Genomic DNA, 71,313 nt, shown 5'->3' with positions numbered 1-71,313 from the left:
ATTGCTTGGCGATCGTTCGTATACTCGTAAGTGCTGGATGTAAACAGAAGTTTGGAAGCTTTTTTTGTTTGTTTATTATAGTTAATGGTTACTTAATAATTATTTGAAATGAGTACATGCAATACATTTAATAAAAAAATTGTGAATTAGATATCATAAAATGATATTGTTATAATACAATAAAGTTTCATACATACTTACCTGGCAGATATATACATAGCTAAGACTCCGTCGTCCCCGACAGAAATTCAAATTTCGCGCCACTCGCTACAGGTAGGTCAGGTGATCTACCGGCCTGCCCTGGGCGGCAGGACTAGGAACCATTCCCGTTTTCTACTCATATATTTTCTCTTCCACCTGTCTCCTTGCGGGGAGGCTGGGTGGGCCCTAATCGATATATCTGCCAGGTAAGTATGTATGAAACTTTATTGTATTATAACAATATCATTTTCATACAATCAACTTACCTGTCAGATATATACATAGCTGATTGGCACCCTTCAGTGGAGGGTAAGAGACAGCTACTACTGGAATACACAGGTAAACAACATCTGTTGTAGGTATAAAATAAAAACCTTGGTTCCTACCTGATAGGTGGTAGACTTCGTGGGTGTTTTCCCCGTAGTCTGCATCACCTCAAGAAACTTTAGCGAGATATGTGATCTATGGCCAAGAATTCTTGTGGGTCTGCCGAAGGGGTCTTATCCACTTACTCGGCAGAGCCTGAAAGGACTTTGTCAATGGGTGCTGATCCACTTACATGACACACCTTATTAAGGAGCACACAACCAATCCCGACCACCTGATCCTAACCACCATGTTAGTATTAAAAATTGCTCCGAGTTATCCCCAACTCTTCGCAACAACCGTAACTCAAACCACAATGCACACGCACACAATAATTTAAAAAAAAAATTTTATCTATTACAAGATATCACAAGAGTTCCTTACTGAACTGAAGTGACTGGCCGCTTGTGCGGCAACTGCACTTGTTCAGCAGAAAGTCTAGAACATATCTATTAGACTTAAGTAGTAAAAAAAAATTTTAAGGATTGTTGTCAGCTCCTGTACCCAGGATTGTGCCCGCAGACACAAAAGGACCTAAGGAAAAACATTTTTCATAGGTCACACGCACGTCCTTCAAATAGTGAGCAGCAAACACAGAATTACATCTCCAATATGTCGCTTCTAAGATATTCTTCAGCGACATATTTCTCTGAAAAGAGAGAGACGTCGCCACTGCTCTCCTCTTCATGAGCTCTTACTCTCAGGAGTTTTTAAAGAATCATCCGTGCAAGCCTTATGAGCATCCGTAATTTCGTTCCTGACAAAAAAGGCTAAGGCATTCTTAGACATAGGTCTTGATGGATCCTTCACTGAGCACCAAAGACCTTGTCTAGAACCTCCCAACTGTTCCTTTTTCTGTAAGTAAAACTTTAACGCCCTTACTGGGCAAAGAGACCTCTCCGGTTCCCTGCCGACGAGACCCGATAATCCTTTTACCTCAAGTTTCTCGGGCCATGGGATTCGAAGGATTTTCATTCTTCGCCAAGAATAATTCCTTGAAGGAACAGATGGCTGAATCTATATTGAACCCGACTTTGTCACTAAGGGCGTGCAGTTCACTAACCCTTTTTGCCGTCGCTAGTGACAAAAGGAATAAACATTTTCTCGTTATATGTCCACGAAACGAGGGCCAAAGTGTAAGGGGTTCAAATCTCTCTGAAGCCAAGAACTTCAAGCACTACGTCTATTCCAGTTAGGGGGAGAAGTAATTCTAGACTTCTTGGTCTCAAACGACCTAATCAGATCATGCAGATCCTTATCGTTTCCCAAATCTAGGCCTCTATTCCTAAAGAGGCGGCCGATAGCATACTTCTATAGCCCTTTATCGTGGCTACGGAGAGCTGCGATTCTTCTCTCAGAAATAAAACAGAAAATCAGCTATTTCTGTTACAGAGGTACTGGAGGAGGACAACTTCTTTGACTTACACCACCTTCTAAAACTTCCCACTTGGATTGGTAAACCCGGATAGTGGAAGTTCTCCGGGCTCTAGCGATCGAGCTTGCTGCTTTACTAGAAAAGCCTCTCGCTCTGACAAGTCTTTCGATAGTCGAAAGGCAGTTCAGAGCGAGAGCGGGGAGGTTTTTGATGAAACCTCTCGAAGTGTGGTTGTCTGAGAAGATCCCTCCTTTGTGGAAGGGATCTGGGGAAGTCTACCATCCACTCCAGTACCTCTGGGAACCACTCTTGAGCTGGCCAAAAGGGGGCTATCAGGGTCATTCTTGTCCCCTTTGAAGGTCACAAACTTCCTGAGTACTTGCCCCGAAAATCTTGAATGGGGGTGGGGGAAATGCGTAAACGTCTACCTGAGACCAATCTAGCAGGAAGGACGTCTACTGCTAGAGCTCTGGGATCTTCTACTACTGAACAGAAAGACTTCCAGTCTCCTCGAGAGGAAACGTGGCAAAGAGGTCGACATGAGGAGTTCCCCAAAGAGACCTGAGCTTGAGGCAAACGTCTGAGTGGAGGGTCCACTCGGTATGAAGGACCTGGTTCCTCCTGCTCAGCCTGTCCGCTCTTACGTTCCTTACTCCCTGAACGAACCTCGTCAAGAGAGAGATGTTCCTTTGCGATGTCCACAACAGCAGTTCTCTTGCGAGTTCGTAAAGGGCATACGAGTGAGTACCTCCTTGCTTCGAATGTATGCCAGAGCGGTTGTATTGTCCGCATTCACTTGTACTATTTTGTTGCCAAACTAACGGTTCGAAGCTCTTTAGAGCTAGGTGTACAGCCAGCAGTTCTTTGCAGTTTATGTGCCAGGACACTTGAAAGAGCATTCCAAGTGCCTGACACTTCTCCAATCTTTCCCAAAGTTGCTCCCCAACCTTTATCCGGCAGGCGTCGGAATACAATACAAGGTTTGGGCTCTGTATTTCCAGGGAAGTACCCTTGTTTTCCCTCAGTGGGAGTAACCACCATTCTAGATGTCGTTTTATCAGATCTGGAATGGGAAAACTGTCCGAGAGGAGTCCTGTCTTCATGTTCCACGAACTTCTGAGGAAGAACTGAAGAGGACGGAGATGAAGTCTTCCTAGATGAAAGAACTGTTCGAGCGAGGAAAGGGTCCCTAACAGGCTCAACCATTCCCTCGCCGAAGTCCGTTCCTTCCTTAGGAAGAGAGAGACTTTTTCTAAACCTCTCGCTATTCTCTCTTGAGAAGGAAATACTCGAAAACCCCGAGAATCCATCCGAATCCCCAGATAGACCAAGTTCTGGCTGGGGATCAGTTGGGACTTCTCGAGGTTCACGAGTAATCCTAATGTCTTTATCAGGTTTAGTGTCACAGTCAGGTCCTCCAAACACTGTTTCTCTGACTTTGCTCTGATAAGCCAGTCGTCTAGGTATAGAGATATACTGATTCCTTTCAGATGAAGCCATCTCGCCACATTTTTCAAAAGGTTCGTGAAAACCTGAGGCGCCGTAGACAGGCCAAAACACAAGGCTCTGAATTGGAAGATCCTTCCCCCCGTCATGAAACGGAGGTACTTCTTCGACGAAGGATGGATCGGGACGTGAAAATAGGCGTCCTGGAGATCCAGAGACACCATCCAATCCCCTTGGCGAAGAGCCGCCAGGACTGAAGCAGAGGTTCCATGGAGAACTTCTGTTTTTGAACAACTTGTTCATTAGCGCTGACATCCAGAACTGGTCTCCAGCCCCCCGAGGCTTTCGCAACCAAGAAAAGACGATTGTAAAACCCTGGGGAGCTTTGATCCAGCACAAGTTCTATAGCTCTCTTGTCCCACATCTGATCCACCATTTGTTGAAGAGTATCTTTCAACACAGGGTCCTTGTAATTGGCTTGGACGGACAATTTCCCATCGGAGTTTGACGTCAGGGGTGGAGGAATTGTCCAGGAAAAGGGAATGATATATCCTTCTTTGAAGAACCGACATCGACCAAGCGTCTGTGTCGATGCAAGTCCAGGCTTCCGCAAATCCCCGGAGCCTGGCACCTACTGGTGTTTGGAGGAGCGCCACTTCACTTTCCCCTTTTAAAGGGGCGGAATGAGGCTCGACCTCTCTTCTCGGTCGTTTTCCTTTTAGCGGTAACTCTAGTGGGAGGGCCTCCTCGAAAGGGCCGAACAGGAGTAGACCCCACTTTCTTTTCTCCACCATCACTGGTCTCTTCTTCCTGGACGATTGCAGGAGAAGATCCTGAGTCGCTTTCTCCGTCAGAGATCGGGAAATATCCCTCACCAACTGTGACGGGAACAGAAAATCAGACCTAGGGGCGAATAACAAAGTTGCTCTTTGCGAATGTGATACTGCTTTCGTCAAGAAAGCGCTAAAAACAGATCTCTTCTTCAAGAGACCTGCTCCAAATAAGGAAGAAACTTCCCCTGAGCCGTCTTGCACCGCCTTGTCAATACATGACAAATTGCCAGGAGTACATCCGGTTCTAGCCCTTCAGGGCATGAGCCTTCTTGGACATCACCCCAAGGGACCAATCTAGGAAGTTAAAGACTTCTAGAATGTGAAAAAGTCCCTTGAGGAGATGATCCAACTCTGAAAGACCCCAAGTAATCTTAGCCGTGTGAAGGCTATGTCTCCTGGATGCATCTACCAGACTGGCAAAGTCAGCTTCAGCTGAAGCTGGAAGAGAGAGACCCATATTCTCCCCCCCGCCAGTCTGGTACCAAAATCCCTCTCTTGCCCGTAAGTCTAGGGGGTGGGAGGCATGCAAAACACTGTCCTTACTAGCTCTTTCTTAGTTAGCATCCAGCTATCCAGCGATTGCAGAGCTCTCTTCATAGAAATCGTCGGTCTCATCTTCAAGAAAGCCGACGATTTCGGTGTCTTCGAGCATGAAAAAAAGTGAACGAGGCGAAGGAGGAGCGGCAGGGATCAATGCATCTCCGTATTCCTGGAGAAGGAGAGCTGTCAAAAACTTTGTAGTTCGACAGTCCTTCTTTACCGTGAGACTCGTCCTCTGATTCCTCTTCCAAAATCGGATCAGCAGGAGAGGCCACTTCCCGTTCCGGGTCTTCCTGTCCAAAAACTCTCTCTACGGGAGACAAACTCCTAATAGGAGAGGGGCTAAGAGAGTGTAAAGAGCTCCTATGCTTGGCTGGCTCTTCGTACTTGGCTGGCTCTTCGCGCTTGGCTGGCGCCTCGCGCCTGGCTGGCGCCTCGCGCCTGGCTGGCGCCTCGCTGCTGGCGCCTCGCGCTTGGCTGGCGTCTCAGCTCGCTCGCCTGGCTGACTCCTCGCGCTTGGCTGGCGCCTCGCGCCTGGCAGGATCCTCGCGCTTGGCTGGCGTCTCGCGCCTGACTGACTCCTCGCGCTTGGCTGGCGCCTCGCGCCTCTCAAAACTCTCGCGCCTGACTGACGCCTCGCGCCTGGTTGAAGTCTCGCGTCTTCCTGGTGCCACATCCTTGCGTGACAGATGTCTGGAGCCTCGCGCTTGGCTGAATCCTCACGCCTGGTTGTTACCTCGCGCTCGGCTGAAGCTGCTGGTCTGGCAGACGTATCCCATCTGGGAGAATCCTCTCGTCTGTAATGCGTTTCTCGCTTGTCTGACTCTCTAATCCTAGAGGAACTTCTCGTCTGTAGGACGCCTCGCGCTTGGCTGGCGCGACGCGCTTGCCTGGCGAATCAAATTCGTCCCACGAGTCTCTATCTGAGTTCTCAAAAGACTCACGTCTCACAGGAGCCTCACTCCTGGTGGGAGAAGGAAGACGAGTCTTCTTGACCGGCAGTCTGACGTCTTTCTTACGAGGAGGATCCTTCGAAAGGACTCCTACTAAGGCGGATAGCTGTTCCTGCACCGCCAAAATGATCCTCTTGGAAGCCTCTCCTGCGTCTTCTTGAACGGGAGAGGGAGACCTCGAAGGCGTGTTGCCCACATCATGGGACGTCAAAACCCTCTTCGCCTTCTTGATAGAAGGAGGCGCTTCTTCCGAAAAGCGTTCTGGGCTTGAATCCAACACAGGATCTCTCCAGTGCCTTTTCAGGGGCCTGGACAAGTCCGAATCCTTCCACCCTCGTTTAGGAGAGGGAGAAGCGGACGAAGAGAAGCACTCTCTGAGGACGCTTTTTCGATAGCGGTCCTGAGCAGGCTGTCTATATACAGCACCTGCTGAAGGGACGCCTGACCGGGGGGAATTCTTCTCCACAACCTCCGTACGGCTTTCGACTTTTCCTTCTCCTCTGGGCTTGGGAGCTTGGAAGAGGTCTAGGCCTGGGAGCGTCGCAGAGACGGTCAGACGCCCCCTCCACAACACTGGGGACACTCACTTCACTAAAATCACTTTGCACAGTCCTTACCTTTCATGGTAGCCACATTTTCGGATCTCATCCTGTGAAGAGTAGCCTTCAGTTCAGCAATTTCCGAGGCCAAATCTGAATGTAAGGCCAGTGAGGGTCCTGATACAGAATCATAATTAAGAGAAGAGTTAGAATTATCCAAAGGCTCAATAGGCCTTGTACTACTACCCGCAATCTTAGATGCAGCCCTTCTGACTCTATCCCTTTCTAACTTTCTTCAAGTAAGAAGTTAGAGTCTTCCATTCTCAACATTCAACCTCTCACACTCATGACAGGTGTTAGAAATAGAACAATCAAAACCCCTACATTTGCGACATACAGTGTGAGGATCAACCGAAGCTTTCGGTATCCTCACCTTGCAGCCTACATTCACACACATTCTCACACAAACACTTGAATCAGACATTCTGAAGAAAAATCAAAAGCAAGTCCAAATCCAGTCCACAGTAGCGAATGCCAAAACAACGATCCAGGTACGTCACCAAAAGTCCACAAAAAGATGATCAATTGTCTAGAAAAGCAAATTCCAGTCAAGAGGTGGCAGCAACGATGTTGATACCACCGGCGACAGAAAATATATGAGTAGAAAACGGGAATGGTTCCTAGTCCTGCCGCCCAGGGCAGGCCGGTAGATCACCTGACCTACCTGTAGCGAGTGGCGCGAAATTTGAATTTCTGTCGGACACGGAGTCGGAGTCTTAGCTATGTATATATCTGACAGGTAAGTTGATTGTATGAAAATATAAAATAAATCAGACTGCCAACAAATACGTATTTTTTAGAATTCTTATTCTGTTTTAATATTACGTTACGTATATGTTTCATTATAGCTGTCAGTAACTCGGTACCTCCATTAGGTAAAGATAGAATAAAGATTAGAAATGAATGGTTATTATACTGTTCGGTAGTTTCATTAGTTGAAGAGAGATACTAATGAAAATTTATGGCTTACTGTGTCCTAGGAAAAGTGATTGCTTGGCGTTCGTTCGGTACTCGTAAGACGGTAAGAGCTGAATCTAAACAATCGATCGGAAGGTTTTTTTTGTTTGTTTGTGTATTATAGTTAATGATTAATTAATAATTATTTGAAATTAGTACATACTGATTATTTATACATTTTATTGGCATATTCTAAGCTTTTAGCTTCTTAGGTTTAGATGTCAGAATCATAGACTAGGCTACAGTAGCAACCGCTAACACAGGCTAGGCTTATTGCTAAGGGACATATGCTAAAGTCCTAATATATGCAGTAAAAATGGGGTTGAACATTACATGCAGTTGAATATTACTCAAGTATGTAGAGTATTATGCCTTTTTGGAGTCATATTTCTTCCGTCGGATCGGCGTCGTAACCCTAGAACATGTGTTTTAGGCCTGGAAATGTTATTGTTATAATACAATTAAGTTTGTTCATACTTACCTGGCAGATATATATATAGCTGTATTTCTGACGTCCGACAGAATTTCAAAACTCGCGGCACACGTAGTGGGGCGGCCAGGTGGTAGTACCCATTCCCGCCGCTGGGAGGCGGATATCAGGAACCATTCCCATTTTCTATTCATATTTATTCATGACCCTTGTCTCCTGAGGGGAGGAGGGTGGGCACTCTAATTATATATATCTGCCAGGTAAGTATGAACAAACTTAATTGTATTATAACAATAACATTTTGTTCATGAAACTTACCTGTCAGATATATATAGCTGAATCCCACCTTCGGATGGTGGGTAGAGACACTAGGATTTTTAGGAAACTTAAATTAAATAAAAGATTAACTTATGGTTCCTTACCTGATAGCAAAGTAGACTCTGTGATTACTGTCACTTAAAGCCTGCTTATGCTTTTATCAGAGTTGCCAGCCAGGTTTTGGACCTGTAGTGCTGGTGCACTCTGGATGCTCTGTCAACGGGGACGTGACCACAATGTGACAAGACCATCTAGCCAAACATATGGCAGTAACACAGCAACCGACCACCACCTGACCAACTAACCAAAAAACCCCTGACATTAACACTAAGGAATGGGAGATTTCCACAGAAGATCTCACCATCAACCAAAAATGACAATTTGTCGAAAATTGCATTTTTCCTAACTATACAAACCTGAGGTCCTTTAACAATAGGAAGTAGCTAGCGGCAGCTGGAACGGTCGTAAGCTCGAACAAGGGGTGAGAACGGTAGTTAACTGCTTGTCCGACAGTCGCGCGGCTGGGAGGTAAACAAATCACTTTTGCTTTTGGCCCATGCAAAATACGCAGAGTGAGGGGTGGTGATGAGGGACTATATGTAAAGGACCTCAGGTTTGTATAGTTAGGAAAAATGCAATTTTCGACAAATTGTCATTTGTTCCGATACGTAATACAAACCATCGGTCCTTTAACAATAGGAAGACTCACTTTCTTGGTGGGAGGAATCTGAGTCTTTTGATGAACAGACTGGTGTTCGTCCATCCCTGGAATGCCTCCCTGGTCGTAAGAGCGAGGGAGGAATCCAAGCCTCTGTCCGATTGATCGGGGTGTGCACCGCAGGATCAATGGTCAGACCTCTGGGCCGAGTACTAAGAGAGAGGCAAGCGTATCTCTTCGTACCAGCAAGCAAGAACTTGTTCCTGTTTGCAAGAGGCAACATAAAGTATGGGTTGTCTCAAGCTGGCATCCACTTCCTCCCCCTTGTTGAGGGAAGTGGTGGATATAACGTCTCCTATCCCTGTGAAAAGGGATAGGATGGGCTCTGTTTGAGTAGCTCACCTGCATCTTTGTCCTTATCCAGCAGGGTGACGACCGTGTCCCTCTAAACCACAGGTAGAGGGGAAGAAAAAAGATGGGAAGAGGAGCCAGTCACACTCTCATTCACATCATCCATTCTTATGGTCACACCAGGACTCGATGCTGTTCAGCCTGCGAGGGTCTGGGTTCGCTACACAACGTGTTGAGCAGCCACCAACGGGTCCCAAGGAAAAAGATCCAAGGACCTGTGGGGGCAATATCCCGAAGGTAGAAGGAAGGGCATGTGGTCTGGTTGACCAGGACCCCCTGCCTTCAGTACCTGCGCCACGGAGAAGTTCTTGCGGCGACAAGGCAGCATCTCCTTCGCATCGAAGGCGGTGAAGTCCATTAGGGAGGGGATTGTGAACGACTCGAACCAATCGTCAGGGACCGAAGGGTTCTGAGTCTTCGCTACGAAGTTCGGTACGAAATCGAGCGTCACGGATCCCCATCCCCTGGATGCTTGACTTCGCAGAAGTCATGCAGTTCCTCAGAGGAAAAGAAGGAAATAGTCGCATGACCTATCCCTCTTCTCTACTTCGGTGATGTCCAGTACCCATACTGGTCTGTCCGTTTGCCACGAAGTCTTCTCGCATCTCTATCCCCATGCAGCGAAGTTCTCGGTAGTGGATAGGACACCGACACTCCATGGTGGGTGTCAATGGTATGGGTACTGTGACAAGCTATTAAAACGAAGTAATGATTGCTCTGTAAAAACAACCGAACTAAGTCAACAGCGTAGTTCGTAACTGACTCGGGCGCTCTGACAGCTGCCGACTGACTGCGTTCGGTAGGAGGCAAGTTGTCAAAGCATCCGAGTAAGTCACGTGACCTTCGCCTTTAAAGGGTTATGCCGAGAGACCAAACAAATAATGTATTTGTTTGTCACCAATGCCGGACAGCGAGGTGATGATTCTCTTAAGGCATGTGCCCAACAGGCGAAAGTCAATTACCTTCTAGAGACCGAGGTCCCTGAAGGTAAATATCTCATGGTTGTTGAATTTCAGCTAAGGAGAAACAACACTATGTACCGTTGAAGACGAAGGTAGATATTGAATGCAACCTACGTCTTCACAGATGAATCGAGAGAAGGATTCTCAAGATTCATAACCTGTGCTTACAAATGACTGAAAACGCTAACCGCTATTTCATTGCTGTCCGTGAGAAGTCGTAGTTGCAATGAAAGCGGGGCGTTCTTCAGTAATGAAAACACAGGGGAAAGCCTGCCCTGAAGAACTGCTTCTCATGGGCTGAACATTTGGAAGTAGAGCTGTCAGGTCGGAGAGTAGGTGATGTCTTCTGACACATCTCGTAATTCGGTTGAACAATGAACAATTGTACACCTACGAATAAGAGATATTTTGAAGACAAACTCAGATGTCTGCAAAATCATTCGCATTATCGCAGTGCGATGCAGCGGGAGACTTGTACAGACTTCTGTTACCGTGCGGTAAACAGAAAGATGAAAGAGTCCAAGAGATATCTCTGTTGAAAATTCTCGCAATGTCGAAGGCGATGGAATCTAGCGTCACAGCAGTAGATGGTCCTTCATTATTGCGAGAATCCCCGTTAATCAGAGACCTAAGTCCATGATTGTTGGGCAGAGATACGGTTCGGTAGTCAATCAAAGCAGGGCAGAGAGAGACATACATAACGTGCATATCGGAGGCCCAGCTGATACTGAGCTGCTATCAGGCAGTTCAATACGCAGTAGTTGAGCCTGAGCTCTCGCTGACTCGTCATCCTGAGTTGCCAGGTAATCCATTATTCCACGAAGGAATGCGTTCGGCTAGAACTACCGAGCATAAAAGATATGCTCGAGCAATTATATTTAGGCGAAACGAATTTCGGTAAATATAAAAGTTGAAATGGTGTTGTCGTGACAAAACCATAAGTATATAAAATTGAAACTGAAAACTCCTGGGAGGTTGCAGGCAACCCCGAGTTGCAGTTCAATTAGAATACTTCTCTTATAAGTCGCAATCCGTAGATTAACTAGGATATGCGCCTACCCCTCGGACAATTCAACTGCTTAGTAAGAACTCTGTTCGCGAGGTTAATATACGTAGTATATTTGTAGGATTCTGAACAACGATCTCCATCCTAAATTCTTTCCTTCAAGAAAACAAAATAAGGATTGGAGATCGACCACCTTCGATCTCTATCAAAGAGAGTGAAGGAGAAGTCTTCCTCGAAGGAAAGCTTCAATGGTGAACAGAATACTAAGACGATAGTTCAAGCCAACTGGATTTATTTCCCGTCCGATCTTCTCTAGTCCAGGTTGGTCGCCTACTGTGAGATAGTTTCTTCAGCAGCAGTCTTCTTCCCAATGCTAGAAATTCCAGGAATTCGAGCATAGGCGAGGTTCCCGATTATCGTGTATATCGGGGATTCTCGTCTCGCTCACTTTGGACCGTGGTCTCGCGTAAGTGTTTGGAGATCGTAAAACTCGAACACTGAATGCGTTAGAAATTCCGTAGAATTCTAAGCAGTCTGCGAAACCCCCCCACCGAATTCGTCAAACGATATCGGCTGGTGGTCCTCTCGATTCCCGTAGAAATCGAGAATGGGGCAGGATTCCTCCTCAACGACCGGGGCTTACGTCAGGTAGGACCCGAAGGTCCCCCCAATAGCGCAGTCCCAACGTGGGATCCTACAGAGAAATCTCTGTAGGATCCCTCCCCTTTCCCTCGTAACCGTAAGGAGAGGAGGGAATGGGGGAGGAATTGGATACGCTCGCCTTCCCAGTGGAACTAGCAGTTGGAGAAGAGTAGGAACAGCCATCGCCTTGCGGCGATGGCCTCTCAGAGTCTGGGAAAACGTATCGTCAGGAAGAAAACGTTTTCCCTGCGGAGGGTTACGAACTCTCACTGTAGGTAAGGGTCTGCCGCCACTGTGAACGTCGTCTGGGTGGGGCTGATCGACACCTGACAGGAGAGAGCCGATACCGTCCTCCGACTCATTCCAGTCCTCGTCGAGGTCGAAACCTCTCAGGAGGACCGAAGGAGTATTCAAATACGGTGTCCGAAGACACGTAGAAACGCCGCTGTCGCAGTAGAGGAGGTGGAAGTAGCTTGATCGACCGGCCAGAACTGAGAGAGCCTTCTTGTCCGGAGACGAGAGACTCTGTTTCGAGAAACAGAATCGGCAAGTTTCCGATCGCGGCAGACCCACCGTCGGTTTGGGTTCCCTCTCGGGCCCCAAAACGACTCGAGCAGAGACGTGGGCTCTGCTGGTGGGAGCGGCAATCCTTCCGCAAGGTCATTATGCTGACGAATCAGCTTAATGACTTCTGCAAATTCCTCTGTATCTCGGGAGTAACCGTGTCTTGCGGAGTAGGACCGTCCAGTCCCTCCAACAAGAACATACCCGAGATACTCCTCCTTCAGAAGGAGGAACAGCGGCAGACCCGACGGTCGCCTCCCGCTACTTGCGCGTATGTCCTGGTCGGTCCTAGAACCGTGCCTGGTCCATACAGCGTCATAGCGGGATCGCGAGCGGCCGGCAACCTCTCGCGATCACTCATAGGTACCTCGCTCCTCCCGGTGTAGCCCGAGGAGGTTGAAGGTACAGGAGAGGCAGACCTGACGCTCCCCCCCTAGCTTGCTGGCAGGACCAGCGGTGCTTGGAGTGGGCTGCTGCTGATCGTCCACCCTCAGTGGCGATCGAGCAGCAGGCCTAGCCTTGCCGCTCGCCTGGGGCGAGAGGCTCGGCTGAGAACGTCGACGCTGATCTCTAGCGTCAGGCGAGCTGTTGCTGGTTTACCCGTCCTCCCGCCCGGTCCCCGATGGAGCGGCGTCAGGTGACCTGCTAGGCTCGTTGTCGCGGTGAGACCGGCGAGCGTCCTCTCGGCGCGTCGAGCCGCTGGGTACCAGCCGTGGCTGGTACCGACGACCGCGGGGACCCCTTCCTCGCCTCAACCCGTGGCTGGTCAGCGACCGTCACGTCGGGGACCCGAGCAGCCAGCTGGTCGCTGCGAGAGCGTCCACTGGCCTAGCGAGAGTCGTCTGCACGACACTCGCCAGTCTTCTGCTCCGCGCTTCGGTCTTGGCAGCGAGCGAGCTCGAGTGTCAAGACTTTGGCTGGACGGTCTCCCGCGGGAGACCCGTCCACTCGGTACTTCTCGCTAACGAGAAGCGAGGCGGATCCTGGTTTAGCGGCAGAACCGCTAGAACCAGGCGAGGAAGTGCCAGCCGAAGCTGGTACTCCTCTGGTCCCCGTCTTCTTCTCCTTGGTAGAAGAAAAGACGGGCCCTGTTCCCGAGGGAGCAGGAGGACCAGCAGAAGAGCTCCCCGAATCGCCGGAGCGAGACGGGCCCTTAGAAGGTCCCGAAGGAGCCTTCTTAGGGGGTAAAACCCGTGGGTTTACCAGCTGGTCGCTGCAAGAGCGGCCGCTGGCCTGGCAAGAGTCACCTGAGCGTCTCTCACCAGCCTTCTGCTCCGTGCCGCGTCTTGGCGCCGAGTGAACTCTGGCGCCGAAACTTGGCTGCACGGTCTCCCGAGGGAGAACGTACACTCGGAATCTCTCGCGAACGAGAGACCGAGCCGGAACCTGGCGTAGCGGCATCGCCGCTAGCACCAGGCGAGGAAGTACCAGAGCTAACCGATACTCCTCTGGTCCCTGTCTATCTCTTCCTTACGGAAGGGGAGACGGGCCCCGCTCCCGAAGGAGCAGGAGGACCAGCAGAAGGACCCCCCCGTCCCACCGAGGTGGGACGGGCCCTTAAAAGTTCCCGAAGGAGACTTCTTAGGGGGGAAGGCAGCCATTCTTCTTCTTCGGCTTATGGGCCTTAGAAGTCGAAGGGGAAGAGGCAGCAGCAGACGATGAAGACGAAGATGACAGCTTCCTCTTCTCCTCTTCCTCGTCAGCTCACGCAGGACATCGTCGGTCCTCCATCCAGGCCGGAGCGGGGCTATTGCCGAAGCAACACGGCCCGCCTGCACCTGTCCGGAAGGACCTGGGACTGGGGAAGACACACCGTGGGGCAGGACCAGCATGGACAGGCACAGGAACCAGGAGCGACAGGAACAGCAACCAGCTCAGGAGCGGCAGGAACAGCGGCAGCGGTAAGACCCGAAGGGAACAGCCAAGCCTAAACAGCGGGAATCACATTCAGCGGCAGGTACGGCAGGCCCAGCGATCGCCTCGTAGAATCATCGGCAGCCAGCGGAACCTGGGTCCTGGCGGCCGGTCCAGGGGCGAGCTGCTGGACAGCGGAAGTCTGGGGCAGGCAACACGAAGAAAACAGGCGGCGGCGGCAACCCCACCTCGGTACGGCTGCGGCCCTAGTAGCGGCAGACGGCGTCATCGACACAGCATGGGGAGTGTAGACGGGATGGGGGGGAGCAGCATAAGCGGCCGTGGTAGTAGTGGAGACCGCCCCAGACCTCGCTAGACGCTGCAGCAGCCCGTGGATGCTAGGCACGCCCTGCCTCCGCGGTGGTCCATACCTGTCCAAGGTCGTCTCCCACGGATGTACACCTGCGGTAACATAGATAGATTAGTAAGAGGGGTTCCCTCACGCACGGGGGGAAGACATGCCCCACCCCGAACGCAAGGAAGGACCCCAAATACAAAATACAACGAAGAAGCTGAGCGGGGGGCAGGAAGGAAGACGAAGAATCGGATACCAAGGGAGTCGCGGGAGAGCTTTCCGACGACTTCCTGGCAGACCTTCGCTTCCCCTACCCCCGCACAGCAGTGAAAAGTAATATGAAAATGAAACAGAATACTGCCCTTGCGATTCACTTCATAGAACTTAAAGGGGAAAAGATCAATTCCCGGGTAAGAACGGAAACTTGATCCAATAATATGATGCTATCATAAATATATATGAAAATGAAACAGAATACTGCACTTGCGATTTCATTTTCACATAAAAAAATCGTAAGGATCAATTCCCGGGTAAGAACGAAAATTGATCCAAATTAAATTTCATGCAAATAAATAAATGAAAATGAAAAGAATATTGCAATTGCGAATCCACTTTCATTGCATTCTATTATACAAAATTAAAAGGCTCGTGCCGAGCGCAATCACACTCTCGGTAACGAACGCACAGGGCAAAAATATAATGAAAAGAGTACTTACATTTTTCAATTACACACTTTCGCCCAAAATACATGACTCGGCGCGAGCGCGCCCGCCCTCGGCACCGAGACATAATTCAAGGGTTCAATTCATGAAAAGAGAGGAAATCGCCGCATCTACGGCGATAACTCCATGTTGGTTCATAATTAAGTAATGAAAATGAAAAACAGTGTACTTACAGTTTCATTTTCCAAAGTCAAACTAAACCATTAGTAAGAAAACACAATATAAACAAAGCATACGACGATGAAGCGGGCAGAGAGCGATGACGAACACGTCCTTCACACCCGCGGCCGAAAGCAAAAGTGATTTGTTTACCTCCCAGCCGCGCGACTGTCGGACAAGCAGTTAACTACCGTTCTCCCCTTGTTCGAAGCTTACGACCGTTCCAGCTGCCGCTAGCTACTTCCTATTGTTAAAGGACCGATGGTTTGTATTACGTATCGGAACAAACACAATAAAACTAACCTAACTAAGCTAAGGGATAGGGAGAGAGCTACCTTCAGCCCCCAAAACTGTGTCTGCCAAAATGTAAGGCCCCAAAGAACTACAGTTCTCGTAAATCGTTCTCACATCCCGGAGGTAATGTGAGGCGAATACGGAATTGCTCCTCCAAAAGGTGCTATCAAGAATATCTTTGATAGACATATTCCTTTGGAAGGCAAGAGAAAGTAGCTACGGCTCTGACCTCGTGAGCTTTCACTTTAAACGAGGCTCAATCAGTCTTCTGGCAAGATGAATGAGCCTCTTTAATGACGTCCCCTCAAGAAGAAAGCAAGAACAGCATTCTTCGACAACGGCAAATCTGGTCTCTTCACCGAGCACCAGAGATTACCTGAGGGACCTCTTATCTCTTTAGTCCTATTCACATAGAACTTGAGAGCCCTGACAGGGCACAGGGCTCTCTGGTTCTTGACCCACGAGACTCGATATTCCTTTGATTTCAAAGCTCTTTGGCCAAGGATTAGACGGGTTCTCGTTCTTAGCCAAGAAAGATGGGTTCAACGAGCAGACAGCGTTGTCTCCCTTGAAGCCCACTAGGCTACTGAACGCTTGGATTTCACTAACTCTCTTTGCCGTCGCCAGAGAAGCTAGGAAAAGCGTTTTTCTCGTCAAGTCCCTTAGAGACGCTTCATGGAGAGGCTCAAAGGGACTTAGCAATCAGATGTTTCAAAACCACATCGAGATTCCATGAGGGCGGTCTTTTGCTTGGTGGAAGATCTTGGTGGTTTCGAACGACCGCTTAAGAGATCGTGCAGATCCTTAATTGTCGGAAGAGGTCCAGTCCTCTGTGGCGAAAAACGGCAGACAACATACTCCTATAACCCTTGATTGTAGGAACTGCCAATTTCTGCACATTTCTTAGATAGAGTAAGAAATCTGCTATCTGATTCACAGAGGTCGTGGAAGAGGAAATTCCTTCCTTTTTGCACCATGCCCTGAAGGAGGACCACTTAGACTGGTAGACAGCTCTTGAAGAGGTCTTCGAGCATTAGCGATTGCTCTCGCAGCTGCCTTTGAAAAGCCTCTCGCTCTGGCCAACTTTTCGATAGTCTGAACGCAGTCAGAGCCAGAGCGGAGAGGTTTCGGTGAAACCTTTGAAGTGAGGCTGTCTGAGTAGATCTTTCCTCCTAGGGCAACGTTCTTGGGAAGTCCACAAGGAATGTCATGACCTCTGTGAACCACTCTCTTGCTGGCCACATTGGGGCAATCAGAGTCAACCTTGTCCCTTCTGAAGCTGCGAACTTCCTCATTACGTCCCCATGATCTTGAATGGGGGAAAGGCGTAAAGATCCAGGTCTGTCCAGTTCCAGAGCAACGCGTCCACTGCAATTGCCCCTGGATCCAGAACCGGGAGCAATACAGAGGAAGCCTCTTCGTCCTCGATGTAGCGAACAGGTCTACTAGAGGACGTCCCCACAATCTCCATAATTGTTGACAGACTTCCTGGTGCAAGGTCCATTCTGTTGGTAGAATCTGATTTCGTCGACTGAGAAGGTCCGCCCTGACATTCTGAACCCCTGCCACGAATCTTGTCAGGATCTTGATGCGCCTTGCGTCTGCCCATAGCAGAACTTCCTTCGCCAGGAGAAAAAGGGATCTGGAGTGAGTTCCTCCCTGATTCTTTAGATACGCAAGGGCTGTGGTACTGTCTGAGTTGACTTGAACAACCTTGCTTGACAGTTTGTCTTCGAAGAACTGCAGCGACAGGAATATCGCTGCCAGTTCCTTTACATTGATGTGCCAGGCTACCTGTTCCCCTCTCCAGGAGCCTGACACTTCCTCCCCCCCTAGTGTTGCTCCCCAACCGGAAATGGAAGCGTCTGAGAACAACACTAGGTCGGGGCTCAGAAGATTTAAGGAGAAGCCCTCTCGTAACTTCTGAGGGTCGAGCCACCATCTTAAGTGGACTTTTACCTTGTTGGAGATCCTTAGGATCGCATTCAGGTCCTCTTTCGACGTCCATTCTTCCGCAAGGAAAAATTGAAGAGGCCTGAGGTGCAGTCTTCCCCAGCGAGACAAACTTTTCTAGCGAGGAAATGGTGCCCAGCAGACTCATTCACTCCCTCACCGAACAAGCTTCTCTCTCTAGGAAGGCTGCGACTTTCTCTAACCCCAGTCGCTAACGTTCCTGGGATGGAAACGCCCGAAAAGCCACTGAATCCATCTGAATCCCCAGATACACGTGGACTGTGTCGGGGTCAGATGCGACTTTTCGGAGTTTGACCAAAGACCCAGAGACTTTGCTAGGGCTAACGTAAACTGAAGGTCCTTCAGACACTTCTGCCTCGACGACGCTCTGATCAGCCAATCGTCGAGGTAGAGGGATATCCTGATCCCTGACGAATGGAGCCACTTCGCTACATTCCTCATTATCATTGTGAAAACCATCGGGGCCGTGCTGAGACCGAAACAAAGGGCTCTGAATTGCCAAACCCGTGTTGTCTAAGACGAATCTCAGGTACTTCCTTGAAAGAGGGTGGACGGGGACGTGGAAGTACGCGTCCTGCAGGTCCAGAGACACCATCCAGTCGCCAGGTCTCAAGGCTCCCAGCACCGACTGAGGCGTCTCCATTTTGAATTGATCTTTTCTACAAAAAGATTGAGCCTGCTCACATCCAGGACTGGGCGCCAACCTGACGACTGCTTCGGCACTAGGAAAATCCTGTTGTAGAAGCCCGGTGACTCCAGGTCCAAGACTTGTTCCACCGCTCTTTTTTCGACATCTGGTCTAACAGATCGAAAAGAATACTTTTTCTTCTCTCCCTGATAAGATGGAGAGAGGTTTCTGGGAGTTGATGTTAAAGGAGGAGGATGTAAAAAGGGGATCTTGTACCCCTGCTCTACTATCTTGAGAGTCCAAGGATCCGCCCCTCTCTGCCTCCAAGCCTCCGCAAAGAATTTCAGTCTGGCCCCGACTGGTGTCTGAAGGACGAGATCTTCATTTGGTGGTTTTGGGTTTGAATGAAGCTCTTCCTCTCGAAAAACCTCTCCCTCGAGGAGCTGCTCTCGAGGGGGTGCCCCGCGAAAGGGGTTTGACTTTCTTCGGGGGTTTACTGAATGCGAAGTGGAAAGGAACTGCTGGACGTCTTGAAGACTGTACCAAGAGGTCCTGGGTCGCCTTCTCTTGCAAACTCGTTGCAAGATCCTTTACCATAGCCTGGGGGAAGAGATGGTCCGAAGAGGCGCAAAGAGCAATTCCGCTTTCTGAGCGGGAGAGACCAACTTAGCGGTAAAATTGCATAGAAGAGCTCTTTTCTTCAGGAAAGCAGTTCCAAAATGAGAAACTAGCTCCTCCGAACCATCCCTGATGGCCTTGTCCATACATGACAACACGCTGGATAGCTCCCCCAGACTGAGAGAATCAGGACTTCTAGACTGAAGGTCTAAAACTCCCAGACACCAGTCTAGGAAATTAAAGACATTTAAGGTGCGAAGCAGTCCCTTCAAGTGGTGGTCCGTCTCCACAGGAGTCCAGGACACCTTAGCAGACGATAAGAGAGACCTCCTCTGAGCGTCCACTAAACTGGAGAAGTCACCCAGAGCGGACGAAGGAACCTTTACTCCCACGTCCTCCTTGGTTTCATACCAAATTCCTCCTTTCCGTCGAGTCTAGAGGAGGAAGGGCGAAAGTGGTCTTGCCCTGATCCTTCCTTCGAGACATAAAATCTTGAAGCTTCTTAAAAGCCCTCTTGGTCGACAGCGATGTCTTCATCTCGACGAACTCAGGGGTCTTAACGGTCTTGGAAGACAAAAGTTGAGAGGGAGGAGACCTAGGGGCTGCCGGCTGGAACTTCTCCCCGAAGGATGAACGTAACAGCCTGACAAGAACCTTATAGTCCGAGACAGCTGAAGCTACCGGAGGTTCTTCTTCGACGGAACTCCCTGGACTACTAAGTTCCCCTTCCTCCCTAAGAGGAACTGGAGAACGTCCATCAGGAGAGAGCGTACGTCCAGCAGTCTCAATCCTGAACAATGACTTCCGTTGGTTGGAAGTACCCGCTACAGGTACGGAATCGCCCTTACGACGATCCTTAGAAGGACGGACATCTTGTGAAAGAGGAGCGTCCTTAGAAGCAACGGGAACTGTCTTAACAGACACGTCCCTACGAGAGGAAGCGCGAGCTTCCTGACGAGAGGCGCCAAAAGCGTCCTGCTTAGCCAAGCAAGCGTCCTGCTGAGCGTCCTCAAAAGCGTCCTGCCTCGCTCGAAAAGCGTCCTGCTTCGAACGGCGAGCGTCCTCAAAGGCGTCCTGTCGATAACTCAAAGCGTCCTGCTTCGAACGCCGAGCGTCCTGCCGAGCGTCCTCAACAGCGCCTTGCCGAGAGCGCAAAGCGTCCTGCTTAGAACGCCGAGCGTCCTGCCGAGCGTCCTCAACAGCTCCCTGCCGAGAGCGCAAAGCGTCCTGCTTCGAACGCCGAGCGTCCTGGCGAGCGTCCTCTACTGAGAGAGCGAAAGATCTACTCGGAGAACGAGAACGGTGACGATCCGGAGGAGGAGAGATAGACGCAGCGAGAGAGAATGAGACCGCTTCGTCCTCTTGACGGGCAGCCGAACGTCCTTCCTACGCTTAGGCTCGACTGCTGCTGGGCGAGTCCTCTGAGCCATCAGCGACGTAATCTGGTCCTGAAGGGACACTAGGATATCCTTCGTAGGTGACGAATGATCAGAAGAAGGGGTGCAGGACCCCCCCCTGAGGCCTGCGAGAAGGCGAGGGGCGAGGGGACGCCTCCTTCCTTCTAGCAGGTACAGCTATCTGCCTCTCAGGTGAACACGCCTGTGCGTGGAAACCAACGTCCTCGTCGGTAGAAACCCTCCCTCTCTTCTGAGGAGGAAAGGCGTCATAAGCATCCTCTGACGAAAGCGGAGACATAGGACGTGAAGCGTCCTCAAAGCGAAAGGTCCTTTTCAACGGACGCGAGTCTCTCCGAGCGCTCCACCCCTTGCGCGGGGAGGACGCTTCGGAGGACGAAAAGCAATCCTTCAGGACACGCGCTCGTGCGCGCTCCTTGGCAGCCTGGGATTTAGCAACAAGGCCTGCCGAAGGGACGCCAGATCGGTGGGGAGCCCCCGTAACCCTCTTGCGGCTTTCGACATACCCACTCCCTGAGTCCTGGGAGTCCGATAGAGGTCTAGGCCTAGAGGCATTATGGGGCCGATCTGACGCCCCCTCCACAACACTAGGGGCACTAACACAAACTTTCACAGGGCCAGTTTCTAGGGCCAAAACTTTCGATTCGAGAGCGCGAATAGACTCAAGAATCAGAGAAAGGGTGTTACCTTCTCCAGACACAGCACTGGGGCCCGAAGGCAACAAAACAGGATTAGGTTGAGCAAAATCTACTGGTGTTAGAGGAGGAGAAATGTTACTTTCCTTACCTTTCGTAGAACTGCCCTTGGAGGAAGACCTCCTGACTCTATCGCGCTCCAATTTACGTCGATAGGTCTCATACATCTTCCATTTATCATCATCCAAATCCTTGCATTCATTGCACCGATCATCAACCAAGCAAACATGCCCCCTGCAATCCATACAAACTGTGTGAGGATCAACTGAAGGTTTAAGAAGCCTCACCTTACATTCACTCCTCACACACACTCTGAAACTTCCAGTACTTGATCCCGACATCATGTACACAGAAAAGCCAATCCAAAATAAAAAACCAATCCACTATTACGCGTGCCAATCCAACAATCCAGAAGTCGATACCAAAAGTCAATCCAGATAATATTAAGCGAGATAAATCAAAAATCCTAGACGGAGGTACTGTAAACAGTTGTTTGCAGCACCGGCGACAGAAAAAATATGAATAGAAAATGGGAATGGTTCCTGATATCCGCCTCCCAGCGGCGGGAATGGGTACTACCACCTGGCCGCCCCACTACGTGTGCCGCGAGTTTTGAAATTCTGTCGGACGTCAGAAATACAGCTATATATATATCTGACAGGTAAGTTTCATGAACAAAATATAATTTACTGGGGTGTTTTTGGAGGGCTTGGAACGGATTAGCCATTTTACATGTAAAATGTGGTCCAAGATACGAAGGGCGCCTCAGAACGGATTAATTTCGTATCTCGAGGTACTACTGTACCTAGTTAAAAATCAAAGCAAAGAATGAAACAACACAAAATTACAGCAAAATGTTTGAGGATGCATCCCTGAGCTTCATATTAAATTTTAAAGGGTATGATTTAAATGGAGAAGCCTATTAATTACTTGACTAGGCTTCCATACGAGACCAATATGGTACATGTATAGACAGCCATTTTGCAAAAGTGTATAACACTTTCACCAAAATATAATCACAACTATTTTGGATCACTGGACACCTATTTCTGTTATCTTGCTAACTATCTTTGAGGTTTTGGTAACTACATTCTGCACTATATATTACTTAAAAATAAAATTAATATAAAATGTTAAAAGCTTCCATACAACCCGCCAATTCTTCTGTTTTACATAGTATATATATGCTGTGCATTACTAATTTTCATTAAGTAACTGTAGTGGGAAATTGAAAAATTAAATTCATTTATTAAAAATTTATTGAAAAGTTAAAGCTTATACATCAATACAGCACAATACCTTTGTAAGATTAAAAAAATAACAAAATACATTACCTATCTTTAAATAAAAGCTATGTACATAAACAGTAGGCTTACATAATATCACTGCTGCAATCTTCTGTGAAAAAGATGCAGAGCTTCATGCTGTTTAGGTCCCAACCAGATGTGAGGTCGAGATGCCTTTATATGTTCAACAGCAGTTTCAGGGGTCCACAGATTCTTCTGCAAAATTGAAATAAAATGATCCATAAAATATACATTACAGTATATCTCACACTTGGCACATAAATAAAACTGCTCCATGCCATTATACACCCAATACAAACATCACACCAATTGTAATTCATGCAGGTGGAATTTCTAATAATCATACAGTGATTTGTCATAACATACTCAACATTTTCCCTTACAAACCAACTACCAGCTACTTAAAATGGTAATTCAAAATATTTAAGAAAAAAGTTGCCATTATATAGAAAATTTTGCTCAGTTCAAATACTATACATATAGTATTATCACACCAGTGGAGGAACAACATCTAAGAAACAAAATGATATTATTATGATATAATAAAGTTTTATACATACTTACCTGCAGATATATACTTAGCTTTAGACTCCGTCGTCCCGACAGAAATTCAAATTTCGCGCCACACGCTACAGGTAGGTCAGGTGATCTACTGTCCTGCCGCTGGGTGGCAGGAATAGGAACCATTCCCGTTTTCTATCAGATTCTTTCTCTCTACCACCTGTCTCCTGCGGGGAGGCTGGGTGGGCCATTAATCGTATATATCTGCAGGTAAGTATGTATAAAACTTTATTGTATCATAACAATATCATTTTTATACATTCAACTTACCTGTCAGATATATACTTAGCTGATTGGCACCCTCGGTGGTGGGTAAGAGACAGCTAAATACTGAAATAGACAGGTAAACAACATATGTTGTAGGTACAAATAAACCTTGGTTCCTACCTGATTAAGCGGAAGACTTCGTGGCTACTGCCCAGGACTCTGCTTCGCTTCAAGAGCCTCAGCGAGATAGTGATCTATGGCTAAGAGATCTTGTGGGTCTGCCAATGGGGTCTTATCCACTTACTCGGCAGAGCCTAAATGGCCTTTGTCAATGGGTGCTAATCCACTAATATGACAATAAACCTGCTTTAAAAGCATATACGAGGAGCAAAAACATACATCCCGACCAACTGATCCTAACACCTGTGTTAGTTCTAAAGATTGTAAGGAGTATCCCCAACTCCTGACAACAACCCAAAAACTCAACACCACCATATACACACACACACCAGTACCAAAAAAAAATTTTGTACACCCTTATTTGTCGGATATTCCTCAGTTCCTTCTGACAAAAAGCAACGGTCGCCTGTGCGACGCCTAGTACCTTTGACAGTCAAAAACCAAGAACATCTCTAACTATAGGGTTTACGTACATACACAATAATTAAGGATCAGTTTTTGCTCCAAGTCCCAGCACCGTATCCGCTGACACAAACGGACCGAGAGAGAAGCACTTCTCATAAGTTACCCTGACATCCTTCAGGTAATGAGACGCAAAAACTGAATTGCATCTCCAATATGTCGCTTCGAGAATATTCTTCAACGACATATTCCTTTGAAAGGCTAGAGAAGTAGCAACCGCTCGAACTTCCTGAGCTTTAACTCTAAGAAGTTTGAAGGAGTCATCTGGGCAATCATTGTGAGCCTCAGTAATTACACTTCTTACAAAGAAGGCTAAGGCTAAGGCCCCACCGAATCCGTCGCGGCGCGTCACGTGCGTCCAACACGGCCACGCGTTTTTCGCGTTTAGATCAACTGTCATAGTTCAAACACGAGTGGCCCCACACGGCGCATGAGCGTGCGTGGCGTCAGGTGCGTTACCGGACTAGACGCACGAGGAACAAAACATTTTGTTTTGGGTCCGCTTGAAGGAAGAAATTGTGGTAGACCTACAACAACCTGCATTTGAACCACCTGCCCAACTTTGAGTTATAATCAAATGTGATGATTTGTGGTTATGATAAAGGATTATAGTATTTTTTTATTATATTCTAATGGATACATTTATATAAATATCTTTGTTTCAGAAGTTCCTGTATCAAAGTGTTCAGTTCACACACAATTCTACGTATCTTAATTTTTGTATTAAATAAAATAAAGTGCAACTTTACAAATTTCGAAATCAGTAATCCTTCCCTCAGAGTTACTACAAGTTTCTTACTTTGATACGGATCTTCTGTAATTGGTATCAAATTTTGATATTCAAGATATAATGCCCTCGTGAATTAAGTCAAAGGTTTTCGGCGTTATCCGACAATAAAAAAAAAAAAAACTTGTCTGGACGCTATCGTAACTTATGAAAGAGTTTTGCATATTCTCCACTCTTTCCTCTTCTAAATTTATGTCATACGTCCAGATTTTCCTACTGTTCAACCCCTCTAATTTGCTTGACAGCACCGAGTCAGAGGAAAACCTCGCGCGCTCCCTTCATAACGGCAACTACTGCTAAAGTTTGAATTGTCCGTCTTATAACCGTCACTCGTGTGTCTGGTTGGGCCACACGCGCAGAAGACGGAGACGCTTGTAGACGGATAGCCGTGTTGCACGCACGCGACGCGCCGCGACGGATTTGGTGACGCCATAGCCTAAGGCGTTCTTAGACATGGGTCTTTTAGGATCTTTCACAGAACACCATAGACCCTGTTGACAACCTCCCAACTGCTTCTTTTTACTCAGGTAAAATTTAAGGGCTCTTACTAGGTTCGACAGGCCCTTTACTTCAAAGCTCCTGGGCCAGGGCTTTGAAGGATTTTCATTTTCGCCAGAAATAAAGTCTGGAACGAACAAATGGCAGCCTCTCCTTTAAAACCAACCCTAGAATCAAGAGCGTGTATCTCGCTCGTTCTTTTGGCTGTAGCGAGAGACAACAGGAATAAACATTTTCTCGTAATGTCTCTGAAGGAGGCAAGGTGTGGAGGTTCGAACCGCTTCGAGGTTAGAAATTTTAGGACTACGTCCAGATTCCAGCTCGGGGTTCTAGGAGTATTGATTTTTGAAGTCTCGAATGACCGGATCAGATCATGAAGATCCTTATTATCAGCTATTTCTAGGCCTCTGTTCCTGAAAACAGCTGAAAGCATACTCCTGTACCCTTTTATAGTGGATACGGAAAGACGCGATTCCTCCCTCAAGAAAAGAAGGAAATCTGCAATGTTGTTCACAGAGGTATTGGAGGAGGACAGCTTCTTCGATTTACAATATCTCCTAAAGACTTCCCACTTCGATTGATAGACCCGTATAGTTGACGGTCTACGGGCTCTAGCGATAGCCTTTGCAGCTTTTTGAGAAAAGCCTCTCGCTCTGACGAGTCTTTCGATAGTCGAAAGGCAGTCAGAGCGAGAGCGGGGAGGTTTTGATGATACCTCTCGAAGTGGGGTTGTCTGAGCAGATCTGCTCTGTTTGGAAGAGATCTGGGGAAGTCCACCGTCCATTCCAGTACCTCTGTGAACCAATCTTGAGCTGGCCAATATGGGGCTATTAGAGTCATCCGCATCCCCTTTGAGGCCACGAATTTTGTTCTGATTACTTCGCCCAGAATTTTGAATGGGGGAAAGGCGTATGTATCGAGGCCCGACCAATCTAGTAGAAGGGCGTCGACAGCGAATGCTCTCGGATCTTCTACTGAAGAGCAGAAGATGTCTATCCTTTTGGAGAGGAACGTGGCAAACAGGTCTATGTGAGGTCTCCCCCATAGAGCCCAAAGATGTCGACAGACCTCTGAGTGGAGGGTCCACTCTGTGGGAAGGACCTGGTTCCTCCTGCTCAGTCTGTCTGCTCTCACGTTCCTCTCTCCTTGGACAAATCTCGTGAGGAGGATGATGTTTCTCTCCTTTGCCCAAACTAAGTGATCCCTCGCCAGTTCGAAGAGGGAAAACGAATGAGTCCCGCCTTGCTTTCGAATGTATGCCAGAGCGGTGGTGTTGTTCGAGTTGACCTGGACCACCCCGTCTCTGACTATTGATTCGAAGTACTTGAGGGCAAGGTGTATGGCTATCAATTCTTTGCAGTTGATGTGCCATGACATCTGCTCGTTCGTCCAGGTGCCTGACACTTCTCTTGTTCCTAGCGTCGCACCCCATCCCGTTTCCGAAGCGTCTGAATACAACACTTGGCTTGGGTTCAGCACGGATAAGGACACTCCCTCGTTCTTTTTGAGAGGGGCTAACCACCATCTCAAGTGATTCTTTACCTCGAGAGGTATCTGGAACGAGTCCGAAAGTTGTCCTGTCTTCCAGTTCCATACTTTCTTTAAGAAGAACTGCAGGGGGCGAATATGAAGTCTCCCTAAGGGGAAGAACTGTTCCAGCGAGGAAAGAGTTCCTAGAAGGCTCAACCATTCCCTCGCTGAACTTTGTTCTCTCCCTAAGAAGTTTGAGACTTTCATAAAGCCTCGTATGAGTCTTTCCTGCGAAGGAAAAACTCGAAAACCCCGAGAATCCATCTGAATCCCCAGATAAACCAGGTTCTGGCTGGGGATCATCTGAGACTTCTCGAGGTTCACAAGTAATCCTAGAGATCGAATCATGTCTAAGGTCGTTTTTAGGTCCTCCAAACACTGAGTTTCTGATCTGGCCCTGATTAGCCAGTCGTCTAAGTAAAGGGAGATTTTTATTCCCTTTAAATGAAGCCACTTCGCTACATTCTTCATTAGGTTCGTAAAAACCTGAGGAGCTGTGGATAGGCTGAAACACAAGGCCCTGAACTGAAAAATCTTCCCCTTCATTATGAAACGAAGGTACTTCTTTGACGAGGGATGAATGGGAACATGAAAGTAGGCGTCTTTAAGTCCAGGGAGACCATCCAATCTCCTGGACGAAGGGACGACATCACCGATGCAGAAGTCTCCATACGGAACTTCTCTTTTTCTACAAATTGGTTCAGAGCACTTACATCCAGAACCGGTCTCCACCCTCCGGAAGCCTTCGGGACTAGAAAAAGGCGGTTGTAAAATCCCGGAGAGTGTGGATCTAGCACCAGCTCGATGGCTCCCTTGTTCCACATTTCCTCTACCATCTGAAGGAGCGTGTTTCTCAGCACAGGGTCCTTGTAACGAGCTGACAGTTCGAGAGGAGTTGACGTCAGGGGAGGTCTGTCCCTGAAGGGGATGCGATATCCCTTTCTCAGAACCGACATCGACCAAGGGTCGGCTCCTCTCTTTGCCCAGGCTTCCGAGTATTCCAGTAGCCTGGCGCCCACTAGTGTTTGGAGGTTCTGCATGCTATTTTCCCTTCTTAAAGGAACGGAAGGATGATCTTCCTCGCTTGTCGGAAGTCTTCCTTTTGAAGGGGGGTCGTGTCTTGGGACCTCCACGAAAGGGCTGTTGATACGGAAGTGAGACTTTTTTAGCAGCTGTCGTAACTGTTCTGTTCTTCTTTGCCGATTGGACAAAAAGGTTTTGCGTCGCCTTCTCAGTAAGTGAGTGTGATATTTCCTTCACTAACTGAGAAGGGAACAGATGTTCAGATAAAGGAGCGAACAGCAAGGCAGTTCTCTGAGAAGGAGAAACAGCCTTGGTCAGAAAAGAACCAAAAACCGCTCTCTTTTTTAGTATCCCTGCTCCAAAGAGGGAAGATACTTCTCCAGAACCATCCTGGACCACCTTATCAATACAGGCCAGAATGCTATGAAGCACTTCCGGGCTAAGACTTTTCTGATTCTTGAGACTTCTTAGAAATGTTACCCCAAGGACCCAGTCTAAAAAAATTAAAAACCTCCAGCACGTGGAAGAGTCCCTTGAGGAGATGATCCAAATCAGACATGCTCCAAGTAGATCGTGCAGAGGATAAGGCTTGTCCTCCACTTAAGAATTCTACCAGACTCGAGAAATCCGACTCTGCAGAAGCAAGAAGAGATAGGCCCATATTCTCTCCTGTTTCGTACCAAATGCCTCTTCTACCTGTCAGTCTGGAGGGAGACATACAGAAGACAGTCTTTCCTAGTTCTTTCTTGGAATTCATCCAAGAACCGACAGATTGGAGAGCCTTCTTCATTGAAATGTCCGGTTTCATTTTCAAGAAGGCAGAGGACTTATATGGCTTATTGCTCGAATAGAGAGACCGAGGCGAAGGCGGAGCGGCAGGGCTCAGCGATTCTCCGTATTCCTGGAGCAGAAGTGCGGATAAAGTCTTATAATTAGACAGTCCTTCATTAGCTGGGGCTTCGTCTTCCGAGATATCCTCTAGCTCGAGCCCAGCTGAAGGAGAACGTCCTTTACCGGACAAACACTCCGTAGGTCGCACATATTCTGAATTAGGAGAGCCTCTATTCGGGGAAGGACTGGCGGAAAAAGACTCTACGTTCTTTTGTAAGAGAGCTGGAAGTCCTTTCTATTCTCTTACATGATATCACCGATCTTTCCTTCTGAAGTCCCAAAGAGGAAGATCGCTTTCGAGGAGAAGAACTCTTGGAAGGCGATTCTAGCCTGGAAGGTTCCGCATGTCTGGAACGTTCCGCTTTTGAAGAAAGCTCTTCATGCTCGGAGAGTTCCTCTTGTAAGGAAAATTCCTCTCGTCTGGAAAGTTCCACTTGTTTGGACTGTTCCACTCTTCCGGAAAAAGATTCCCGTTTGGAAAGTCCCAAGTGTCTTGAAGGCGATCCGCGCTTTGAAGTTCCCGCTTGCTCGGAAGGATCCGAGCGCTTGGAAACTTCCGCTTGAGTGGAATGCTGGGAAAGTTCCGAGCGCCTGGGAGGCGAATCATGTCTGGAAGCTTTCGTGCGTCTGGAAGGTTCCGCCTGTGCGGAAGGTTCCGCGCGCCTGGAAAGTTTGGAACATTCGGAATGTTCCACTCGCCTGGAAGATTCCACGCGCCTGGATAGTTCCGCGCGCCTGGATAGTTCCGCGCGTCTTATGGAAAGTTCTTCCACGGGTAAGGAGAGTTCGGAACGTCCGCGATATTCCGAGCGCTTGGAAGGAAACTCTTTGGTACGTTCTGTTACCATAGAAGATTCCGTGCGTCTGACCATTTCCGAGCGCCTAATAGGCTCCTCACCTTTGGAAGGTGCCTCTTGCTCGGAAAAATCCATGTAACGGTCCTTCAGTTCGTCTACTTCTTCGTTCCTGGACATTCTCTCCTTTCTACCGGAAAGTTCTCGTTGCCTGGAAAGGGCTTCTGTCCTAACTGGCGCTTCTCGCCAAGATGGTTCTTCCGGGTCTGAAGAAAACCACTCATCTATAGGAGCTCGTTGCTTGGGAGAAGATGGAACAATCTTAGGAACCTCTCGTTTCGCGGGAGGTACCTCTGAGCGCACCGCGGACCTCTTTATAGGAAGGGAGTTATCTTTCCTACGAGGTTTCTTGGAAAGAACTCCAACCAATGAGGAGATCTGTTCCTGCACTTTTTGTAGGATCTGAGCAGTAGTCGCATCCCTGTCCGTGTCGGAACGAGGGGAGGGAGATCTGGAAGGTGTCTGAGATTCCCTTACAGCACTTGGAGTCAACAAGATTCTCTTTTTTACTGAAGAAGCCTCTTCAGGAAAGTGTTCTGGACTTGAGTCAAGCGCCGTAGCTTTCCAGCTCCTCTTCAAGGGGCGAGAAAGATTCGTGTCTTTCCACCCTCTTCTAGGTGAAGGCGACTCTGACGACGAAAAACACTCGCGAAGGATGCTTTTCCTGCAGCGATCCCTGGCAGTCTGGGGCGTAACAGAACCTGCCGAAGGGACGCCTGACCGGTGGGGAACCTCTACAACCTTCGTACGGCTTTCGACATTCCTTCTCCTCTGGGCCAGGGAGCTTGGAAGAGGTCTAGACTTGGAAGAGTTGTAGAGCCGATCAGACGCCCCCTCCACTACACTGGGGACACTCACATCACTGTCCACTGTTAAATCACCACTCTTACCTTCTAATGCCGCCATTTTAACCTGCATTCTATGAAGGGTAGCCTTCAGATCCGCAATTTCCGCTGCTGAATCTGTAGGATTTAAAATGGGTGAAAGGGCAGAAATAGGGGGAGAAGGATTAATTAATGCATGGGAAGAAGCTAGAAAACTAGAAACTAGTTCGCTAGACCTAGATCTACTTTGGCTTTTGGAAGCTTTCCTCAGCCTATCCCTTTCTAGCTTCTTCATATAAGAAGTAAGATTCTTCCATTCTTCTGCACTCAGGTTCTCGCACTCCTTACAGGTGTTAGAAAAAGAACATTCATACTTTCTACAACGCCTGCATACAGTGTGAGGATCTACCGAAGCTTTCGGCATTCTCACCCTGCAGCCCTCATTCACACACCTCACAACAACACTCGAGTCAGACATTCTTAGAAAATTCCAAAATCAAGTTCAAGAAACGGTCCACAATAGCGTATGCCAATACAACGATCCAGGTACGTCACCAAAAGTCGGTCAAGAAGATCAATTGCGATGAAAAAAGAATTCCAGCCACGAGGTACCAACAACAATATTGACAGTACCGGCGACAGAAAGAATCTGATAAAAAAACGGGAATGGTTCCTATTCCTGCCACCCAGCGGCAGGACGGTAGATCACCTGACCTACCTGTAGCGTGTGGCGCGAAATTTGAATTTCTGTCGAGACGACGGAGTCTAAAGCTAAGTATATATCTGACAGGTAAGTTGAATGTATAAAAATGCAATTTAATTACAGCTCCCCAGATAAAAGAGTTGTGATCTGATAAAAAACACTTATAAACACGGCCTGTTTTAATAGCATTCATTTTGTTACCATGAAACTTGAGGCAAAGGAAACATGAAAGAATCCCATAAAACTGAAGGAAATTAATTAAGACCTCACTTCCTTGGATCATTACAGACATATCCTTTAGAACAGAAATACTGATAGACTCTGGGAAACATGTGGACATGAAAATTACAGATCTCAAAAGTGAAATGAATGAAAGACTTCCAAGCGTGTGTGACTGCAACTCTATCAAGATCAGCATATTAGAAATCAAATCTCATTACAGCGAACATTTACTTATCCACAATTCTGAGAGAAGTGTCCTAAACTTAACTTGTCAATATTTTGGTATCAGATACAAGTACTTTACCAACACCAGAGGTATACCAATAGTTTACATTTAAACAATTGGGTTACTAGTGTAGAAAGTGTATGCAGGAAGTAAATCTTTTGTTAATCCTTATATTCATACTTGAAAAAACATTTGTTCTTTGAGTATGGTAATAGCAAATATTTTAACATACACAACTGCACAAAGTGATTAACAAAAGCGTATTGAACAAACATCAGTCTCAGTAGGTGATATCACATAAAGTGTGCTTAGTAGAACACTGTAGACACTACTAAAGGTTTATTGCAGTTACTTGGGCCTCCACATGCTCCATTTTTTTTCCATTTATCTTTTGCCTGTTCCCTTTGGTCTTTTCTTAGCTAACCACATTTCTCCAATGAGAATAAATCCTACCAAGAACACAGTCTTGTCTACGGTGCTTGCCTGAAGATTTTGTTCTTAAAATTACAAATTTTAGGAGTAATTTGTATTTTTTCTAACATACAAACTGAGGTCTTTACATATGGGATTAACTTCCAGCCGACCAAGGGTTTGAATACATGCAGGAACATTATACAATATAAGTGAAACCTGAAGAAAAAGTAAAGTCAGACGTTGGACAGGTATGCGGGCAGAGACCAAAGGGAATAGATGACAAGCAATGTGTCTCACTATACTCTGTTTTTTTTCCATCTGTCCATCCGCCAGTGGTGTTTGCGCATGGTAACACTGCATCCCAGGCTTTAAATAATATCCTATTTCGAATATTAATGGTGTAATTCGCATACAGTAAATTATTAAAACACTTTTCCTTTGCAAATGTGCACCAAGATATCCTTTATTTACCTAAAACTTCCACATAGCGTAACTATTAAATTAAAGCCCGGGACGCAGTGTTACCATGCGCGACCACCACAGGCGGATGGACAGATGGAAAAAAACAGAGTACGGCATAGGTGCGCATAGTAAGTGTAGTAACCCCCTTATGGTGATGAAAGAGTACGTAGTACTGTTATGTAACTTGAATTGCTCCTAGGAGGGAATAAGAAGATAATTTAGAAAAAAAGTAAAAATTGTCAATGTTTATTATGCAGTTAAAAGATAAAGCAAAATGTTTTGAGTCAGTATGGGAGAGTGTAAGCTTCTAGAACTCCAATATTGCATATGGCATTAATACTTGATGGAGAGCACTGTTAACAAGGAAAGACCTTTGTTCATTATAAAGAATATACAACAGGCCAGTCTTCATACTTGTTTTAAAGTTCTGAAGTAACTTTCAGATAAGTTAAAAGAATCACTTAACATCTAGTCAAGTTCCTCGCTGGCCGAGTGGTTTTCGAGTTGGGCTGCCAATCCGGTGGTCTCAGGTTCGATTCCCGGCTCGGCCAACGCGGAATCAGAGAAATTTATTTCTGGTGATAGAAGTTCATTTCTCGATATAGTGTGGTTCGGATCCCACAATAAGCTGTAGGTCCCGTTGCTAGGTGACCAATTGGTTCCTAGCCACGTAAAAATATCTAATCCTTCGGGCCAGCCCTAGGAGAGCTGTTAATCAGCTCAGTGGTCTGGTAAAACTAAGATATACTTAACTAAATTAACATCTAGTCAATTAATAATTCTCGTTTCATGGTGAGATCATATCCTGTGCATATAAAATATACAAAGAAATGAAGTCAATGAAAGAAATAGAATGCATACAGTAGCATACATGAATACTGTATCCCCTCTAGCTTTCAACTGTAATTAAACGTGTACAAAATAGTTGTCTATCACAAGACTCCATACAATAGTACTAAATTGTAAATGAGAAAATAGCACTACACAGCAATGTCATAGGATGTCATAGGAAAAGTAGAATGGTACCTTCTGTACTGTAGTACAAGGATAAGCAAAAGATTAGAAGTTTCTCCTAGGAAGAGAGAAACATTTCTGTGAAAATGGTAACTTGGCAGATTACAGTCTCATTCAACTAATACCATCTGTACACAACTGAAAACGAGTTGGCAACCCTTCAAAAACTGACATACTTGGCATATAGGCCAGTTCTGTGAAGAAATATCATGAGAATGTGCCCCGTGACAACAGCTGATGGTAGGTCATTCAACTCTGCTTGCTAGCAAATACATTATAAGCAGCCCAGTGACCAGCAAAGATGTGGTAAGCCATTTTCTAGTACAACCTGGTATAATCTGGGTTTTAATTATACTGCTAATGAAAAGCTGTGTAACTGATTTGCTAATGAAAATAATCTGTCATATTCAGATACATGGGATATCAATTAAATATACTTCTCAAATTAGTTTCCCTTTCATTAAATCTTTAAAAAAAATAGGTTTCAAATTACACTAATGTGACATGCTAATTAAATGACAGTAAATTTTAATGACATCTGGATAATGCAGGTAGACAAGCTTATCAAAATAGCAACCGTTTCTCAAATGTTTTTATAAGTAAAATTTTCCATATTTTTTCCTTTTTTTTTTGCAGATTTTGGAACCAGATTGATGTTGAATTTTTATCATATGAAATAGAGCAATGTATATTACACTCCTTTTTCTTTCTGTAGTGAAACCCAAGGGAAACAAGATAACTCAAATAAAGTCAAGGTCCTAAAAACCTATTATGTACTAGTACTGTGAATATGAAAGCAAAACAACCTTTTAAATAAATATTTAAGAAACTCACTTCAAAATAGTTATGAGATCTTTTAGCCAACAGGATGTTAAAAAGTTATTTCTAATCACTGTGGCATTGTTTTCGTAGACACACCCAATGGTATTAATACACACAAAAACTCAAAATAGAAGACTATGAAAGACATGCCTCTGGATGATTATATATTTCAGGTACAACAATCCTAAAAATATCAAGTACCATGGGTACGTTGAGCTTATTCTTAAATACTGCACTTCCACAAAATGATAAACAGAAAAACTTTACTTACAGCCATCAAATAACACGCAACCAGAGTAGCACTCCTAGTTCTTCCAGCCTTGCAGTGAACATACACATGTCCATTTTCCTTCTCATCAAATTCTTTTATAAAATCAACTCCCTGCTGAAGTTTGTCTATGCTAGGGGCTTCAAATATATCGGTAGTACTCAGCTGAAGAAAGCTAACACCTACAGCTGCCCACTCCTGCAAAGCCAAAGGGATAACATTTGTCACTATAGTATTTAATATTTCTAGTAATGGCAAGACATCCTATTGTATCTTTAGAGGTGCTTTCCTGAGGTTTCTCTCTTTTATCCCCACAATAAGCCTATAAAAGCTACTCTGCATTCTACATGAGAAGGCAGGTTCTCTGAAAGGTTGAACAAAGCAATCTAGTACAGTGCATCATGTAGTGAAGATGAGTTATTGGGAGGGGAAAAAACTACAAATTCCAAGTCTCCAGTTCATGGAGCTATTCACACACAGCCTGGTCTAAGCTAGTCCAAGCTGATATAGCATAACAAGCATAAGCTTGGCTAGCCTAAGTTTAAATAAAATGTTTGCACACAGACTGTGCATTGCTGATAAGTTAAAAAAAAATGGCCAAATCTATCAAAAATACCAAATAGTATATGTACAAAAGATTTTTTTTTTCAAATACGTACTATACCCTAATTCGTCTTTCCTAACCAGTCTAATCACTGTGGCATAAGAGCTGAAATTTACTCCAATATAATTACAGCAAGGTTTGATTATGTTAAAATGTTTGTACCCAAAAACAATGGTAAATAAAAAGTGTTAGTAAGGTGCATTAGCATTACAATGTAACCCTTCAATGTATGTACAGTTTTTTTGGGCTTGAAGTTTTATATAGGATTTACATTTTAAAAGACTGAGTGCAATATAATAACAAACTACCTAACCTTTGGCACAGACATTCATATGAACATCTTAAATGAAAAAAGAAACAAAAACAACTTCATTACTACTACTTTTCCCTACCTAACCCCCACACAACTATAAGCATTTGGTAATTTCCCTCCTCCCTAACACACAGACAATAAAATGCACCAACTAACTGACTAAATCCAAATGAAACCACCACTACCATTATCTTGTTAACCTACACAACAACAAATATTTCACAAGTTACCACACCTAATAATAAAGTCTGTTTATTTGATTGTTTTATGTACAATCAGACTGAAACCAAGCAAAAACTAGTGTTGAAAAGAAAACGTATCAATTCTCAGAGAAATCATTACTTCCAAAATTTACATAGCCCTGTCAAACACTTTTTCTTTTATTTGCAAATGTACACACAATTGCTACCAATGCCAGTTTCATACAAAGAGACACTTGTAGAAACCCTCCGAGCTCACATCATTGACTAACTATTTCCCTCTTCTTGAGGGAGGAAACTTCCTCCAAGAGGGCTGAAAACCTCTCTGAGTCTACAGAATAGGTAATCAAGATGATGGACTAATGGAGGTTTCTCCTTTAATGGGACAGAGTAGCCCTCTCTTAGAACTTTCACTATCCACTGCTCTGCTCTTTTCTCACTCCACTTCTCTCAAAAGAGAAGGATCCTGGTACCTACTGGGGCACGAAGGATGTGGTCTTCCCTTCCTTGAGGAAGATTTCTCTGAGGACTTCTTGATGGATCGGGACAAAAAATGGACATTTGTTCGAGGCCTAGATGAAGACCTCTGTCTACCTATGTGAAATAGATACTTGGTGCTGAAGGGGGAAAGCTCCTTTGGCAGCCTTGAAGACTTAGACAAGAAGTTCTGAGTAAGCTTCTTTTGCAATTCTGATGCAGTCTCATTAACAGTCGACTGTGGGAACAAATACTCATGAACTAGAGAGAAGAAGAAAAGCACAGACTTCTGAACTGTAGTGACTCTTTTGGTGGCATATGAACACCAAAGTTCTCTCTTCTTCAAAAGACCCATTGCACAGAAAGAGGCCAATGCCAGAGACCCATCTCTAATGCATTTATCAGCATTAGAAAGGACATTGAGTAAGTCTGAGACAAACTCCACAGTAAAGAAAAGGGTGGGTCCTGTATCTTTTGTGCAAGGGAGCCCACCAACCAATCCAAAAAACTGACTACTTCAAACACCTTGAACATATTCCTAAGCCAATGATCCAGTTCAGCTGAAGAAAACATTACTTTGACCGACAAAAAGGCAGATACACGCGAGGAGTCAATGAGCCCAGAGAAGTCCACTTGGGAGGAGGCAGTGGCACCCAAGGAAGGAGCTTCTCCAGTGGCATAAGATAAATATCTTCTGCATAACAGGGGGGTAATTGAATGAACCCTTCCCTTGCTCCCTCGTCTGAGAGCCAATTCTCTACTTCGCTCAGCACCTTTCTTGCTGAAACAGAGAGCACCATCTTGGGCAACCTGGGTGACCCAAGAGGTTGACTTATCATCTGGAAAGTGGATGCAGGTGAGGTCAGGGCTGCTGGTGAAAAATAAAATCAGAAAAATTATGAAGCAGGAAAAGCAGAAGAGCTGCATATGCCAAAGGATGAAACTCTTCATCTAAATCCTTATCCAAATCCTCCTCAACAGATGACACTAGTGTTAACCTCTTCATTACCGAAAGTTTGTTTGGAGGTAGGCGGGTACCACCATTCAAGTCTACTACACCGCCGCGGGTGCATAAAGGTGGTACGAAAAGTACCACCAAAACTCCTCTTTTCAGATAGGGACTTCCAATCATTCTGTAATTTTCGGCTTGAAGAGTTTGGAACAAAATAACAGTATGACACGATGCCAGACGTATGATGAACGCAAAAAAATATTATTACTGCTTATAGTAGTGTGTAGGTGACAGATGAACTGCGTCTCAACAAAAAATCACAAAACCAGACAAGCGTAAACATGTAATAGCTTCTACCTAAGTATAAAACCAGTTGCATCATCATTTACTGTATTTATTTATTTATTCACTTATTACATTTTACAAATAAAAGATATGAACACCAGATAAATGAAGGTAAAAATAAAGCCTTATAGTAACTTTATATATAAAAAACCAAACCAGAGAAAAAGCAAAAATGCGATTTTTTCTGAGGACAAGAAACTTGAAAAATTAGTTTAGATACCCCTGATACCCCTAAAGTTGTTTTCTGTGATGAAACTAATCTTAGAAAACGACATCACCCAATTTTTGAGAGATATACTATAAAATTTGCGATTTCCATATTTATCGGCAGGGCTTTCGCTTTAGTTGTTGCTCTTTTTTTTTGTTATTACGTGCTTATTTACTGTTCTATTTTGATAATACTTTATGTGCATGTTCCAGGTGGATATACCAACATTCTGTAAGACCGAATTACTATTCAAGACTATAGTTTTCTCACCAACCACCAGTGTCCCTTGTACAAGGGACACTAGCGAGAGATTCGGATCGGCAGCGAACGCAATGTTTACATTCTGCTCACCCACCCGGTAAAGAAGGGGTTAAGGATAACTCCATAACAGACTTAGCAGCAGGGGTAGGCTCCTTCAAAAAGCCTGGAATGTCACCTAATTCCTGCTGAATGAGAGCAATGACAAATCCACACTAAAGGAGCAGGAGTCAGATGTCAAAAAGCTGGAGCTGGTGCCAAGAATTTAGAAAAGGAGACTGGGCAATTGGGTGCTGAATGGTCTCTGTACATATGGGTGCTACTGGGTGCTCAGGAGCTTCTGAAAGCTCAGGCAATAGTGGGCGCTCAGACACTCCTGCACCAACAGAGGCCACTTAGTGCTTGTGTCTGGGAGTGAAAGATGAATGTTTGGGCAGTAAAACTTGATGCTCTTCATCTGAACATTGTTGAGAAATGCTCTGGGCTGTTCCACAAACTGTAGGAAGGCTCAGAGTCCCTGACTTCCTTGCAAGGTACATAAGGGGTGCAGGATACATCCATTGCAGGCCTTTTCAATGGCCTTGACTCATCACTGAAACACCACTGTTCAAGGCTAGATCCCCCTGAGCTAGAGGAAAGATGATACACCTCTGAAAAGATGCCTTTCCACTGGCTGTCTGTTGCTCCCTGATACCTGACATCAGGTGCAACTGAGGGGCTGACTACCCGTGGGGCAGACCCCACTGACCTTCCTTAGGCCTCTGGTATGACTTCTCCCAGTCTCCCAGTTTTAGGGGAATGTACCATGGACCTTTGCCTAGGAGAACTCATTCACTTGCACTGTTAGCACTCACTTTACTTACTTGGTCCATAAGGGTTTGAACCAAAGCCCCAAATTGGGCCATAGAATCCATGATCAACCCACACTTCTGATTGAATCTTGTCCTTGAGGCTGGCAGTACCATTGGGGTCAGAAGCATGGGAGCCAGGTAAAGGATCAGGTGGTGTGTACAGCTGGAGAACTGGGAATAGGGGACACTAAAGAAACAAGATACAATAGGCATCAATACTACCAGAAGACCTAGCAGATTCCTGACTAACTGGAGTCTTTTTATCATACCTAACAGTTGCCTTTCTTCCTGTCCCTTTCGAATTTAGTAGATGAGAATTTAAGACTTTCCAACTCTATAGAATAGACTTGACCCCTACAATTCGTGATAACGGTGTGAGAGTCATATTTCACTGAAGTCAACCTCTTATTGCAGCCTTTGCTCCAATAATGAGTACCATATGTAGTAGTACTTGCATCAGACATGGTCAAAGTAGTCACCTACCAAAAAAGTCTTAATACTGAAAAAATAAAAATAATTCTCAATAAAAAAGAAGTCAAATTGTTAAAAATTCGGCCTTCTAAGAAAACCTATCACTGTATAAATTGCTGAAGGCTACCAAAAAAGCAAATATACTTCACCAATTGTAAGCCAATTGTCTCAAACTGTCAACTAGCAAAGTAATGAATTCCAAAAATACATGAAAGCTCACACCCTTTGTCGTAAGCTGGCAGAAACAAATCTAAGCTCTTTGCCGAGTCGTTTCTCTTTTACCTGAAAGTGGGCGGGCTAGTTCTGACACCAAAACAAAAGAATCACTACAACAAATTTCAAATTTTAGCTGCTGTACTAGATGAAACTATAGCTATGTAATTAGTACTTGGTAAGTTACTTATATAATATTTAGCAATTAACATTAAAAATATTGTATTAGGGCTAACTTACCTCTTCCATGTTTGAAAGAAACTTTAGCTCATAGTCCTCATTCATAGAAATAACACCTCGGACACCTTCTTTCTCAACTAACTGAAAAAAGAAGTAAGATCCCAACAATAAATACTTCTTCCTAATAAATATTGGGCAAAGGAATTTTATAATATTAAGCACATACACTTTCCACAGCAAAAGGCAAAACTTGCATATCAAGATGTACTAGTTGCAAAACTCCAATAGGCTTACCTGCTTTGTCATATTTCTGAAGGGAAGGGCACCCAAGATCACACGATTGTCTATGCGATCAAACCACTGTCTGGCGGAAAATTTTTCCATGAAGACATTGAAGACAAGTGTTGGAACAAACGTGACTCTGGCGAAGATCTTACCCATGCTAGCTCTATCCATGCTATAACGAATAAGACAACTATTAGCTTACCATGTGAAGTACTGTGCACATCAAAAATAGCATGATACATGACAATAGACTTGGAGACTCATACCAAACCCCCTATTGTATGAGACTTGTCTGAATATAGACAGGAAAAACACAATGTCACTGATAACTATCTTGGATAAATATAAGCTCATAACTCTACCATAACTACGTATTAGTATTGTTACTAATGACTATTACTATTGTTTATAATTATTCTTGCATGCAAAGTTGAAGTGTTAAGGTTAGTTCTTAATACAGCAACTTTGCAAGAATAATTCTCATTACTATCTTGTACATGTCAGCTTTTCCCTTTATGGGGGACCGCCATAAATTGAGCTCTCTCAACATGTGTCTCTTGGGTACCTTCTGCCTGAATTCTTATCTGGTCTAAAGTCTTTGTGTCTGTCCTTTTATCAAGATTTCCTACACATTCCAGTAGGTCTAGATCCTTTTACTTCCATATAAACCACTTTTCAGACTGGCTACTCCTCACCTAACATTCTTGGTCACACCTTTCTAAAATTATTTCTATTTACTTCATTCATACCAAAGTTTCTGATGTAAAGATTTAAAATGGTTTAGGCATCATAAATCTTTGCTCTGTTCACTGGTATATTTTGATACCTGCTCCACAATCCAAATTTCATGCATAGGTTTGTTTGTTAGTTTGTATGGTGTTTTTACGTAGCATGGAACCAGTACTAGTTATTCAGCAATTGAACCAATGGCTTTACGTGACTTCCAAACCATGTCGAGAGAGAACTTCTATCACCAGAAATACACATCTCTCACACCTCAATGGAATGCCTGATAATCGAACTCGCGGCCACTGAGGTGGCAGGCCAAGGCCATACTGATCATGCCACTGAGGCGCCTTTCATTCCTAGGTAGTAAAAATGTTCTTGTCCTTCTAAGATCCAGTCCTCTACCACAAAAGACTTCACCTCTTCCAGTTTGCTTTTCTTATACATCTTTAGCAGCAACGAACTCTTCCATCAAATTTTTGTTTAACAACAAACCCATTACTCAAAATTTGCCCCCTTTAGTAATCGGAAAAATGCCCAGTTTCATCAAAAGAAGCTGTTGTTAACAAGGAACCTTAGTTGAAAAATGTACAAAAGATAACTCTGTACATGCAAAATACAGCTTCTGGGTAGACCACATCCAACTGGCTCACAATCATATCTGTGAATCCATTTACTTCTCATCATTGTGACATATGTTGACTTTACTCTCTTATACCGCTGTGCTGTTTGTGTTCTTTTAACAGTAACCATTTTAACAATCTGTAAATTTCAGTGTTTCGTACGAGGTTCTTAAGGTATTTCCGTTTCCCTTTTCCAGTCAGCCTTATTTTCCATCTACTGGGGCAATTTTATGGATTTCTGAGTGTTTATTACTGTTATAGGTTTTGGGCACTCAGTATGGAATTTTTATTCTAAAATTAATATTAATAATACTTACCTGTATAATTTATCTAGCCCTAAATCCCCAAAAACCGCACCAAATTTTACCACATTGGCAACCCTGTTACCTCCTATTCTGTCCACTAGTTGGCAACGCTGCCGTTGACAGTTACAAAACCTTCCCTGATAATCAGTTGTGATAGCCAGATCATGGGGTAGGATGGGTGGGACTAGATAAATTATACAGGTAAGTATTATTAATATGTTATTGTTATAATACAATTAAGTTTGTTCATACTTACCTGGCAGATATATATATAGCTGTATTTTCTGAAGTCCGACAGAATTTAAAAATTCGCGGCACACGCAGTGGGCGGCCAGGTGGTAGTACCCATTCCCGCCGCTGGGAGGCGGATATCAGGAACTATTCCCATTTTCTATTCATATTTTATCAGTGCCACTGTCTCCTGAGGGGAGGTGGGTGGGCACTTTAATTATATATATCTGCCAGGTAAGTACAGTAAGTCCTCGGGTTACGCTGGTCTCGACTTACGATGTTTCGTGGTTACGAACGCGCCCCCATAAAAATATAAAAAAATAATATTTTGCGTCGTTCCGTCTTACGCGGTTTAGCGTCGTAAGCAATGTAAACAAACGCGAACTAGTTCCGGGCGCACGGCGGAAGAATACGCTTTGTGGGGGAGACGGACGGCTCGCTTCGCTACGCTCATTCCTCGCCCATACGCCATTTTGGTTGTTTACATGCCTCTCTCTCCCTCGTGTTGTATCGTTTTGTAACTTTTTGCTCTTTGTTATGGCTCCCAAGCGCAAGGCGGACTCTTCTGATGGTAGTGCATCGAGAAAAGAAAGGCCATCACCATGGAAATTAAAGTGGACATTATAAAGCGATCTGAGAAGGGAGAAACGCCAACAAACATTGGCCGCTCGCTTGGCCTTAGCCGTTCGACCGTTGCTACCATTATCAGATAAAGAGCGCAAATCGTCAAGATAAAGAGCCGCCGTTGAACATGTGAAAGGATCTGCTCCTATGAAAGCGACAGTGATAACTAAGCAGCGTAGTGGTCTAATAAAGGGATTTTGACGAAGGAAAAATCTATTTCTGGGTGATTGGCTCGTGTCGCCCTATGAAAGTATCCTTAATATCATTCTTTCTAGGTAAAATTAGCCTAAATTACAGAGAAAATAAATTAAGAAAATGTCAGTAAAACTGACTCGCTCACTCTTAAAAAGAAGTGTCGGTATGAAATAGGGGCGAGTGTGGAACACTACCACGAGACAGACACCAATTAGAACTTCCCTATCAAAATCCCCCCAAGAGAGAGCTGATACCAACGGGCGATGCAGCCTCTACTACTACTACTAGAGGACGCCACGGACAGCAGCGCCCCTAGCGGTCATCCTTAATAAAAACATAAATACATCTTGTCCTGCAAGGGGGGGAAAACAAACCATAAAAAAGGGGATGGGTTTCATAGGGCGACACGAGCCAATCACCCAGAAATAGATTTTTCCTTCGTCAAAATCCCTTTTCTGGGCTCAGCTCGTGTCGGCCTATGAAAGAGTACCAGAGAAACAGACAAGATGGAAAAGGAAAAATGAAAAACCTGTTAAAATGATGGATATAATATAAGTAAATCAAATACAGCATACAAAATAAGTACTTAAACTAACTATGGTAAACAATAACAGAATGTTAGTAAACTTAAAGTACTTAAATGGTAGTAACAATAATATAATATGCATGTAAAACAAAGAAATAGTTGAATTTACTTAATTAGAATATATAGGTACAATTATATACATACATGTGTCCTACCCTAGCAAAAAAAAAAAAAAAAAATAATAAGGGTAGGTACACTCAATTCCATCATTAATACAAATAAAATAAGTAATTCAAATATATACAAACACATTGTGACTGAAGTTATCACAAGTTAAATGGAAATTTACACAAACATATTGTGGCCTAACCTAGCATAAAAATAAGGTTAGGACCACTGGGGTACATATCAGTACCAATGTGGTTGTCCCTAGCAAAAAAATAAGGGACAAACCACTATAACACACAACGGCTAAGGCTATAATGATGAGTAGCCTGGTGATAGGTTGAGGCATGTTGGTTGAAGTAGGTAGAAAGGAGACCTGGATCAATACTACAACTACTAAGCAGTATCAGGGGAAACTATGTTTTCCGCTGCTACTGCTGAAAAACTTTAAAGATTCCAAGGACTTTAAATAATGCCGTTTAAAGACTGTCGGGGATTTCCATCCAGTATACTTCCTAAGATCCTCAAAGTTCATATGTTGGAAATAGTTAATAGAGGTGGCTACTCCCCTGATATCATGTGCCTCTTGGGAATGACTCAGGGTTGGCTTGTTTAATGAAGTAAAGGATTTGTTGCCTAATACCTTTAACTGACAAAGTACCACCTTTTTTCTCTCATGAAGAGAGCACCCGAGGATCTAGAAGAAGTACGAGATAGAAAGGCTCTAAGGGTTGATACTGGGCAGAGAGAAGGATCCTGTGGAAGTGGGATAACCTTCCAAGGAGCCCACCTTGCCAGAGGATCTTCATTTTTGGCTAAAAAGCTACGATCCGGAGCAAGTAGAACTTCTCCTGATGGGAGGAATTCCACATGACGCATCTCTGGATAGAGCCGACAGTTCTGAAATTCTTGCTCCTGAGGCTAGGCTTAATAAGAATAGAGTCTTCCTCAGGAGCATTATGAATGTACAAGATGAGTTGTCAGTATCTGAAGCTAGTTTGAGAACATCATTCAAGACCATGAAACTGTAGTAGGCCTCTGAGAAGGTCTAAGTCTAGCACAGGCTTTAGGGATAGAGTGAAATAAGATTCAGTTAAATCTATCTGAAAACCTACTTGAAAGATTTTCTTCAAAGCCGACTTGTGAGTGGTAATCGTGCTAGCTGCTAAACCTTTTTCAAATAAAGATCTGAAAAAGGATATAGCCAAATTAACTGTCATGGTTGTAGTGTTCGATTCTCTCAAGAAAGATGCTAATTTCTTAACAGCTGAGTCATATTGTCTGATGGTTGACTCCCTCTTATCTGATTCCAGGAAGAGAATATTCTGTGGATCAATGTTAGCATCTTTATTAGCCGCAAACTTCATGAAGTCCATAAAGTTAGGGTCTGGAGAGTTCCTGAGGAAGCGAACACAGTCCTCATTTGTACTGATTGTGATAGTTTGGGATTGGGGATCCGTTGAGGTCGGAGACCCAATTCCAAGAGAAGTGGATACCAGTTGCTCTTGGGCCAGTCCGGTGCAATCAGAGCTACTATCCCTTTGAAAGACCTTAGTTTGTCTAGGACTTTCAGGAGAAGATTCACTGGAGGAAAAACGTAAATTCTCCTCCACTGATTCCAATCCAACGACAGGGCGTCCGTGGCATAAGCCAGAGGGTCCAGGTTGGGGGCCACATAGCAAGGAGCTTGTGGTTCGCTTGTGAGGCGAAGAGATCCACTTGGAGACCTGGGACTCTCCGGCTTACCCACTGGAATGACCCGTCGTCCAGAGACCACTCTGATTCCAGAGGAACTGACCGGGACAGGGCGTCTGCTATCACATTCCTTACTCCTGCCAGGTGAGTGGCAGACAGATGCCATTTGTGTTTGTTTGCTAATGCAAAGATGGCTATCATGACATGATTCACATGCTTGGATTTGGATCCTCCTCTGTTGATGCAATGAACTACCACTGCACTGTCCAAAACTAGCCTTAGATGAGACTTCTTCTTTGGGGAAGCAGTCTCTTCAGAGTAAGAAATACTGCCATTGCTTCCAACACGTTTATGTGGAGCTGGCGAAATTGAACTGACCAAGTCCCCTGAACCTGTTTGAACTGAGAGTATCCCCCCCACCCGGACAGGGATGCATCCGTGTGAATGGTTAACACTGGGAGGGATATTTGAAGGGGTACTTTCTTGGCTAAGTTCTTTACTTTTGACCCAAGGCCGTAGTTGGTTGCGGAGGATCTGTGGGATTACTGACAACTTGTCTCGATATTTGGAGTTTGCTCTTGACCGCCAAATTCGATTTATATCTTTCAGCCTTGCTTTCAGAAGGATATCTGTTTACTGAAGCAAACTGAAGAGACCCTAGGATTCTCTCCTGGTTTCTTCTTGACGTTTGTTTGCACTTGAGAAATTGCCTGACAGATTTTGCTATTTCCTTCTGTTTGGCTACTGGAATTGATAGATTGTGGGAGGACAAATCCCACTGGATTCCCAGCCACTGAAAACGAGATTCCGGAACAAGTCTGGATTTCGTTTTATTTGTTTATCTGGAACCCCAGAGGTTCCAGAAAGTGAACTACCTTTTTGGTAGCTTTGAGACATTCCTCGACTGTTGGTGCCCAGATTAACCAATCGTCGAGGTATGCCGCTACCATGATTCCCTGAGCTCTCAATTGTTGTACAACCACTTCTGCTATCTTTGTGAATACCCTGGGGCTACATTCAGACCGAAGGGCATCACTTTGAATGAGAATGTCTGATTTCCTAGCCTGAATCCTAGGAATGGGCGGAAGTGCCGGTGGCTATAGGGATATGATAGTATGCGTCTGTAAGATCGATGGAGCATGTGACGGCTCCACGCGGCAGTAAGGTCCTTACTTGCGAGAGGGTAAGCATCTTGAACTTGTCGCAGCGAATGAAAGAGTTTAGCTTTGACAAGTCTAAGATTACCCTTCTTTTTGTTGAGCCTTTCTTTGGAACGCTGAATAAGCGACCTTGAAATTTTAGATGCTTGACTCTCGCAATAGCTCCTTTCTGAAGGAGTTCTTCCGCGTAATCTATCAATTCCTCTGACGGTAGCTGATGGAATGATTTGATTGGAGGAGGATCTTGGATCCAGCTCCAGCCTAATCCTTTGGACACTATGCTCTGTGCCCAACTGCTGAACCCCCACCTGTGGCGGAAAAGGAACAGCCTCCCTCCCGCCTACCTGGAGAACCTCATTGCTGATGGTCGGGTTGGCCCACCACGCCCTCCTCTGAACTGTTTACTCCTTGCGCCCCTTCCTGCGCCACGGTGACGAAAGTAACCTCTCGCCCTACCCCCTCGATTGAGAGTAGCCTTGAACCTCATAAGCAGGGTTAAAGGCAGGCGAGATGGCATAGGAGGTCGAAGGCTGGGATTGCTGGGGCACCAGGAGGAACGGCTGAGTTTGTTTAGCTGTAGCAGGTTGTCCTTGTTGGGTGACTGGGACCGCCTGCACAAACCTGCTGCTGAGGCTGGAGTTTTTTGTATGGCTGGAATCTCTTACCAGCCTTCTTTGGTTTCTTGCCAGCAGTAGGAACGGATTCCTGTTTCCTCTTAGAGGAAATGCCCCACCTAGCTCTAAGGCTCTGGTTGAGTCTAGCAGCTTCGTGATGAACTTCGTTCACTGCTGACTCTGGGAAGAGATCCGCTCCCCACATGCTGGCAGATAAGAGTCTATTAGGCTCGTGCCTGATAGTACACTCTTGAAGAACATGCTTCCGACAGTTTCTTCCTGGCTTGGAAGAAGTCAAAAGCGTCTAGCAAAACCGTGTGAAATTGTGATTTCGCTAAGATCTTAAATAGCGGTTCGTTCGCATAAGTCAGTGCAGCCATTTCCGTGATTATGATAGAGTTAAGGGACCTGCCAAACCTAGTCCGCGCATCGAACTCTGCCTGGATTAGGGAGTCCGGCAGCCTAGGCAACTTCTCACCGAACTGGTCCATAGCGCAGTCCGGCTTGAGTTTACCCTGCGTGAAAGTAGCAGGCAGGTTTTCCCATAACTCTCCGAAGGCGGGAAAGAGTGGAGAAGTGGACTCCGACTCTCTCAACTGCGGAAGGGGCTCATCCTTGAGGACTGCCTGAAGAGCCTTCTCCACCAATTTCGTGGCGAACGGAAGAGAGACCTCCTCTTCCGTGGCGAAAATAGTGAATGGGCTCTTATAGGCCTGGAGTTTAGTATTCGTACACTCCCAGTCCTCAAGGCAGTGAACCCATTCCCGTTGGGCGTGGTCTCTACTGTAGAGGACAGACTCCTTCGAGATCTTGTCCTCCCTTGTAAGAGCCGTTGGTGTCAGCCTAGCATACCCGATGAAAGGCTGTGACAGACCCGAGGATAGAACTCGAAGTCCTCAATCCTTCGAGTGCCAAACTCCGGGATCGAAAAATCATCCCGTCCTTAAAGGGAGCGTAGGCCGCTACTCTCCATGGATTCTCCATAGAGAAAGCTGGCAGAGAGTCGTAAGACGGGAGTTGGATGATCCCCGTGCTAAGAAGCAGGGATACTGGGGGAGGAGCCTGGGATAGCCCAGACATCCGATCCTCAGTCTCTCTTACTCTATTCGAGAGTTCTTGGACGGTCTGTCCAGTTTGAGACAGAGTGCTCGACAATTGTGCGAACATCTGCTCAAAGCGGGTTCCCCAAGCTGAGATTTGAGAACCCACCATCACTCCTACCTGCTCCATCATTCCTGGTGAGACAGGAGAAGGAACGCAGGAGCTGGTGCTTGCTACCCCTGCCGGCATAGCCGGAGAGGGGGCAACGGAGGCGGGAGAAGGCAACGACTCGGAGGTAGCGCGAGCTTTCTCCTTCGAAGCCTTGCCTCTAGAACTCTTCGACTGGGAAGAGCTTGGCTTAGCCTTCACCGCGTCGGCGTAAGAAGTTCGATGACTTCCTAGCCGAAGAAGACGAAGACGACTTTCTAGAAGTCGACTTAGACAGAGTCTTCGGTTCTCTCTTTCCCTTCTCCTTGGGAGGTACAGAGAGAGCGGGAGTGCGGCTAGGGATCTCAGATCCCGGAAAGCCTTGGAAAGATGCGGAAGAAGAAGGGACAGGAGAAGATCCAGGAGCGTCCAAGGAAAGACCTTGGGCGCCCGACAAACCTACCTCAACCAACAAACCCTCACTCACTACCGCCATCGGCTCGAGGTTCAGATCCAGGCCGGCGACGTCCGGGACTGGCTCCTGGGCGGCTACGAGCCCCAACGACTGCTGAAGATCTTGCTGGGATGGCGGCTATTACGGGGCGGCGGACAAGGGATCGACGTAGCCCGTCGACTTGCCCGCAGGGAAGATCTGGATGGCCAGCTTTTTGTCCAGAATGTAGGGCTGGCCCTTGGCGGCGTTCTTTCCAAAGCCGCCTACCCACGCTTTCAGAGTGGCGAGGGCGACTTCCCTCACCCCGCTAGCCTGAAAGAAAGGCTGAATTAGCTACCAATTGCGGACAGGGTTAACAAACTTACGAACTAAAAGTGTTAGTAAATTGATAACTAGTTTTATAATGGTCTTACCCCATCAACCAGCTGACCGACCAGGTCGTAGCAAATGGTGCAGGCCTCGGGATGCCAAACGATGAACTCGTTGAACAGGGTGGCACACGGGGCATGAGACCTGCACTCATCGTGTCCGCAGGGGTCATGTAACGTCGCATTGCAAGCGAGGACCTGACAGTTGGTAGCCTGTAAGTAGAAACGTACATGAGTACAGAGTAATACTTTACAGTCTAACATATGCTCCGCTGGTGCCGGAGCGATAAAGTTAGATGAAACCAGAGCCCTGCTAAAATACGTGTGGTAACCATGTTGGAAGAAAGTCTATGGCTCCGCCAGTGGCGGAGGCACAAAAATCAACCAACTAGGAGTGGTGGTAAAGGAAACCACAACGTAAAATGGCGGGGATGGTTGATAACATAATAGTAAAAAACACAATTCATTGTAAAACATCTTAAATTAGGGTATATATCCTTAACATAGTACAGTAATAACATCAAAACCAACTTCTCTCCACCCGTCTACTAGAAGAGTGCGTAGGTAAGGGTAGCTCCCTTCCGGTAGCGGGGGAGAGTATAAGGATATAGTGAGGCAAGCAAACGACATCCATAGTACCCACCCTACCCGCTAGTGGAGCCAATAACCTATCACCAAAGGGGCCCCGGCTGCGACGGAAGGCTCCTTTCGTATCGTAAGGGAGGTGGCTGAGTAATGGGTATGGGGGGGAAGGAGGTCCGGTGAAACACGGCGGGAGCGAGGAAAGGGGGAAGGGATGGCCTACTCCTCCCCACCTCACCAACTACCCGTATGGAGACCCGGTACCTCCTAGTGGTCGCCTAAACCCCCTGCTGGTGGAACCTCCCGGCACCTCCGGAATGAGAGAGAAGGCTAAGAGGGTTTATGACAATCCAGGGAAGGGGTCCCCCAGCTCCTCCCTACATCAGAGAGGGAGGGAAGGGGCAGGGTGAGGTGCTATGGAACACGTGACTCTTAGTGGCCTAGGCCGCGATCACCACAACCGTGGTAGGGCCACGTGAACCAAGCTGTACCAATACATGGAACAAGCACCTAGGCTAGCCTAACACCCTATATAATAATAATATTACTAAAATACATCGAAAGGTGGAAGAGACACTTTTAGGAAAAGAGAAAGAAGCCCAGGAGGAGGCAACTATTCCAAGAAACAGTAGCCTACTCGGAGCCAGCGATAGCCGATGTAGAGCAAGAGCCGGGATATGCTGGGCCAGAATAAAATAATGATAGCCCTAAATACCAAGCTAAGAGAATGGTAAGAGGGCTAAACTAGCTAAAACTCGATGTAAACAATGAACGTGAAAAATAAGCCCATAAGTATAAGAAGTCCCCAGTATGGAGGACCGGGAATTCTTACGAGGCAGCATGGCCGCCACGAGACAACCGGGGAACCGTATATGACCTATAAAAGGAAAATACTGGTACCCGGAAGATAAAACTATGATAAAATATTACTTATGAGTTACTTAACTTAGCCGTGGCAATTGCAGAACGTTCCATCTTAGAAAACGAGATAAATCCACAATAGTAAAAGCACAAGAGAAAACAGCGTCAAGATGCTGGCGCTAAAAATTAAGGATGACCGCTAGGGGCGCTGCTGTCCGTGGCGTCCTCCTAGTAGTAGTAGTAGAGGCTGCATCGCCCGTTGGTATCAGCTCTCTCTTGGGGGGATTTTGATAGGGAAGTTCTAATTGGTGTCTGTCTCGTGGTAGTGTTCCACACTCGCCCCTATTTCATACCGACACTTCTTTTTGTTTTTAAGAGTGAGCGAGTCAGTTTTATGACAATTTTCTTAATTTTATTTTTTCTATGGTAATTTTAGGCCTAATTTTACCTAGAAAGAATGATATTAAGGATACTTTTCATAGGCCGACACGAGCTGAGCCCAGAAATTGAAATGGAAAGGTTATTGGTGCTTTGGTTGGAAGACCAAAATCAACGGCGTATCCCAGTCAGCCTTATGGTGATTCAGGAGAAGGCGAAAAGATTGTTTGAAGCGTTGAAAAAGAAAAGTGGGGGAGGGAAGTGAAAGTGAAGAGTTTGTGGCTAGTAGGGGTTGGTTTATGCGATTTAAGGCTCGGGCCAATTACCATAACCTTAAATTGCAGGTGAAGCTGCTAGTGGGGATGAGAAAGCAGCGGTGAATTTCCTAAAGCGTTGTCTGAGATAATTAAGGAGGGGGGTTATTCTGCTCAGCAAGTGTTTAACGTAGACGAGACAGGTTTGTTTTGGAAACGTATGCCTAACCGCACTTACATCGCCAAGGAGGAGAAGTCAGCACCCGGTCATAAAGCCAGCAAGGAGAGGCTACTTTACTTCTTGGGGGTATGCTGCTGGCGACTTCAAACTGAAGCCCTTGTTGGTTGTATCAGGCTGAAAATCCAAGGGCACTCAAGGGCATTTGGAAGGGTCAACTACCAGTAATTTGGAAGTCCAACAAGAAGGCATGGGTGACACTTGCAGTGTTTGAGGACTGGTTCGTAAACCATTTTGTTCCAAGTGTGGAGCGGTATTGCGCCTCCAAGGGTATCCCCTTTAAGGTGTTGCTAGTGCTGGACAATGCCCCTGGACACCCTGCCCAGCTGGGAGACTTCAACCCTAATGTCAAGGTGGTTTACCTTCCACCTAATACCACGGCCCTTTTACAGCCTATGGACCAAGGAGTGTTGCTTCGTTCAAGGCCTACTACCTACGAAGGACAATTGCTATGGCTTTACAGGCACTGAAAACCAAGAAGGACTTGACTCTGAAGGACTTTTGGAAATCCTACAACATCCTTGATGCTGTAAAGAACATTGCTAATTCCTGGGAGGAGGTTAAGCAAACAAACATGAATGGTGTCTGGGAAGAAAATTTGTCCTCAATTTGTGAATGTTTCATGGGTTTGAGGACACAGTTCAGCTAGTTGTCAAGAACGTTGTTGCCCTGAGTAAGGAAATCAATTTGGAGATGGAGGTTGATGATGTTACAGAGCTGCTGGAGTCTCATGGCGAGGAGTTATCTGCTGAGGACCTGATACAACTGGAGAAGCAGATAATAGAGGAAGAAGAAGAAGCACCCACCCCAGAGCCTAAGGCTTTCACAAGGCAGGACTTGATAAGAGGTTTTGCAGAGTTGCAGCAAGCGTTGTCAACTTTTGAGGCTCAGGATCCCACTTATGGACAGGTTCACTAGGGTTTCTTCCAGAGGCGTCATGGATTTGATGCAGTTGTTAACAAGGAGATCTTGGATGAAAGAGGCGCTCTCTGTTCAGACTAAACCTGGAGCAGTATTTTAAGAAGGTAGAGAGGCCTGCAGGAGATCCTGTACCCTCTACCTCAGCTGCCTCTGCTAATCCAGACTCGCCTGCCCCACAATCTCCAGCACCTTCTGAATGTTCTGCTAACCCAGACTCACCTGCCCCAGTATCTCCAGCACCTTCTGTAGGTTCTGCCTCACCTAAAGACTCACCTGCCCCAACATCTCCAGTAGTATGTTCTGCCTCACTCAAGAATCACCTGCCTCAGCATCTCCAGTACTAGTATGTTCTGCCTCACCTCAAGAATCATCTGCTCAGCATCTCCAGCAACTTCTGGAGGTTCTTTTTCTCTTCACTAACCTCCCCCAGTCTCTCCAGCACCGCAGCTTCCTCTCCAGTGTGCAAAGCCAATTCAAACTAATAAAGGTAAGGAATTGTTCTCTCGTTGTTATTGATAGGTATTTACATTAAATCATGTGGTATTTTTCAATGTTCCGACTTACGCTGAAAATCGTGTTACGACGCATCGTAAGAAACGGATCAACGTCGTAACTCGAGGACCCCCCTGTATGAACAAAAATGACAATTTGTCGAAAATTGCATTTTTCCTAACTATACAAACTGAGGTCCTTTAACAATAGGAAGGTAACTAGCGGCAGCTGGGACGGTCGTAAGCTTCGAACAAGGGGAGAACGGTAGTTAACTGCTTGTCCGATCGTGCGCGCGCCCTGCGCGCCCGAGAGGTGAAGACTCACTTTTGCTTTAGGCCCATGCAAAAAGTTGCAGAGTGAGGGGTGGCATGAGGTGGGACTATATGTAAAGGACCTCAGGTTTGTATAGTTAGGAAAAATGCAATTTTCGACAAATTGTCATTTGTTCCGATACGTAATACAAACCCTCGGTCCTTTAACAATAGGAAGACTCACTTCTTGGTGGGAGAATCTGAGTCTTTTTGGTGAACAGGACTGGTGTTCGTCCAACCCTGGAGTGCCTCCCTGGCTCGTAAGAGGCAAGGGAGGGATCCAAACCTCTGTCCGATTGATCGGGGCGTGCACCGCAGGATCAATGGTCAGACCTCTGGGCCAAGTACTAAGAGAGAGGCAAGCGTATCTCTTCGTACCAGCAAGCAAGAACTTGTTCCTGTTTGCAAGAGACAATCATAAATGATGGGTTTGTCTCAAATTGGCATCCACTTCCTCCCCCTTGTTGGAGGAAGTGGTGGATATTTACTCCTATCCCTACTGAAAGGGATAGGATGGTGCTCTATTGAGTAGCTCACCTGCATCTCGTCCTTACCCAGCAGGGTGACGACCGTGTCCCTCTACCCAGAGGTAGAGGAAAGAAAAAGATGGGAAGAGGAGCCAGTCACACTCTCATTCCTCATCCATTCTTACGGTCACACCAGGACTCGATGCTGTTCAGCCTGCGAGGGTCTGGGTTAACTACACAGCGTGTTTGAGCAACCACCACCGGTTCCCAAGGAAAAAGATCCAAGGAACTGTGGGCAATATCCTGAAGGTAGAAGGAGGTGCATGCGGTCCGGTTGGACCAGGCGCCTGCCTTCATTACCTGCGCCACGGAGAGTTCTTGCGGAACGCGAGAGAATGATGAAGAGGCATCCACACTCATCCTGGGTGTCGAGTTTTCTTCAGACAGCTCCGTCGCGCCTTCACAGGACAAAGCAGCATAGCCTTCGTATCGGAGGCGGTGAAGTCCATTAGGGAGGGTGGGTATTGTGAAGGACTCGAACCAATCGTCAGTTACCGAAGGGTTCTGAGTCTTCGCTACGAAGATCGGTACGAAATCGAGCGTCACAAATCCCCATCCCTTTGTGCTTGACTTCTCAAGAGAAGTCATGCAGTTACCTAAGACGAAAAGAAGGAATAGTCGTATGACCTATCCCTCTTCTCGACTTTGGTTATGTACAGTACTCATACTGACAAGCTATTAAGACGAAGTAATGATTGCTCTGGAACAACCGCAACTAAGTCCACAGCATAGTTCGTAACTGACCTCGGGCGCTCTGACAGCTGCCGACTGACTGGTTCGGAATCAGTAGAGGCAAGTTGTCCAAGCATCCGGGTAAGTCACGTGACCTTCGCCCTTTAAAGAGTTATGCTGAGAGACAAACAAATAAAATATTTGTTAGTCACCGATGCCGGACGGCGCGGCGATGATTCTCTTAATGCATAAGCTCAAAAGGCGAAAGTCAATTGCCTTCAAAAGACCGAGGTCCCTGATTGGCAAGAAAATCTCATAGACGTTGAATCTCAGCTTAAGGAGAAACAACACTATGTGACGTTGAAGACGAAGGTAGGCAATGAATGCAACCTACGTCTTCCAGCTGAATCGAGAGAAGGAATCTCAAGATTCTAAACCTGTGCTTACAAATGACTGAAACGCTAACCGCCATTTCATTGCTGTCCGTTGTGCAATGAAAGCGGGGCGTTCTTCAGTAATGAAACACAGGGGAGAGCCGCCTGAAGAACTGCTTCTCATGGGCTGAACGTTTGGAAGTAGAGCTGGCAGGTGTGGGAGTAGGCGATGTCTTTCAATACATCTGCTAATCCGGGGTGAACAATGAACAATTGCACACCTCCGAATACAAGATATTTTGAGGACAAACTCAGATTCCGCAAAAATCATTCGCATTATCGAGATACGATGCAGCAAGAGACTATTACAGAATTCTGTTACCGTGCGGTAAACAGAAAGATGAGAGTCGAATAGATATCTCTGTTTAAAATTCTCGCAATACCGAAGACGATGAATACTAGTCGTCACAGCAGTAGTATGGTCATTCATGTATGCGAGAATCCCCGTTAATCATAGAGACTTAAGTCCCCGTGATTGTTGGGCAGAGATACGGTTGGTATTCAATCAAAGCAGGTGAGAAAGACATAACCAACCGTCCATCTCAAAGCGGCAGCTGGTACTGAAATGCCTCGGGCAATTCAATACGCAGTAGCTGTCGCTGACTCGTCATCCTGAGTTGCCAGTAACTCTTTCACGAAGGAATGCGTTCGGCTAGAACCACCGAGCATAAAAGATACGCTCGAGCAATTATATTTATGCGAAACTAATTTCGGTAAATATAAAAGCTTAAATGGTGTTGTTGTGACAACACCATAAGTATATAAAATTTGAAACTGGAAACTCCTGGGGAGGTTGCAGGCAACCCGATTGTTGCAGTTCAATTAGAATACTTTTTTTCGTCTAAGTCGCAATCCGTAGAATAACCAGGATATGCGCCTACCCCTCGGACCATTCAACTGCTTAGCAGAATCATGTCGCGAGGTTAATATACGTAGTATATTTGTAGGATTCTGAACAACGATCTCCATCCTAAATTCTTTCCTTCCAAGAAAACAAAATAAGGATTGGAGATCGACCACCTTCGGTCTCTATCAAAGAGAGTGAAGAAGTCTTCCTCGAAGGAAAGCTCAATGGTGAACAGAATACTAAGACGATAGTTCAAACCAAACTGGATATTACCCGTCCGAGTTCTTCTCTATTCCAGGTTGGTCGCCTACTGTGAGATAGTCTTCTTTCAGCAGCAGTCTTCTTTTCCTAATGCTAGAAATTCCAGGAATTCGAGCATAGGCGAGGTTCCCAATTATCGTGTAACATATCGGGGATACTCGTCTCGCTCACTTTGGACCGTGGTTCTCGCCTAAGTGTTTGGATCGTAAGAAACTCTAACATCCTGAATGCGCTAGAAATTCCGTAGAATTCTAAGCAGTCTGCGAAACCCCCACGATGAATTCGTCAAACGATATCGGCTGGTGTCCTCTCGATTCCCGTAGAAAACGAGAATGGGGCAGGATCCCTCCTCAACGACCGGGGCTTACGTCAGGTAGGACCCGAATGGTCCCCCCTGGTAGCGCAGTCCCCAACGTGGGATCCTACAGAGAAAATCTCTGTAGGATCCTTCCCCTCCCCATCCCTCGTAGCCGTAAGGAGAGAGGGAATGGGGGTGGGGGAGGAATTGGATACTCGCTCGCCTTCCCAGTGGAACTAGCAGTTGGAGAAGAGTAGGAGCAGCCATCGCCTTGCGGCGATGGTCTGCTCAGAGTCCTGGGAAAAACGTATCGTCAGGAAAAAACGTTTTCCCGAGGAGGGTTACGAACTTCTCACTGTAGGTAAGGGTCTGCCCGCCACTGTGAACGTCGTCTGGGTGGGGGCTGATCGACACCTGCAGGAGAGAGCCGATACCGTCCTCCGCACTCATTCCAGTCCTCGTCGAGGTCGAAACCCTCTCAGGAGGACCGAAGGAGATATTTAAATACGGTGTCCGAAGACACGTAGAAGCGCCGCTGTCGCAGTATAGGAGTGGAAGTAGCTTGATCGACCGGCCAGAACTGAGAGAGCCTTCTGTCCGGAGACGAGAGAGGACTGTCTGGTTCAAGACAGAATCGGCAAGCTCCGATCGCGGCAAACCCACCGTCGGTTTGGGTTCCCTCTCGGGCCCCCAAAACGACTCGAGCAGAGACATGGGCTCTGCTGGTGGGAGCGGCGATCCTTCCCCCAGGTCGTTGTGCTGACGAATATTTTCAGTGCAATAACCTGGGTAAAGTTACTCTGAATCTCGGAAGTTACGCGTCTTGAGGAGTAGGACCGTCCAGTCCCTCCAACAAGAGCAGCTCCCCAGGACCCTCCTCCTTCAGAAGAAGGATCAGCAACAGATCCCTGACGGTTGCCTCCAATCACTTGCGCGTACGTCCTGGTTGGTCTAAGGCCAACCTGGCACGTGCGGCGTCGTGACTGGGATCGTGAGCGGCGCATCTCTCACGATCACTCCTATATACCTCGCTCTTCCTGGCGGTTATGCCGAGGAAGTTGAAGGTATCGGAGAGACAGAACTGACGCTACCCCCTCCCCCCCTGACGGATCGCCTCCAATCACTTGCGCGTACGTCCTGGTTGGTCCTAAGACCATACGTGGCACGTGCGCGTCGTGACGGGATCGTGAGCGGCGCACCTCTCACGATCACTCCTAGCTACCTCGCTCTTCCCGGTGTAGCCCAAAGAGGAACGTTGAAGTTAGTGGAGAGACAGACCTGACGCTCCCCCCCCGCTCGCTGGCAGGACCAGCGTACGTGGGGGCTGCAGCCGATCACCAACCGCGGTGGGGATCGATCTGCAGGCCTGGTCGTGCCGCTCACCTGCTGGGGGTGAGCGGCTCGACTGAGCACGTCGACCCCCGGTCCCGTGCGTCAGACGAGCTGCTGCTGGTCACCGTATCCGCCCGGTCCCTGTGGGAGCGGCGGTCAGGTGACCTGCAGAGCTCACTTTCGCCGTGAGACCGGTGAGCGTCCTCGCGGCACGTCAAACCGCTGGTACCAGCCCGAGGCTGGTACCGTCGGTCGAGGGGACCTGGGGGGACCTCTTCCCAGCCTCAACCCGTGGCCGGTCAGAGACCGTCACGTCCACCCGATGTACCGGCTGGTCGCTGCGAGAGCGGCCGCTGGCCTGGCGAGAGTCACCTGAGCGGCTCTCGACAGCCTTCTGCTCCGTGCCTCGGTCATGACGCTGAGCGAACATCAGGCGTCGTTAACTTTGGCTGCACGGTCACCCGAAGGAGATCGTACACTCGGAACTTCTCGCGGACGAGAAACCGAGCCGGTACCTGGCTTAGCAGCAGAGCTGCCAAGACCAGGCAAGGGTGTACCAGCGGTAGCCAGCACACCCTTGGGTCCCCGTCTTCTTCTTCTTCTCAGAAGGGGAGACGGGCCCCGTTCCCGAAGAACAGGAGGAACCAGCAGAAGAACCCCCCCGTCACACCGGAGTGTGACAAGCCCTTCGAAGTTCCTGAAGGAGTCTCTTAGGGGGGAATAACAAAACCCGGTTTACCAGCTGGTCGCTGCAGAGCGGCCGCTGGCCTGGCGAGAGTCACCTGAGCGGTTCTCGCCAGCCTTCTGCTCCGTGCCGTGTCGGTTGGCGCCGAGCGAACTCTGGCGCCGAAACGTTTGGCTGCACGGTCTCCCGAGGGAGAGCGTACACTCGGGATCTCCCCGCGAACGAGAGACCGAGCCGGAAACCTGGCGTAGCGGCATCGCCGCTAGCACCAGGCGAGGAAGTACCAGAGCTAACCGATCTCCTCTGGTCCCCGTCTATCTCTTCCTTACGGAAGGGAGACGGGCCCCGCTCCCGCAAGGGGAGCAGTAGGACTCCTCTTCTTCGTCAGCTCACGCAGGCACAGTCGTCAGGTCCTCCATCCAGGCCGGAGTCGGGCTATTGCCGAAGCAACACGGCCCGACTGCACCTGTCCGGAAGGACCTGGGACTGGGGAAGACACACCATGGGCAGGACCAGCATGGACAGGCGCAGGAACCAGGAGCGACAGGAACAGCAACCAGCTCAGGAGCGGCAGGAACAGCTGGCAGGACAGCGGCAGCGGTAAACACAGAAGGGACAGCCAAGCCAGTAGCGGGAACCCACATCAGCGACAGGTACGGCAGGCCCAGCCATCGCCTCGTAGAATCATCGGCAGCCAGCGTGGTACTGGCGGCCGGTCCAGGGGCGAGCTGCTGGAACAGCGGAAGTCTGGGGCAGGCAACACGAAGAAAACACAGGCGGCGGCGGCATACCCCTCCTCGGTACGGCGGCGACCGGCCCTAGAAGCGGCAGACGGCGTCACCGACACAGCATGGGAGTGTAGACCCAGCGGGGGGAAGCAGCATAAGCGGCCGTGAAGGTTGTATGGAGACGACTCCAAGGTCAACCGCCCCAGACCTCGCTAGACGCTGCAGCAGATCGTGGATGCTAGGCACGCCCTGCAGCCGCTAGTGGCCCATACCTGTCCAACGGTCGTCTCCCACGGATGTACACTGCGGTAGCACAGAACAGATTAGTAAGAGGGGTTCCCTCACGCACGGGGGGGGGGAGACATGCCCCAACCACCCCGAACGGAAGGAAGACCCCAAAACAAAATACGAGGAAGCTGAGCGGGGGGGCAGGAAAGAAGACGAAGAATCGGATACCAAGGGAGTCGCGGGAGAGCTTTCCGACGACTTCCTGGAGACCTTGCGCTTCCCCTACCCCCGCAACAGCAGTGAAAGTAATATGAAAATGAAACAGAATACTGCAACTTGCGATCTTCACTTCATAGAACTTAAAGGGGAAAAATCAATTCCCGGTAAGAGCGGAAACTTGATCCATAAAATAATATGATGCTAACATAAATATCTATATGACCAATGAAACAACTACTGCACTTGCTATTTTCACTTTCACAGCAATAAATCGTAAGGATTAATTCCCGGGTAAGAGCGGAAATTGATCCCAAAATTAAATTTGATGCAATTAATAAATGAAAATGAAAAGAAAAACTGCATTGCGAATCCACTTTCATTGCATTCTATTCATACAAAATAAGAGGCTCTTGCCGAGCGCAATCAAGCTCTCGGCAACGAAACGCACAGGGCAAAAATATAATGAAAAAGAGTACTTAACATCTTCAATTACACACTTTCGCCCAAAATACATGGACTCGGCGCGAGTGCGCCCACGCCCTCGGCACCGAGACACAATTCAAGGGTTCAATTCAGAAAAAGAGCGGAAATCGCCGTCTCTACGGCGATTAGCTCCATGTTGATCATAATTAAGTAATGAAAATGAAAACAGTGTACTTACAGTTTCATTTTCAAGTCAAAACAAACCATTAGTAGAAAACCCCCAATATAAACAAAGCATTACGACGATGAAGCGGGCAGAGAGCGATGACGAACACGTCCTCCACACCCCCGCGGCCGAAAGCAAAAGTGATTCTTCACTGCCCGCGCACGATCGGACAAGCAGTTAACTACCGTTCTCCCCTTGTTCGAAGCTTACGACCGTCCCAGCTGCCGCTAGTTACCTTCCTATTGTTAAAGGAACCGAGGGTTTGTATTACGTATCGGACAACTTAATTGTATTATAACAACATTTTTGTCATGAAACTTACCTGACAGATTATATATATAGCTGAATCCACTTCGGATGGTGGGAAGAGACAGAATAGGATTTCTGGGCTCAGCTCGTGTCGGCCTATGAAAGGATCCTTAAATATCATTCTTTCTAGGTAAAATTAATCTAAAATTAAACCAGAGAAAAACAATTAAGAAAATGTCAGTAAAACTGACTCGCTCACTCTTAAAAAGAAGTGGGCGGTTATGGCAATAGGGGCGAGTGGGAACACTACCACGAGACATTCACCAATTAGAACTTCCAATCAAATTCCCACAAGAGAGAGCTGATACCACAACAGGTGATGCGGCCGCTACTACTACTACTAGAGGACGCCACGGACAACAGCGCCCCTAGCGGACATCCTTAATTTTTAGCGCCAGCCTTCGGATGCATTCTCTTTGTGCTTGTGCTATTTACGAGGAATTTTATCACCATTCATCATGGAACGTTCTGCCATCGCAACAGCTAAGTTAAGTGCCTCATAAGTATGTTTGTTTTACTGTATTTTTGTCTTCCGGGAACCAGTATTTTTCCTTCTAATAGGTCATATACGGTTTCCCGGTTGTCTCGTGGCGGCGCCATGCTGCCTCGTTAAGAATTCCCGGTCCTCCATACTGGGACTTCTTATACTTATGGGCTTACTATTTTACGTTCATCGTTTTTTACATCGAGTTTTAGCTAGGTTAGCCCCTTTACCATTTCTCTTAGTTTGGTATTTAGGGCTATTCTATGTTCCAGCCCAGCATCCCGGCTCTTGCTTCTTCAATCGGCTATCGCTGGCTCTTCCGAGTAGGCTTCTGTTCCTCGGACATCGTTTGCCTCCTCCTGGGCTTCTTTTTTTTTTTTTTTTTTTTTTTGTTTTTTTTTTTTTTTTTTTCTTTTTTTTTTTTTTTTTCTACTAAAAGTGTCTTTTCCATCTTTACGATGTAATTTATTCTATTTAGGGTGTTAGGCTAGCCTAGGTGCATGTCCCATGTATTGGTACAGCCTGGTTCACGTGGCTTCCCACGGCTGTGTTGCTCGCGGCTTCGGCCACTTGCGGTCACGTGTTTCCATCGCACCTTCCCCTTCCCCTTCCCTCCCTACCAGGTATAGGGAGACGCGGGGGTGGGGGACCCCTTGGTTGTCATGTCCAACCTCAGTTGCCTTCCTCCCTCTCTCTCTGAGGTGGCCCAGGGGTTCCTCCCAGCGGGGGGTATAGGGCGACCACTCATAGGGTACCGGGTCTCCGAGCGAGTAGTTTGTTGAGACGGGGAGGAGTAGGCCACCCCCCCCCCCTCTCTCCTCCCCTCCGTGTTACGCCGAGACCCTCCCCCCCCTACCCCTTCCCCAGTTGCTCAGCCACCTTCCCTTTCTATAACGAACGGAGCCTTCTGCCGCAGCCGGGGCACCTTGGTTATAAGATTACTGGCTCCGCCAGCGGGCGGGGTGGTCACTACTAGTGGTCGGTGCTTGCCTACTATATCCTTACATCTCTCCCCCGCTACCGGAAGGGAGCTTGCTTCTTACCCGGGCACTCTTCTAGTAGACGGGTGTGAGAAAGGTTTGATATTATTGTTATTTTTAAGGATCTAACCCTAATTATACGATGATTTGTTTAATTTTATTATTCATATGTTTACCATCCCCGCCATTATCCGTCGTGGTTTCCTTTACCACCACACCTGGTTGGATTCTATCTCTTGTCTCCGCCGCCAGCGGAGCAATAGCCTAGGACAACCAACCATTTTCTACCACACGTATTATGGCGGGGCTCTGGTTTAATCTAACTTTCTCGCTCCGGCAACCAGCGGAGCAACTGTTAGGCTGTAAGTGTTCTCTGATACTTATGTATCTTTTCACTTACAGGCTTACCAACTGTCAGGTCCTGGGATGCAACGCGACGTTGTACGACCCTGTGGGCGGCCACGATGAGTGCAGGTCTCACGCTCCATGTGCCACGCCATACAACGATATGATCGTCTGGCACCCGGAAGCCTGCGCCATCTGCTACGACCTAGGTCAGTCAGCTGGTGGAGGGGTAAGTCGATCATAGACTTCTTTATCATTTTACTAACAACTCTTAGACATAAGTTGTTAAACCCCGTTCCGCCATTAGAAGCTCATCTCACCTTTCTTTTCAGGCTACTGGTGTGAGGGAGGTCGCCCTTGCTACCCTGAAAGCGTGGTAGGCGGCTCTCGGGAAAGAACGCCGCCCAAAGGCCATCCTTACATCCTAGACAAGAAGCTGGCCGTCCAGATCTTCCCCGCGGGCAAGTCAACAGGGTTAATGTTGACCCACCCCTTGTCCGCGCCAGCCCCTCTCATAGCCTCCATCCAGCAAGAAATTGCAGCAATCTTTCGGGGTCGTAGCCACACAGGAGTCGGTTCCCAGGACGTCGCTACCCTGGACCTCAACATTGAGCCTATGGCGGTTAGGGGCAGAGGATTTGTTGGTTGAGGTAGGTGTGTCGGGCGCCCAAGGTCTTTCCTTGGGCGCTTCTGGATCTTCTCCTGTCCCTTCTTCAAGTCGCTTCTTTCCAAGGCTTGGCTTTGTGGGATCTGAGATCCCTACCCGCTCTCCCGCCTCTCTCTGTACCCCCAAAGGTGAAGGGACAGAGAGAACCGAAGACTCTAGTTAAGACGACTTCTAAGAAGTCATCTTCGTCTTCTTCGGCTAAGAAGTCTTCGACTTCTTACGCTGACGCGGTGAAGGCCAAGCCGAGCTCTTCTTACTCGAAGAGCTCTAGAAGCAAGTCTTCTAAGGAAAAGGCTCGCGCTCCGCCGGAGCCAATGCCTTCTCCGGCCTCCACCGCATCCACTCCGGTAACGCCGGTGGGAGGAGCGGGTACCCAGCACCTTTGATCCCCACTGCTTTCTCAGCAGTGGTGATGCAACAGGTGGGCGAGATGGTCGGCCTCTCAAGTCTCCGCCCTGGGGACGAAATTTGAGCAAGATGTTTGCACAACTGTCGAGCACTCTGTCTCAATCGGGCCAGTCCATCCAAGATCTCTCTAACAGAGTTAGAGAGAATGAGGACCGAGTAGCTGGGCTCTCTCAGGTCCCCCCTTCCAGTCTCCCAGTGACAAGTGCTGGTTTTTATTTTTCCAGCTGCCGCCATACGATTCACTACCAGCTTTCTCTATGGAGAAACCCATGGAGAGTAGCTGCTTACGCTCCGTTTAAGGATGGTATGATCCTCTATCCCGGAGTGTGGAACTCGAAGGATTGAGGACTTCGAGTTTTTATCCTCCGGGTTGACGCAGCCTTTCATCGGCTATGCTAGGCTGACTGTAGCGGCTCTTACTAGGGAAGACAAGATCTCTAGGGGGAGAATGTTCTCTACAGTAGGGATCATGCCCAACGTGAATGGGTTTCACTGCCTTGAGGACTGGGAGTGCACAAACACCAAGCTCCAGGCCTATAAGAGTCCTTTCACTATTTTTGCGACGGAGAGGAGGCTTCTCTTCCGTTTCGCTACAAAAATAGTAGAGACGACTCTCTTCAGGCAGTCCTCAAGGATGAGCCCATGCCAGCTAAGGGTAGGCGGAGTCTACTTCTCCGCTCTTCCCAGCTTTTGGAGAATTGTGGGAGAACTTGCCAGCCAACGTTCACGCTTGGTAAGCTCAAACCGGACTGGCGCCATGGACCAGTTTCGGCGAAAAGCTCCCAAGGCTGCCTGATTCCTTGATTCAGGCGGAGTTCGACGCGCGAACTAGGTTTGGCAGGTCCCTCAATTCACTGATCATAACGGAATGGCTGGCTCTCTCGTATGGCACGGAACCTCTGTTTAAGATCTTGGCCAAATCCAGCTTCAGACCGGTTCAGACGGATGCTTTCGACTTCTTCCAGCTAGGAGGAATTGCCGAAAGCACGTGCTGCAGGAGTGCACTATTAGGCACGAGCCTAATAGACTCCTGGCTTCTAGCATGTGGGGAGACGAATCTCTTCCCCAGAGTCCGTGGTAAATGAAGTACACCACGAGGCTGCTAGGCTCAACCAGAGCCTTAGAGCTAGGTGGGGTATTCATCCAAGAGGAAGCAAGAATCCGTCCCCACTGCTGGTAAGAAACCAAAGAAGTCTGGTTAAAAGGTTCCAGCCTTACCAGAAACACCAGCAACAGCAGCAATTTGTTCAGGCCGTCCCGGTTACCCAACAGGGACAACCTGCTACTTCCAAACAGAACCAGCCCATCCTCCTGCTGTCTCCTCCACAATCACAACCTTCGACCTCCTACGCACTCTCGCCGGCCTTCAAACCTACGTATGAAGGTCAGGGCTACCCATCCCTTTAACAGACAATCGAGAGGTAGGGCGAGAGGCTACTTTCGCCAGCGGTGGCGCAGGAAGGGCGACAAGGAGCAAGCAGTTCAGAGGAGGGCGTGGTGGTCACCCGCCCATCAACAATGAGGCTCCCCAGGTAGGAAGGGAGGCTGTTCCTCTTTCCGTCACAGGTGGGGGTTCAGCAATTGGGACACAGAGCATAGTGTCCAAAGGATTGGGTTGGAGTTGGATCAAAGATCCTCCTCCAAATCAAAATCATTCTTCCAAATACCATCAAAGGAATTGATAGATTACGCGGAGGAACTCTTCAGAAAGGAGCTATTGCGAGAGTCAAGCATCTAAAATTTCAAGGTCCGCTTATTCAGCGTGCCAAAGAAAGGCTCAACAAAAAAGAAGGGTAATCGTTAAGACTTGTCAAAGCTAAACTCTTTCATTCGTTGCGACAAGTTCAAGATGCTTACCCTCTCGCAAGTAAGGACCTTACTTCCGCGTGGAGCCGTCACATGCTCCATCGATCTTACAGACGCATACTATCATATCCCTATAGCCAGACACTTCCTCCCATTCCTAGGATTCAGGCTAGGAATCAGAACATTCTCATTCTAAAGTGATGCCCTTCGGTCTGAATGTAGCCCCAGGGTATTCACGAAAAATAGCAGAAGTGGTTGTGCAGCAATTGAGAACTCAGGGAATCATGGTAGCAGCATGACCTCGACGATTGGTTGATCTGGGCACCAACTGTCGAGGAATGTCTCAAAGCCACCAAAAAGGTAGTTCACTTTCTGGAACATCTGGGGTTCCAGATAAACAAAACGAAAATCCAGACTTACCCCGGAGTCTCGTTTTCCAGTGGCTGGGAATCCAATGGGATTTGTCTTCCCCACAATCTGTCAATTCCAGTGGAAACGAAACGGAAGGAAATAGCAAAGTCTGTCAGGCAATTTCTCAAATGCAAACAAACATCAAGGAGAAAACTAGGAAAGAATCCTAGGGTCCCTTCAGTTTGCTTCGGTAACAGATATCCTCCTGAAAGCAAGGCTAAAAGATATAAATCGAGTTTGGCGATCGAGAGCAAACGCCAAATCTCGAGACAAGTTGTCAGTAATTCCACAGATCCTTCGCAACCAAACTCCGTCCATGGTCAAAAGTAAAGAACTTAGCCAAGCGGGTACCCCTTCAATATCCCCTTCCAGTGTTAACCATTCACACGGATGCCTCCCTGTCCGGGGGGGGGGTGGGGGGTATTCTTCAGTTCAAACAGGTTCAGGGGACTTGGTCAGTTCAATTTCGCCAGCTCCACATAAACGTTCTGGAAGCAATGGCAGTATTTCTTACCTTGAAGAGACTGCTTCCCCCGAAAAAGTCTCATCTAAGGCTAGTTTTGGACAGTGCAGTGGTAGTTCATTGCATCAACAGAGGAGGGTCCAAATCCAAGCATGTGAACCATGTCATGATAGCCATCTTTTGCCTTAGCAAACAAACACAAATGGCATCTGTCCGCCACTCACCTGGCGGGGGGGGGTAAGAAATGTGATAGCAGACGCTTTGTCCCGGTCAGTTCCTCTGGAATCAGAATGGTCCCTAGAGCGACGGGTTCATTCCAGTGGATATGCCGGAGAGTCCCCCAGGTCTCCAAGTAGATCTCTTCGCCTCACAAGCGAACCACAAGCTCCCTTGTTATGTGGCCCCCCCAACCAACCTGGACCCTCTGGCTTATGCCACGGACGCCCTGTCGTTAGATTGGGATCAGTGGAGAAAAATTTATGTTTTTCCCCTCCAGTGAATCTTCTCTTGAAAGTCCTTCGCAAGCTGAGCTTTCAAGGGAATAGTAGCTCTGATTGCACCGGACTGGCCCAAGAGCAACTGGTATCCTCTTCTTCTGGAATTGGGTCTCCGACCTCAACGGATTCCCAATCCCAAGCTTGTCACAATCAGTACAAATGAGGACTGGTGTTTTCGGCTTCCTCAGGAATTCTTCAGACCCTAACTTTAATGGACTTCATGAAGTTTGCGGCTAATAAAGATGCTAATATTGATCCACAAAATATTCTCTTCCTAGAATCAGATAAGAGAAGAGTCAAACTATTAGACAATATGACTCAGCTGTTTAAAAAATTAGCATCCTTCCTGAAAGAATCAAACACTACAACCATGACAGTTAATCTAGCTATATCCTTTTTTCAGATCCTTGTTTGAAAAAGGTTTGGCAGCTAGCACTATTACTACTCATAAATCGGCTTTGAAGAAGATCTTTCAGTTAGGTTTTTCAGATAGATCTGACTGAATCTTATTTCAACGTCCTATTCCTAAAGCCTGTGCTAGACTTAGACCTTCTCAAAGGCCACTACTGCAGTTTCATGTTCTTAAATGAGTCCTCAAACTAGCTTCAGACACTGACAACTCATCCTGTACATTCATAATGCTTCTTAGAAAGAACATTATTCTTATTAAGCCTAGCTTCAGGAGCTAGAATTTCAGAACTGTCGGCTCTATCCAGAGATGCGGGTCATGTGGAATTCCTCCCCTCAGGAGAAGTTCTGCTCGCTCCGGATCGTAGTTTTTTGGCTAAAAATGAGGATCCTCTTGCAAGGTGGGCCCCTTTGGAAAGTCATCCCACTTCCGCAAGACCCTTCTCTTTGCCCAGTATCACTTTAAGAGCCTTCTATCTCGTACATCCTCAGGTCCTCTCTTCATGAGAGAGAAAGGTGGTACTTTGTCAGTAAAAGGTATTAGACAACAAATCCTTTACTTTCATTAAACAGCCAATCCTGATTCATTTCCCAAAGCACATGACATCAGGGTAGTAGCCACCTCAATTAATTACTTTCAACATATGAACTTTGAGGATCTTAAAAAGTATACTGGATGGAAATCTCCGACAGTCTTTAAACGTCATTATCTAAAGTCCTTGGAATCTTTAAAATTTTCAGCAGTAGCAGCGGAAACATTGTTTCTCCTGATACTGTTTAGTAGTTGTAGTACAGATCCAGGTCTCCTTTCTACCTACCTCATCCAACATGCCTCACCCTATCGCCATGCTACTCGGATATCCTAGCCTTAGCCGCGGAAATCATATTAGTGGATTGTCCCTTATTTTTTTTGCTAGGGACATCCCACGCCTTGTACTGATAATGTTACTTCAGTGTACCTACCCTTATTTTTATGCTAGGGTAGGACACAATGTGTTTGTATCTTTTGTAAATAAGTTATCTAAGTAAATCTATTTTGTTAAAATTACACTGCATTATTGATTTACTGTGTTTATTGTAATAGTTATCTAAGTAATCTTTATTTTGTTAAAATTACTTACTGCATTATTATGTTTACTGTTTAGTAATTTTAAGTTAGTTTTACATTAACTAACTTTCATTTAATTTACGTTTTAGAATTTAAGTTACTTAAAGTACTTAGTTATTGGTCTTAATTGATTTACTTATATTATATCCCTCATTTTTACAACTGCTTTTCATTTGTCCTTTTTTCCCCATCTTGTCTGTTTCTCTGGTACTCTTTCATAGGCCGACACGAGCTGAGCCCAGAAAAGGGATTTTGACGAAGGAAAAATCTATTTCTGGGTGATTGGCGTCGTCGCCCTATGAAACCCACCCTGTATTGTTTGCCCCCCCCTGCAGGACAAGATGTTTTTAGATTAAGGATGTCCGCTAGGGGCGCTGTTGTCCGTGGCGTCCTCTAGTAGTAGTAGTAGCGGCCGCATCACCTGTTGGTATCAGCTCTCTCTTGTGGGGATTTTGATTGGAAGTTCTAATTGGTGAATGTCTCGTGGTAGTGTTCCCACTCGCCCCTATTGCCATACCGACACTTCTTTTTAAGAGTGAGCGAGTCAGTTTTAACTGACATTTTCTTAATTTTGTTTTTCTCTGGTAATTTTAGATTAATTTTACCTAGAAAGAATGATATTAAGGATCCTTTCATAGGGCGACACGAGCCAATCACCAGAAATAGATTTTTCCTTCGTCAAAATCCCTTTTTTGGGAAACTAAATTAAGTAGATGATATACATCTTGGTTCCTGACCTGTTAGCATAGCCGACTTCGTGATTACTGTCACCAAAGTCTGCTTCTGCGTTACTAGAGTTGCCAGCGAGGTAGAGACCTGTAATGCTGGTGCGCTCTAGATGATCTGTCAACGGGGCGTGACCACAATGTGACTAGACCATATGACCATACTTCTGAGGGCACCGAAGCTAAAACCACCACCTGACCTAACCTATCAAAGTTAGTTCCATAACTTCTAGGCTAAAGAAAAGGAACGCGCCTCAAGCGACCAACCCTTCAAAGTTAAAAGCACACCTATCCCTTTTCTATAGGATAGGATTCGTGTTGCTTCCTGCACCCAATAATATATCTACAGATATGTATGGTCCTAGCGACTTACGGATCTGAAATGTCGTCTTCACATCCCGTCGGGAGTGTGAAGCGAACACAGAGTTGCTTCGCTAAAGCGTGGCACTCAGGATGTTACTGAGTGTCATGCTCTGTTGAAATGCTTCCGAGGCCGCGCCCTCACTCTTGAGCATTGCATATTAAGAAAAAATCTCAAATCTTTATGCAAACATAAATGATGAGACTCTTAAAAGAAACTCCTGGCTATAATGCCAGGGTGTTCTTGGACATGAACCAGTCTGGTCTTTTTACGGAACACCGCAGATTGTCGGGAGTGTGAAGCGAACCAGAGTTGCTTCGCTAAAGCGTGGCACTCAGGATGTTACTGAGTGTCATGCTCTGTTGAAATGCTTCCGAGCCGCGCCCTCACCTCTTGAGCATTCATATTAAGAAAAAAAATCTCAAATCTTTATGCAAACATAATGAATGAGACCTCTTAAAATAACTCCTGGCTATAATGCCAGGGTGTTTTCTTGGACATGAACCAGTCTGGTCTTTTTACGGAACACCGCAGATTGTCCGTTGACCTTGACTTTCTATAGTTTTATCAAGATAAAACTTGAGAGACCCTACAGGGCACAGGACTCTCTAATGCCCTTGCCCAATAATTTGTGCGCATAACCCCTTGGTCTCCAAGCCTTCGGGTCAAGGGTTAGACAGGTTTTCGTTCTTATCAAGAACGGAAGGCTTAGAGGACAGACCGCATTATGTCCTTTAAAGCCAAAACCTCTGATGATGGCTAAAACCTCACTAACCCTCCTTGCCGTGACTAGAGCGGTTAGAATATTAGCCTTTCTGGTCACGTGTATTAAGTTCGCAGAAAGGATAGGTTCGAAATGCTTTTGGCATCAGAAACTCAGACTATGTCTAAGATCCATGCGGAAACCTTTGATCCAGAGAATTTCAAGATCTCCACAGGACCTCAAAGATCGTGAGCTTTGTTGTTTGACAGAACCGAATCTCTGAGCCTAGAGGCCGTCAACAACATATTTGATTTGCATATTCTACAATAGTTAGGACTTCTATCTTATCTCATACTTCATACGGAAAGATAGAACCATAACGAAATTCACAGAGGTCGAGGTGGAGGAACATCATTTCCCTTCACTATCTCCAGAAAACGGCCCCCTCCGATTGAACACTGAAAATAGGCAGCACTGCTTTGCCTTGGCCAAGAGACTGCCATTAATCTTGAAGATCTTATCGCTTCTCGATAGTCTGAACGCCTTCAGACTCAGAGAGGAGAGATATTAGATACTTCACTAAGTGACTATGTTAGATTACACCGATTCTCTCGGGAAGGGTCTTTGGACAATTCTCTGAATTACCTGACCTCTGTGAATCCAACCTCTTAGAGGCCAACATGTGGGCGACTAAAGCTAATCCTCTAGGATCATGAATAAGGGAACAACTTAAGAGGAAGCTCCTTCGTCTTCAATATTACGAAAAACTTAACGAAAGGACGCCCTCAGTCTCTCCTCACTTTCGATATCTTCTAAGTGAGGATTACTCAGACTCAGTCAGTAGTTGTTGCCTTCGATCGAGAAGACCCGCACGGACGTGCACTAGTTTAACGAACCTCTGAGGATCGTTTACGTTCCGTGCCCAAGCCCTATAACCAATTCTCTCTTCTCGAGCTATGAGAGACTGAGAAATTATCCGAGATGATTTTGGGCCACTCGATCCAAACTCACCCTTCGAGAACTGGAGAGCCGACCAATTTGGCTTCCAATTCTTTCAGACAATGTGCCAGAACATCTGTTCTCTCGTTCCGGGGATGTCTGGCACCCTCTCGCTATCACCCGAGGTGATCCTCAAGCCGTTGAGAGGAAAAAGGATTTTTGACGTAAGGAAAAATCTATTTCTGGGCGATTGGTTCGTGTCGCCAGCGAAATATCCTTTAATCCATTATTTCTAAGGTAAATGTACTAACACATACCAGAGAATAAATAAAATAAAGAAAAGGTCAGTACAACTGACCTCGCTCACCCTCCAAGAGGGTGTCGGTATGAACACTATGCGAGTGAGACCACTACCACGAACCGCTTGCCAATAGAAATCTCCCACTACAAAATCCCCACAAGAGGGGAGCCGACCCACAGAGTGGGCAGCAACTACTACTACTCCATCCCATGCTGCCGACTGCTGCGCCTCTGTGGCCATCCTGAAGTTAGCAAACAATCTTGAGCGATGGGATGGGCAGGGCGGGATTTCGCTGGCGACACGAACCAATCGCCCAGAAATAGATTTTTCCTTACGTCAAAATCCCTTTTCTGGGCTCAGTTCGTGTCGCTGCGCGAAATCGTACCAGAGAAATAGCACAAGATTGTAAAGAATAAAAACAAATAGACAAAAAGGGTCTCAAATAAAAGATAACATAAAATAAAGAATATAATTGCTAATAAATATACATATACACAATGATACAAAATTAGAAATATTACTTAAATTTAACTCAATGCTAATAATATTTCTTAAAATTAACTTAAATTTACATATATACAGGGCTTACATGGAATATATGTTTTTTGAAATCAGTATCTGTGTATAGATATTATGTACAAAGAACACAAAGCAATTATAAACAATAACTTGAATAGAACAAACTTCAATAATAATATAAAAGGGATGTATATGACTTAATATACCAAAAGCCGTAACCATTGTAAATACTATGTGTCCCCTAGCATAAAAATAAGGGATCACATCCAAGAGATCATTATATACAATCAATTGTGAGTGACCCTAGCAAAAAAATAAGGGGCACCCACTATACCATCATAAGAGCAGCTAAGACTCAAGGTAAACGTAGATGAACATGGCAGTATAGACGAACTGTTGGGTGAGATAGGTAGAAAGGAGGACTGGATCTTCTACTAAAGATTAAGCAGAGTCGGGGGAACTATGTTACCCGCCGCAACTGCTGAAAATTTCAGAGCTTCC

At 46.5% G+C, this 71,313-nt stretch overlaps 1 protein-coding gene across 1 annotated transcript; it reads right to left on the bottom strand.

The window, feature by feature from the left end:
• Window positions 1-22,216: 22,216 nt before the first annotated feature.
• Window positions 22,217-40,028, bottom strand: LOC135197015 (phosphatidylglycerophosphatase and protein-tyrosine phosphatase 1-like). Its single transcript, XM_064223919.1, has 4 exons — window positions 39,597-40,028; window positions 39,363-39,443; window positions 34,234-34,428; window positions 22,217-22,477 (listed from the first exon to the last, which is right to left on the bottom strand). The coding sequence occupies exons 1-4, from the start codon at window positions 39,756-39,758 to the stop codon at window positions 22,358-22,360; spliced, it is 558 nt and encodes a 185-aa protein (XP_064079989.1). The 5' UTR covers window positions 39,759-40,028; the 3' UTR covers window positions 22,217-22,357.
• Between the last annotated feature and the right edge of the window lie 31,285 nt (window positions 40,029-71,313).

This window comes from Macrobrachium nipponense, chromosome 18, assembly GCF_015104395.2.
Source record: "Macrobrachium nipponense isolate FS-2020 chromosome 18, ASM1510439v2, whole genome shotgun sequence".
NCBI lineage: Eukaryota > Metazoa > Arthropoda > Malacostraca > Decapoda > Palaemonidae > Macrobrachium > Macrobrachium nipponense.
The sequence above is the reverse complement of the archived record's forward strand: the minus strand, read 5'-3'. Positions and strand labels throughout refer to the sequence as shown.

Coding starts and splice junctions, on each gene's coding strand:
- LOC135197015 (XM_064223919.1), bottom strand. CDS start 39,758: ATGGATAGAGCTAGCATGGGTAAGATCTTCGCCAGAGTCACGTTTGTT. Junction 39,444..39,596: donor TCAGAAATATGACAAAGCAG/GTAAGCCTATTG, acceptor TTCTTTTTTCAG/TTAGTTGAGAAAGAAGGTGT. Junction 34,429..39,362: donor TTCTTTCAAACATGGAAGAG/GTAAGTTAGCCC, acceptor TTGGCTTTGCAG/GAGTGGGCAGCTGTAGGTGT.